The 72,089-nt window shown below is 45.7% G+C and overlaps 1 protein-coding gene and 1 long non-coding RNA gene across 2 annotated transcripts; one reads left to right on the forward strand and one right to left on the reverse strand.

Moving 5' to 3' along the window:
* Positions 1-6,096: 6,096 nt before the first annotated feature.
* DYNLL2 (dynein light chain LC8-type 2) lies at positions 6,097-13,904 on the reverse strand. Its single transcript, XM_050764812.1, has 3 exons — positions 13,630-13,904; positions 10,069-10,207; positions 6,097-8,169 (listed from the first exon to the last, which is right to left on the reverse strand). Exons 2-3 carry the CDS (start codon positions 10,198-10,200, stop codon positions 8,032-8,034), a joined length of 270 nt encoding a protein of 89 aa, XP_050620769.1. The 5' UTR covers positions 10,201-10,207; positions 13,630-13,904; the 3' UTR covers positions 6,097-8,031.
* A 155-nt stretch (positions 13,905-14,059) lies between these two features.
* On the forward strand, positions 14,060-29,009 carry LOC126939453 (uncharacterized). The gene is made up of 4 exons (XR_007720396.1): positions 14,060-14,603; positions 14,703-14,855; positions 18,084-18,208; positions 28,731-29,009. It is a non-coding gene; the product is annotated as an uncharacterized LOC126939453 (long non-coding RNA).
* The last annotated feature ends 43,080 nt before the right edge of the window (positions 29,010-72,089 follow it).

Below are 72,089 nucleotides of genomic sequence, written 5' to 3' on the forward strand. Positions count from 1 at the left end.
AAGACGAAATGGCCTTTTGAAGATCTAGTTGCAGTGCCAGCTTGGTCACAACACCTTGCAGGGTTGAGACAATGTCCTTCAGGAGACCACATATACTCCAACTCAGCATCCCACATATGGTGCTATTTGTCGCATAGCTAGGATTCATGGTTCCAGGGATCGGTAGTAGAAATGAAATGGCACCCACAACTCACTATTAACCCTAGTGGTCCACTGGCAAATCTTTGCTTCCCATTCCTGTGGCTTTATGCTTTGCTGATCTGGAGGTCTTCATTCCAAAAGGAGGAATGCTTCCACCAGGAGTCACAATTATTTCATTGAATTGGAAGTTAAGACTGCCATGGGTCATTTTGCAATGAAGAGTTACTCCACTGGCTGGGGTGACTCCTCCTGACTACCAAAGGGAAATTAGGCTGCTACTAAACAATGAAGGTAAGAAAAGTTATGACTGGAATACAAGAGATCCCTTAGGATATGCCCTATGGTGATTAAAGCCAGTGGAAAACTATAATAACCCAATGCAGGTAAGACTTCTAATTTCCCAGACCCTTCAGGAATGAAAGTTTGGGGCCCTCCCACAAGGCAAAGAACCACAACCAGCTCTGAGTTTTGTGAGGAAGGCAAAGAAAATATGGAGTAAGTAGTGAAGGAAAGTAGTTATACACACCAGCTATAACCAGTAATTTTATAATACCAGTAGTTATAAAACACATCAATGTGAACAGTTGAAGTGAGTACTATAATTATTATGAGTATTCATTATTTTGTTATGAATGTTTGCATGTTTATGTATATATTTTTTTCTTCCCTCTCTTATCCCCTTGTCATCCAACATAAAATTTATTAAAATAGCTACATTTACATATTATTAAAGTTACTGGATTATCAAGGATAAAAGTGAACACCAGTCAAGGACTGTGAATTCTTTCCCAGGAAAAGAGCATATTTTCAGTTGTACACAGGTTAGCTGTGTCATGACAGGCAGAAGTTTTACTTTGTTATTGTCTTTATTGGGAGATGAAATGGTTTAAGGACATGTGTACCGGTGCCAAGTTAACAAGACATGGACTGTGGTGATCAATTGTACGTGTTGACCTGGCTATGCTGTAATACCCAGTTATTCAAAAACTGACCTAGGTGTTGCTGTGAAGGTATCTTGTAAATGTAATTTACATCTACAATCAGTTAACTTTATGTAAGGGAGATTATTCTGGATAATATGATTGGGTCTGATCCACTCAGTTGAAAGCTGAGCTTTCCCTGAAGAAGGAGAAGTTCCACCTGTGGACTGCAATGTCAGCTCTTGTCTGAGAGTTTCCAGACCTCCCTTCCACATGGCCTGCCCTGTGGATTTTGGACTTGCCTAGCCAGCCCCTACAACTGCATAAACCAATTCCTTGCATTAAATCTAGGTAGATGACAGATACATGGATATGAAGACAGACAAGACAGAACATATCCTACTGGTTGTATTTCTCTGGTGGAACTCTGACTGACACACAAATCATCTGAGAAAATCTTGCATCTCTTTAGAATCAGAGCTTGTTTTTGACCCAAAAGGGATCACCAAGTTTTCATCAGACATGCCCCAAAATGACTGGGCAAATCTCAGGAGTTCAAAAGATTATTCTGATGGAGGAGTCAGATTAAGCAGGTCAGTGCAACACCCCTCAAATAGTGTTCTGTCTTTTAGGGTGTACCTTCAGGTATGTCAGTTTTTTTCTGTTGATTAAACTATCTGCAACACATTGGAATAGTATATAGCCACTTTAACGCTCATTATTAACTGCATCTAAAAGGAAACACAAAATCTCATAACATTAATTGCTTCTAAGGAAGGTAACCCAGTAGCTGGAAGACAGAGGTGGAAGGGAGAATTTTTGCTTTTTGTGCCTTTAGAATAACGTATCATGTGAATGTGTCATTTAGATTAAGGGCTGGTATACTATGGTCCACAGGCCCAATCTGTCCCCTGCTTTTTAAAAGTGTTATTGGAACATAGCCATGCTCATTTGTTTACGTATTTTCTATGGCTGCTCTCACGCTGGAATGGCAGAATTCAGAAATTGTAATCTATATACATATGTCATATGGACTACAAAAGCTAAAATATTTACTATCTGACCCTTTACAGCAAAAAAATTTGCCAACCTGTCTAGATTTTTGAAAAATAGAAAACTGACATTAAAAAAAGACGCCCCAAGAGAATTGAAAACATGTATCTACACAAAAATTCGTACATCAATGTTCATAGCAGCACTAATCACAATACTCAAAAAGTAGAAACAACCCAAACGTCCCTCAACAGATGAATAAACAAAATGTGATATACCCACACATTACTCAGCTAGAGAAAGGAATGAAGTACTGATAAATGCTACAGCACAAATGAACCTTGAAAACATCCTGCTAAGTGAAAGAAGCCAGAAACAAAATGCCACATGTACAATTCCATTTATATGAAATGTCCAGAATAGGCAAATTCATAGAGATAAAAGGTAGGTCAGTGGTTTTCCAGGGCTGGGGAGAAGAGGGAATGGCAAGTGACTGCAAACAGGTACACAATTTCTTTTGGGGGTGATAAAAATGCTCTGGAATTAGATAGTGATGATGGCTGCACACGGTTGTGTATATGCTAAAAACTGCTGAACTGTACACCACCACCAAGTACAGGGCAATCCACAGTTCAGTACAGGGCTCAGAACCTAGTGAAAAATTAGTCCTCTCTGCCACTGCAAATCAAAATCAAACCTGGCCTGGGAGTCAGATCAAGTTCTGCATCCCAATTGTTGCGAGCATCCATGTGACCTTAGACAAGTTTCTTCCCTGTTTCCTTCCCTATAACGTGGGTATGATTGAGCAGGGAGGGAGAAGGCTGGTGGTGGAATAGGGTGTGAGGGGGGATTTTGTTCTTTCCCCAACTTTATTAGATACCCTAATAATCAGTATTCATCATCATCATCAGCACCCATTTTTAAGCATTTTCACATACATGATGTCATTTGATCTTTCCCTTTAGAAAAGACACATATTGTTTCCATTTTACAGATGAAGAAATCCAGGATCCGAGAGATCAAGCAGCTTGTCCACGTTCATCCAGTGGGTAAGTGTTGGAGCTGGGATTCGACTCCAGGTCTTCTGATTCTAGATCTTGTTCTGCCTACACTACCACACTGTTTTTGCATGTTTGCATTCTCTCTAGAAAGCCCAAAACAGCAGTGTCCAGCAGCCTCACCACAAACACTGTACACCTTTATCTGGGCAAAGGGAGGAAGGAGAGGCAGAACCTGGCGTTCTGCTGGTTCTCTTTTATCTTTCTTATGAACCTCTATATTGGCACAGTAGCAGTCTGTGGGTATGATTCATGTACATTGGTGTGGACACCAAGCCCACATACATCACAAAGATAGACACACAGGTACACCTGACCTCAACAGGCGACAGGTCATACTTGTTACTAGGGTAGTGAAGGGGCTACGCTTTTTGTCCAGGGGAGGCCTAAGAGGTCAGAACTCTAGGCGTCTGCTCTCCCTTCTAAGACCAGAAGACCCATCTCTCCCAAAGGCCTTAAGGAGGAAGCGGTGGTTCCTCAATCCTTAGTAGAGAGGAGTAAGGAGGAGGGAGAGAGGAAAGTATCCTCGCTGTCCTTGCTAAACCAGAGCCCCAAGAGAGGGAACATCAGGGATTCACTACTAAGAGATCTGGGCCCACATCTTAAAGAGTATCCATGAGACCCCTACCGTCAAACCCAGTTAAGCCCTTGCGCATCACAGTGCTAAGCTCTAGTAATGCCACCAGCTACATGAGCTTTGCCATTCACCTTCTCTGATTCAGTTTGCTTATCCAAAAATGCGGCTAATGATTACTGAGTCTAGCTCAGGGGGGTGCTCTCAGGTTTCAGCAACATAAACTGAAATGCTTTAAAAATAAAATGCATTTTATGAACACACTATTTCATCCTCCCATACCGGCAAGCAAGGGTGGCTGAGGCTTGAATACACTTGGGAGTGACCCTCTCAGGCCTTTCAAGGTGGCAAGGCTTGGGCAGCAAGGAGAGCCATGCCAAAGGCAGCCATTCTCTTCAGAAAAGGGAAGGCTGCTCTGGGGCACCAGGCCTGCCCAGGCTTGCTCGCACCCTCCTTTTTTCATTTGACCAGTCTGTATGTATCAAGCACTTCCTACAGGACAGGCACTGTTCTGTGTTCTTGAAGATAAGCAGTTAAGAGAAAAATCCTCTTACAGAGTTTATATTCTAGTTGCTGGAGGCCAGAGAGTAAACAAAAAACAAATATGTCAAGCGTTGGCAGATGCTATGTGGAATTAAACTGGGTAAAGTTAATAGTGATGGGGGAGAGGCGCTATCTTGCACAGGATGTCAGAAAGCCCCTCTAAGAGGATGTTTGAGCAAAGACTGAAAGGAGGTGAGAGAATAATTTAGCAGGGAGACTAATAAACCTAGTCTGGAGGACACTAGAGTTCAGGGAACAGAGATCGACAGCGCCACAGCGACAAAGAAGATTCCCTACCATGCTGGTTATTATCCATTTGCCTCCCTTAGATTGTCACCACCTTGCTCTTTCCTGCTGTTCCCTGTGGGAAGGGGGACTGAACCCTATAGACTGCATCTTGGGTCTGCCTTGTCATCTGCCATCTGGTTGGGTTCAGTCAAAGGGGGTCCCCAGAAGACTGAAGAACAGGATACAAGAAGCAGGGATATTGATGCTCCTATGGGCACAGTTCTAATAATGGCTGCATTCTTCTGAGAGAATTCCACAATTTCCATCTGCTTTCCACAGTCCCTTCAGTGACACATGCTCATATACTTTCCCATCCTGGGCCCCAAAGAGTGGAGGCTCATCTCCTCCAGGAAGCCCTGCAGGATTAGCCTTCCAGATGAGCACTTCCAGACGTGCACCTACCTACCTGTGCAGAAATGTGTTGTTCACAGATCCACTTGGACTGCCTCTTTCATCAGCGAAGAAAGTAGATGAGTTCTGGCTCTGGAGACACTCATCCCTGATGAAATGTGAACCATGGCCTCACTCTCCCTCCCAAAGCTCCAGCTCTGTCAAATTACTCATGACAGCTAAGGCAGTAACAGAAGTTCGGGCTCTCTAGAGCCCCATCTTAATCTTCTCTCATCTTAATCCCTTAGGACTTCACTGCCCCAAAGGTAGAGTTTCTCCCTAAGACCAGCCAACCACCTTCCTAACTGGAGGAACCCTATCTACCTACCTCCAACACTCAATAGCTCATTGCCCAGTTCATTTCCTTGATAACACATTTATCATTATTGGAAAAAGTTGATCAGTGTGTGTATGTCTGCTCTACACATAAGAATGTGTATGTCATAGAAGCCTAGAAGAACTTGCCTGTTTCATTCTCCTATGTGAACAGCATCCTAGGCCCAAGCATACAAGAACTCTTCAATGTTTTTGAGTAAATAAATAGTAACACAAAGAGGGCAAAGCACCTCTGGCTCCCTAACACCTCCACGAGGATTGCATTCACACGACGGTGTAGAGTCAGGGGTTGGAAGACACTCTCAGAAATCTTGGCACTGCTGATTTCTTAAGTTGTGTGTCTGGGCAATAGAGGATTGAGAGAATCACTTAGGTTCCACCAAAAGAGGCTCCATCTTTCTCAATATCCCCATCTTTCCATTTCGGAGTGGCCAGACCCTTTGCTAAATAGTCTCCAGGTCCAGGGAAGCCGAGAAGGGAGGTGTATGAAAAGATAAGAGCTTTGGGCAAAAGTTGAAGCAGCAAAGCTCAGGCAGGTCCATGATGGCAGCTGGGAAGGCAGCAGCTACTATCCCAAAGACACAAAGTATGACTCACCTGGCCATCACCACCAAGGAAGGCAAAACCCAGGAGCCCTTAAGGGTGAGTGCTGCTGGTTAGTTTTCTTCTACTTAAGGGGAATAAGCCTAGGCACAAATAAGTGCGGCTACAGGCCAATCAGTATCTAGTGCCTGGTCTTCTCTTCAGTCCCCATTCTACTCCACCCTGGATACCCTCCACCCTCACCCCCTGTGTGGCACCACTGCCACCAGGCCAACCCCTCATCCCCAAAGAGACCCAAAGAGCGCAGAAGTGCATCAATCAACCTTTAATGTCCAAAAGAGGCGTGGATGCAGAGCATAGGAGATGTGGCAGGGTCTCAGGCCCTGCTCCAGAAATGAGGGAGAGATGAACACAAACCAGACACTTTCAACTGGCCACACAGTCTGGGAGGGCAGGGTGAAACACAGATTTGGACATTCATAAAAAAATAAAACCTAAAATCAAGCACTCAATTTAGTGCCCACTGAAGGGTTTGATAAAGGGAACTCAATCACCACCCAGGTCCCCCCTCCCCTGCCAACATCACAAAGCAAGCTCAGCACACACTAAGAGCTGAGGGAGGGGTATTCTCCTGCCTCCCCACCAGCCCCAAGAATGGACTTGAAAATAAAAGAATAAGCTAGATCCCCCACCCCCCACATTGTCAACCCTACATGAGAGTTTTGAAGGCGACTCATGAGAATCAGCAGCTCAAACGGCAATGACCACCCCACCCCAAACCCCACCCCATTCCTATTTCATTAACAGACAAGATTTCCCCTGCATCCTCCTCAGAATCTCCTCCTCTCACGGCCCTGCTCCATCTCCTGCTATCTGGCTTCATCACTGCAAGACTGACCTCCTCCAAGGCTCCCAGAAGCTCCTCTTAGCTCTTTATCATTTCTATCCTCACCTCCCACCAGAGACTGCAACGATCCACAGTCACTGTCCCTCTGCACTGAGACCCAGCTCCAGAGCAGATGGCAGCACGGTCATCCTGTCCTGGGTGGTCCTCCTAAAGCCTTCCCAGGGAGCAGACAGCCAGAGAGCAAGCAGAGTGTCTGGGCTAGATGACAGCAAGGAGGGGACACCTATCTTTATTTCCAAAACAGATATCCCCAGAGGCTTTTAACAAAGGCCCACTTAGAACTAACTGTACCCCCTACCTACCCATACACCCTAGAGATTCCACACTGTCCTGCCCCCTCCCTCCCCTCTACCCCAAACCCCACACACACATACACACACATATACACACATATACACAGAAGAATCAAGAGACACATCGATTTGGTTTGATTGCTAAGACCTAACTAAGGAACTACAGTCACCAGAAATTCCCTTGCCAGCCAACTAACAACAGGGGCTGCTCTAAGAGAACTCCAGAGGAATGAGAAAACTGAGGGCTAAGCAGGGAGCAGACAGGAGAAGAATGTAAAGAAAAAAAAAAATTCAAGCTAATCCTACCCCCAACATCCTCCTGTCATGATCTCTGGCAGGAAGAACAAAAGAAGGTAATCCACAAAGACACAGCCCTTACTTAGAAATTCTGACAAAGACAGCAAGACAAGTCTGCTCCCCACTCCCACACACCACAGACAAACACATCTCAGGGCCCCCTAAAGAACGCATCCCCACCCCACCCTCTGCCCCAAGCCATAGAATCACAGTTCAGTGGAATATTCTCCCTGGTACTAGATCAATCCCTCCACCTTCCTTCCTATCCCTTTCTCCTTGACAATCCCAACACTGTCCCCCTGCAGCCTCCCTGGCCCTCCCAAAGCAGCATCCACCGCCAGGAAGAGGCAGCTGCACAGTTTTAGTTCCACCTCCAGAGACCTATTTCTTTTCCTCAGCCCTCCTAGTCTTTCGGCTGCCTAGTCTTTGTGGAGGGCCTTTTATTTTGTATAGGGAAAGAAAAACAAAAGGGAGAGGGTGGGAGAGATTTCCTAGTGCAATACAACCGAAAAATATTTTTAAAGTCTTGAAAAATAAACATAAAGCAGCCTTCTTCCCCCAGGCAACTAAACAGAAAGAGGTTTGGTTTTGTTTACTGCGACATACACATGAAATCGAGTATACAGTCCATGCAGTAGCACAGCCATTGGAGAGGACATCCTGATGCTGGCCCCAGTGCAAAACAGTCCCAGCAACGCCGCCTGCTTGCCATCGCTGCCGCCGCCACTGACACCTTCACCACGGCCACCTAGCCTGACTTGAAGAGGAGGATTGCAACTTGACCCAAGTAAAAATAGATGAAGTGCTTTGTCTCGTGTGTGACGTAGCTGCCAAAATTTCGGCCCACGATACAATGCCAGGTAGGGTTATATTTCTTGTCAAATTCCTAAAAAAGAATAAAGGCAGAGAAAAAAGTAATTAGGGTAGCTGGAGAAGGAGAAATCAGAATGGGAGTCTCTCCCTGCAACTCCAGCACCGATACATGTTTGTTATCACCCCTACCCCATCCCTCAGCCTGGGGTTCCCTCCCCGAACCTCAGAAGCTCAGGTTTTAAAGCTGGCCAGGACACTCTTCCCCTCATTAATAATGGAACACCACAAAGGCTCCATTATTCATCTCCCCTGAGCCTCCAGCACTCTACACCCTGATCATCTCTCCTCCCTCTAGCTACCCCACCCCCTCACGCCACCCCTAGCCCACCCTGGCATTCTTCAGCAAGGGAATCAAGAGGCCAGTGGAATAAAGGACCATTTGTCAAACAGCATGACACAAATAGGGAGCCACCACCCACTGCCTCACACATTACTAAACCAGCATTTCCAAATGCTGAACACTAAGGCATTAAAGCAAAACAAGACCAAGCATCGGGAGTACCAGGAGGCAGTACTATATAAGACAACATTAAAGGCACTCCCGTGTGCCATGCACTGTGTGGGCTGTATGTACCAGGACAAGGACCTCCACCATGAGATCAAGGTAATTCTCTCAGGGGCACAAGTTCACCATCAAAACCACAGGAAATCTTTAGAGCTAATCAGCTCCCTACTACCTTGTGGCTCAGCCTGCAGACTCAGTTCTAGAAGCATTCTGCCGTGGCCATGAAAGGGCAGCAGCCCTCCACCATGGGCCCACCAATGCTGCCAACTCTGGGGTTCTATCCCTCAACATGCTCAACATACAACTTGTCCGGTCTCCTCACAGCCCCCTTACCATACAACTCTCCAAGTACTAGGAGAGTAAAAACCAAACCCAGCTTGAACATTGGCTCAAGACTATGTGTAATACAGGAGAGCCAGTCACTTCCCTGGTTCTCATTTCTCCATCAGCAAAATAAGAGCACTGGACCAGAAAATCTGGGGATTCTTCTGGCTCTCAGAGTACAGGACAGCAAGAAGGTGGGCTCCCAAATGGCTCTGCAACCCTTGGCTCCACACCCAAAAAAGTCTCTCAGGACACTAGGAGTTCTTTTCATTCCACCCATTTGGGTAGGAAAACACAGTTCTGTAAAACTCAGAGAGACCCTACCACTTCAATGGACTAGACTGCTACCATTCTTACACACGTTCTTGGGATGCCAGAGCTGAGAATATCAAACACTGGGATTATGCCTCCAATGGATATGGGTCCTGACTGGGAATCAGGGGGCCCCAGTACCCCTTTTCTTACTTTTGGCACAGCTGCTTCCTCACCATGTTAACCATATCCAGTCACGAATTCACTCAGGAATTTTTCAGGGACCAAACCTATGGCCCCATTATTGCTTATCCATTTCTTAAAAATTATATATTTGAGCCCACCCTTTCATTAAGAATGTAGAAAGGGGTGATGTAGTACTTGAGTCCTTTTCAAGGAAAAGAAAAGGAAACCTCCTACATGATGAGGATTATTATAGGCATACCCACTTTAAATGATGTAGTTCCCTCAAAATTTGTACATCTTATTCTTTCAAATATCCTCAATCTTAATTTTGAATAGTTCTGAACTGGGCCAGAAATATTTAATTCTGAAGTGTATCTGCATACTCTTATCCCTCCCCAATGCCTTGTAAATTATCTGTAAAAGTAAACATACACACACACACCTAGCAGAGCTATTAACAACTCCTAAAGTGAATGCTTGGGCAATTCGGAATCACTCGCTAGTTTGTCTGCTTTGCAAGTTCCTAGGGTTTTGTTTGCATAGGATATACGGGCTTTCTTATGTCCCCAGCTCCAGATCTCCCTGGAAGTTAGCTCAGCTGTCAATCCCCACCCATGGCCATCAGTCCCAGCTGTCCCAGCACACCTTCTTGATATAGGCAGCAATGTCCTTCTCTATATTGTACTTCTCCATGGCCTGCGTGGCACAGTCAACGGCATCCTGTTGCATGTCCTCAGACATGTCTGCGTTCTTGATCACTGCCTTCCGGTCAGACATGGTGACACTACAGAAGGAGCAGAGAGGTAAGGCTGACAACTCCATGCTCTGGGCAGTGAACATTAGCTGCTGGGTGTGGGGTCTCAGTGAGAGAGGGGAGTATAGAAGGTGAGGGCAACAGAAAACACAGATGTGAAGCATTAGGAGAGGGAGCTCCTAAGCTTTAGCAGAGACATTGTTCCCACCCTGGGAAATATAGGGCCAATAGGACATAATAAATCATCAGTTTTTACCACAGGCAAAATAAGGTTTTTCAACTCTAAAATTTACTTCCGATATTCTGAACAGCATCAATAGTCAAGATGATATTACAGTGTATCATCTACTAACTGTGTCGTTGGGCAAGTTACTTAATCTTTGTGTTTTTATGTCATCATCTGTAAAATGGGGACTACAGGGTTGTCCTGAGAATAAACCAGGTATCCTAACATTTGAACAGAATAAGTCCCTGATTTAATGACCATTCATTACATCATTGGCATCAATGAAGAAAGAAGCTGGACTAGGACTCAGTAGGCCTGACTCCTGGTCCTGAGTTTATGTCTTGTAGTCTTAAGACAAGTCACTTGGCCTTCCTGCATTTGATTATTTTCATTTTAGCAGATGAGGATAGCTCTCTATCGCGAGTTGTTGTAAGGATTAACTAGTTATATGAGAACATCTGCAGACAAGGACAGTCTACAAGGGACTGTCCATCAGTCAGATCCAGCCTACCACCTGTTTTTGTAAAATAAAGTGTTGCAGGAACATGCTACGATGGCAGAGTTGAGTAGTTCCAAGAGACTATTTGGCCTACAAAGCCAAAACTATTTCCTATCTGGCCCTTCACAGAAAAATGCCGCCAACCCCTGCCCTATAAAAAAAGGGGTAGGGTATATTCCAGGCTATCAATGCCCAGTAGAGCAGAGATGATAATTATGACTTCTCTCAAGTACTCCAGGGTGAGATGCCCCTTAGAGGTAGAGAGGGTGGGAAGGCAACCTCAGACTTGGCCAGTCGGTCACACAGACATGGGACATGTCTGTCCCACCCTCCCCTCTGCTTCCCCACTCTCCTCAGTACAATGTTCATTTTTTAAAGCTCAATATAATTTTTGAAAGCCCTAATTTTGGACCCAGCTTCAACACTGATTTGTCATTCCTTTGGTGTGTTGCTTCCTCATGCCAAACATATTCATTCAAAAAGTACTGACCTATTAGGTGATGTGAAAGGTATTATGTTAGGGGACAATATCTTATTTTCCTCAAAGAAATGCTGAAGCCTTCCTTCTCTTAAAAAACCAGAGGCTTGGGAAAAACCTGGAGATAAAGCATTTTAAAAAGGTGCCTAAGAAAGGTAAAGAATTACTATTTTAATAGCCTTGTTTCATATCCCTGCTGTCAGGGCCATGCCATTCATCCCATAGCAACCAGAGTTCCCAGGCAGACCCTGCATGGACCCTTCCTGGGACAAGAGGAATCTCAGGAACTGGCTGGCAAGTGGCCTGTGAGGTACTATGCAGGAACAGAGGGGATGAGCCCTTTGTCCTTGACCACAGAGCCAACACATGGAGCAGTAACAATCTCCCCCTCCCATCATCCCACCCCTAAAAGCACCACTCTGTGGCCCAGCCCAATGGACAAGAGATGCTGTCATTCCAGCTCTATCTGATACAAGGCTGCACAGGAGACTGCCTGCTCAAGGGCAGATCCTTGGTATCATTCCAGGCCACCTTGATCTCTGAGTTCACATTAGCCTGTGGGCTAGATGGCTGAAAGGGAAAACAGAACTCACCACCACCATCTGAGCCTGCACCACATGCAGAGAATGCACACATGCCAGCTGCCTGCCAGACAGCCCTTGACCACATCCAAGGCCCCTTCATCTAGATAGCACTGTCAAACTAAGCAGGGCTGGTTCCACTTCGGCAGAAACTAGCAGAGCAAAGAGGTAGTAGACCAGCACCCTCTGCCCCCACATTATGGAGAGGAAAAGTCAGCCTCAACTGGAGTCTGTGAGCACCACATGGTGCTGAGGAAAGATTCGGAGAACACTGTTCAAGGAATGACTAGTTACATGACCTTGGGCAAATCAACATCTTCATTTTAAATACCAAAGGTTGAAATGAGATAAATGGGGCAACCTCAATGGGTCTGAGCAAAGGTACAACAGCAGCACAGGGAGAAAGGTTCTTATAAGGCTCCGTACAAGTGAAGAAAAACTAGTGTCACCTGGTGGCCTATTCCGGGTTACCACTCAGAAGGGGGCACTGTTTACAAACCCAGGCGTGGGGGTGGGGCCTGGTTAGACAGCAAAGTGAAAGTATGAAATTGGCACCATTTTGCCTGCAAGCTCACCTGCTCCACTGCCTCATTCCCAAAGTCCAAAGGGGCAACTTTGTTACAGTAATTAAAAGCCACTTTACTCTCCAGGAGACAGCCTCCGGTTACATAATATTGGTCTTGTGACTACAATGGCACGATTCTTCACCCCTGCCCCCCAGGCATCTGAGAGAGTTGAAGCCCAACCCCTACCACCCCTGTCCAAGGTGCCAGTGAGCAAAGCAGAGGAAGGTGTCCAGTCTAGCCCCTCCCTCCTGGGGAAAAAGCAAGGGACCTGGGCCTCCAGATAAGAGGAGGATGGCCAGAGGGCCCCAGGCCAGCCGCCTCAGTCACGAGCCAGGGCTCCTGTGAAAAGCGCAAAGGGCACTCCAGGACAGCTCCCATCTTCTATTCTTGGTTTTGCAACCCAAAAAAAAGGCTAAATCTCCGAATGACACGGACCACCATCCCCACCCGCCAATAGACACACACTTCTACTTCCCTCTTCGGGCTCTCCAAGGGGGCCGTATCCCTCCACTATCCCATCCTCCAGAGCGCTGAGGTCCCAAAGGGCAGCACCTGGGGAACGAGGAAGCATCCTCCTCCCCCCCCACCTCCCGCCCGCGCCGCCGGCCAGGTCCGCAGGCTCTGGCCGGTCGGCCGCCCTCCCCCGCCCGGCCTGGAACAGCGCCGGAGTGACTGGGCGTCCTCGCTGCAGGAAGGACGCCCCAGAGGGTGGCGGTGGCGGCAGGAGGAGCCGCGTCACGCCCAAGCCCTCTCCACCCCCTCTTCCCCGGCCCCTGATATCAGGGGCCTCCACGCAGCGCAGGGAGACTCCCCGGGGTGGCGGGGGCAGCGGCAGCTCCGCAGCCCAGGCCTCCAGCAGCGCCACGAGGGTGGACGGGGCAGAGGGTGGCGCAGCTGGGGCTGCGCCCAGAGGGAGGGGCAGCGGGGGCGCGCGGCGCTGCCCGGACCGTCAACGCCAAGGACTGCGGGGCCAGCCCTGTTCCAGGCCTTGGGGCCAGTTGAGGAGGCCGTAGGGCGACCTCGGCGAGGGCTGGGGCGTGTGGAGCCGCACGCGACACGGGCACAGGCCCGCCACCGGGGGACGCCCCCACCCACCGCTCACCTTCACGGAGGCGAGTCCGCACGGGGCCCTGGGGAGCAGCGATGGCCCGAGGCAGAGCACAGGCAGGGGCGGTGTCCCCTGGGCTCCTCCTGCAGCCGCCGCCGCCGCGGTCTCCGGCTCCCGCAGCCCGGGGCCGATCGCTCCCTGCCGCGGTCCGCCCTTGGGAGTTTCGCCGGCCGCCCGCGCTCCGCCTCGCGCCGCCGGCCCGCCCGCCCGCTCAGCGTTGGCGCCTCACAGCTCCGCTCCGCTCTGCCGCTGAGCGCGGCCGACGCGCGGCCCCCGCTGAAATAGCGCCCCGCCCCCGCCCCCCCGCCGCGCGCGCCGCCGTCCGCGCTCCCCATTGGCTGCGCCCGCCCGGCCCCGCACTGCGGGCTTCTCCCCGCGCCGCTCTCGCCCCACATCTTGTTTCCTCCCACAATGCCTCGGGGCGGAGGGAGGGGGTGGGGAGGAGGAGCTGGAGCGGGTCGGGGAGGGAGCCGTGGCCTTAAGAAAGGAGAGGAATGCGGACCCCTACGCCCGGGGCTGGAGAGGCCAGGCCTGAAAAGGAATAGAGAGACATGGTCCTGAGAGAGGAGGAGAGGGAGGGGTGTGGAGACCCCAGTCCCAAGGAGTAAAAGGGGAGAAGGGGATGGAGATTTCAGACCCAGGGAACAGATGGGGCTGAGGTAGAAACCCCAACCTTAGAGAGAGGAAGGGGAGGAGATGAAGTCATCAGCCTCAGAGGAAAAGACAGGACACTCTCTCCTCCCGTATCTGTGGGAAAGAGAGGGACAGCCAGCCCTATGGAGAGGGAGAGGCATAGGAGCCCCAGGACCCCCTCACCTCACCTTCCGGGACGGTCCCTTCTTCCTCCAGCTCAGCCTTTGTTCTTTGAGGCTGAAGGACCTAAACTCCCAGCTGGGCCCCCAGCCAGTATTTATCTACAAGAGCGATGGAGACAGAGCCGAAGCAAAATTGATGGGGGGGTGTCTTTGGTACGCAGGCCTCTGCTGTCCTTGCACATTTATGGCCTTGGGGTCCTGGGATGGGGGTGAGAGTGAGCCATTTCTTGTCGTCTGTCCCTGCCTGTCCAGGTAGACAGGACTGGAGGAGAGTGAATAGAAGCCCCTAGAGGTGGTGCCTGTCAGAACTGTGAGGAGCCTTCAAAAACCACCCATCCACATCCCTCCCTTTATAAAGGAGAGAATCCAAGTACAGAGAGGGGAGAGCCCTGCCGGATCCCGCAGGTCAGGCTTGACTCGCTTCTAGCTGAAAAGCGGTGCACCCAGGCAGCAGCCCCTCTGGAGGCTCAAGAGACTCCCGGGAGGATGGGTGTGAACGTGCGCGTTGGGAGCCTGCCTGCTGTCACTCCACCCCACTTCCAGGAAAGATCCTCAGGCCTACGGTTTTCTTTCTGGTCTGTTTTATACAAAAGTGTCTACCTCAAGGGCTGATGAGCCTTTATTGGGAACCAAGCATTTTGGCCATACCGTCGGGTTTAAGAAGCTGCCAGGGATAGCTCCCACTCCTATCTTTTTCCCTTCGCCTCTCCAAACCATGTCAGGAAGTGAGACTTGCCCTGGCCCTGGCCTGCTCTGGTTTGAAGCATCAAAAGTTAGTGTTCGTTTTGTGTCAGGGGAAACCTGGAAAAATCATTCCCTCTGGTTTCTGCTTTCCACAGTTCTGTCCTTAACAACCTCAGTTGGGGGATTTCAGAGAGCAGTTAAGGCCTGGGGTATCCCCTTATACTAAGGGTATTCTGATGTCAGTCTTTGTGTTCATGAATGGGAGGCGTGGCCTCTATGGGAGGAAGGGCGGGGGATGACGAAGGATAATTTATACACTTAGGGCTTTGCCGGGCTAATCTCCTGGACTGCTTGGAGAAAGAGAAGCTAGTACCCCCTTTCTCCAATAGTCATTAGTTTCCAGGGCCTGAAGGTCAGATTTGCACGTATGGTTGCACAGGTCATTCACTGCACAAGAGTATCCAACCAAGGGAGCAAGTGGGTGCTAAAATACAGGGGGCACACTGCTTGCTAAGCTGTGTGTCATGGTGCAAGCCAGTGTCCAACCAGAAGATGACTTCTTTCAAGTGTTCCCAAGGGTTACTATGAGCTAGCAGTGGCCCTTCAAAGGCCATGCTGCCAGGGCATAAATCCTCCCTCTGCTCCCCTTCCCTGAAGTACAGTAGGGATAAAAGCTTGCTCATTTCCAGGCTGTGGTGTGGTGGACACAAGGGCACAAAGAACTTCAACTAACAGAAGTCAGAGGCAAGGGTTTTCACTTTTAGGAAATGCGAATATCAGTGCGCGCGCGCGCGTGTGTGTGTGTGTGTGTGTGTGTGTGTGTGTGTGTGTGTGTGTGTGTCAAGGACTAAACTGTAGAATATCAGGGAGATGTGTTAATAGTATGGTGTATAGATAATAATAACTAATCCTCATGAATCCCTTGCTGTATGTCAGGCTCTATTCTAAGCGTTTTAAATGCAATGCATTCCATTTAATCCCAGGAGCTGCCTTTTGAAGTGAATATATTACTATCACCCTGTACAGATGAGCAAACTAGAGTTTAGAGAAGTTCAGTAACTTACTCAACATTGTCCAATTTGTCAGTAGCAGGATTCAACTCCAGATTGTTTCCACTGCCTACAATCTTAGCCATTATACTGTACTGCCTCCTAACAGAGAAAAGAGGAGAGGAAGTGTAAAACAGGGTTTGGCCCTCTATCTAAATTATACCAGCATTTCATAAACTTACCTGACTCCAAAGCCCTTTTTTTATCCAAACATTTATTAACATCTCTGGGAACTACTACTCCACAGGACACAGTTTGGGAAACTTGTGATATAATAATTACTGCTATTTATGTAAAATGCTTACTGTTCAGGATAATTACTATGCAACATAGTCACTGTTATAATTAATATGTCAGCTTAACTTGGTGAATGTTTTTATTTGATACAGCTACAGTATTTGTGATTGCCCAGTTTCCTGTTGCCCAGATAACACGGTCATGTCTTCTGACTTAAAAATCAAAATCAGACTGTTGTTTTTGGCTCTTTGGCGGACCCCTTTCCATCTGGCTACTTCTTTAACTTCAGGGTTCCCCAGGGCACTTTGCTTCCCTCACTGCTCAACTTGGAAATTTCACCCACATTCATGGTTTTTACCATGATCTGGGCCCCAATGATCCCCCTAATGCCTGGACCTCTCTACTGTGGATGCCCCACAGGCTCTTCAGACTCTTCGCACACACACATATAAAGCAGTGGGCCAGAGTGCATGGATTCTGAACTTTTTCCACCACTCTAGCAGCTGTGCAGATTTGGCTAAGCTATTCAACATTTCCAAATTTCATTTTCCTTATCTATAAATTGAGAATCATATCCACTTCATGGAGTTAAGAGAAAATGCATGGAGAAGTGCTGGCACAGTGCCTGGTTAATATACGTGATTAATAAATGTTAGCCATCGCCAACATCTCCGTCCCAGACTTGTTCCCTTTCCCCGTATTTCCTATCTCCGTTTGGCCCCATAATCCACCCAGGCACAAGCCAGAAACCCTAGATTTGTGTCTCTCCCTCACCCAGCATGTCTCCATCACTGCTCATCTCTTGGATATTTTTCCAATCCATGCCTTATGAATCCCCTGCGTCAGATACTCATCATCTCTTCCAGTTGGTTCTCTGTCTCCGTTCTTGGCTCCTCCACCTTAGATCTACACTGCAGTGATCTATCTAAAATGCAGATCTCCTCAGGCATGCCCCCCTTTCCTGCTCAGAATAAAGACTAACTCCTTTCCCGTAACTTACCCTCCACACGGGCACGCCTGCTTCTCTGCCTTATGTCACCACACTTTCCATCTCATTCTTCCTGCTCTGGTAACACCATCCACTGCCTGTTGTTTCCCTACATGCAGATTCCACACCTGAGTACATGCAGATTCCATACCTGAGCTCTTGCCTGTGAGACTTGGAGCTTTTTTCCTGGCTAACTCCTTTGTTTGGATGTCATCTACCAAGCCCCTGAACCCTAGAGGGAATGCACACCCCTCTTCTGTGCTCTCTAACATCCAGGGGTTTTCACTGACCACTTACCATTAAATATGTCAGTCTTATGTTTGTCTGTACTTCCTTTCAGGTGAGAATCACGTCTTACTTATGTGTGGTTGCAGGACCTAGCATAGTTCCTGAAACATGGGAAGTTCTCTGTAAGCATTGTATAAACTGATTGTGCCTATTAATGACTGAAAAGTACAGCTTGGAAGGACACTGTTTCTCCACCCCGAAGAACAGTGTCCAAGCTCTCTCTGCCAAGAACCAGCAATGCATACTATTTACACTGGGCCCTTCCTGCCCAAAACAAGTTGCCAGCTAAAATAATTCATTGTTAGCCCTAGGGAAAGTCCAAACCTGGTTTCTCAATTGACTTCCTCCTCACACTCTCTGCTGGGTATTTGACTAATGTCCTTACAGGTAAAGACAATCCAACTCCAGCTGACTGGATCATCTAGAGGAAAGAGACGGTGGAGGTGACAGAAGTCGTTTTGCCTAGCCGTTTAGTATTGACCTGCTTCAAGATCTCCAGGAAATTATAGAAGGTTGGGAAAGACACACATTGACATGCCTATTGCAAGGCAGACCCTGGTGCCAGTCCCCCCCGTCAAGTCCCACGTGACTAGAACTGCTGAAATTCACCTCAATTCTTTGCTGATTTCTTGGGTGACCTTGCAAAACATATTTCCCTGGGCAACTATTTACCAAGCCCCAAATATTGTCCATCCTTGGCCGGGAGCAGTGGTTCACTCCTGTAATCCCAGCTCTTTGGGAGGCCGAGGCAGGTGGATCACAAGGTTAAGAGATCGAGACCAGCCTGGCCAACATGGTGAAACCCTGTCTCTACTAAAAATACAAAAATTAGCTGGGCATGGTGCTGGGCACCTATAATGCCAGCTGCTTGGGAGGCTGAGGCAGGAGAATCACTTGAACCCAGGAGGCAGAGGTTGCAGTGAGCCAAGATTGCACCACTGCACTCCAGCCTGGGCAACAGAGTGAGACTCTGTCTCAAAAAAAAAAAAAAATTGTCCCTCCCCTCTCCAAACTCCCTGAGGAACCAGCCAAGTTCAACCACTTGAACTAGTGAGATAAGCACTGGACTAAGAGTCAAGGAGGAAGTCCCAAGCCATATTCAGCTGCTAGTCAAGTCATTTCACCCCTCAGACTCTGGATTTCTTCATCTGAAAGATGTAGGACTGGTTGATCTGTAAGGTCCCCAGCAGCCCCAAAGTCTGCAATTCTCTATTTCAATAGCCCCATCACAAAGGATACCTTCTCTGATCCACTCAGTCAGAATTCACACCAAATGAGTTCCTTGAGAGTTGGGATATCATTTTGCTCATCTCTGTATTCCTCTAAGAAACAACATGCTTTGATCTAGTTTAGATTCAATGAATTGTTTAGAGCTTCAATTAAAATATTAAAGCAAATGATCACCAAGTAGAAACTAAAGAGAAGATGCCCAGTGGAAGCGTGGTGTTCGGGTCATGACTCCTCATAATTTAAAAGTTTTCCTCCCTCATTGTCTGGACAACCCTGAGAAACCCTGTCTTTGCCATTAAGAGAGAATCAAGACAATGATATGGAAATGACTAGCCCTTGAATATCTGAAAAGACCAAGTTAGTGTTCTTAGGTGCAAGAAATACCTGAAGGAAAACAAACAGGCCTAGAATAGCCACCCTGACTCCAGGGAGCAGCAAGTGGGGAACAGTTGCCTCAGAGCATCCCAGTAAGGCAAATCTGCTGTTCTCCTGGAGTCTCCCCACTCTCCACTCAAATTCCCAGTGAAGTCACATGTCCACCTTTTGGTCACAAAAGAGGAGGGCAGAAAGCCTGATTGACAGACCTTCTGAGATCGAGGAAGGAGGAGCTGACAGAGGGAAGGTCCACCAGTGGTTATAAGAAGTAAGAAGCCACCGATGTCCACTCTCTTGAGAACCTCAAGAGAGGGAAGCAGAGTCACATATGAGGGAAATCCTTGTCCCCACCGTCATAAAAATGTACACTATGGTCTTTCACCATTGGTCCCTGACAGTGAGGTGGGGAATGGGGGTGGGGAGCCCTACCAAATGAGACTGGTGCCCAGTCCCAAATCCTTGGCAGTCTCTCCCTTATTTCCTCCAATTCCTACTAGTCTACTTTCTGTCTCCATAGATTTGCCTATTCTGGACATTTCATATAAACAGAATCATACAATATATGGTCTTTTGTGATTGTGACTGACTCATTTTACCTTAGTATATTTTCAAGGTTCATCCACGCTATAATATGAATTGGTACTTTATTCTTTTTATGGCCAATTAATATTCCATTGTATGGGTATACCACATTTTGCTTATCCACCAGTTGATGGACATTTGGGTTGTTTCCACTTTTTAGCTATTATGCATAATATTGCTAGGAACATTCATGTGCAAGATTTTGTGTGAATATATTCTTTCATTTTGTGGGGCGGGGGGGGAATATACCTAGGTGTGGAATTTCTGGGTTTTATGTTAACTCTATGCTATCCTTTTGAGGAATGGCCAGACTGTTTTCAAAAGTGCCTGCATTTTATATTGCTACAAGCAGTGTTGGAGAGTTTCAATGTCTCCTCATCCTCACCAACACATTATTATTTGCCTTTTTTATTATAGCCATCCTAGTGACTGTGAAGTGGTGTCTCACTGTGGTTTTTATTTGCATTTCCTTAATAACTAATGATGTTACTCTAATAACTAATGATGTTGGTCATCTTTTCTCATATGCTTATGGACCATTTGTATATCTTTTGGGGAGAGATATCTGTTCAGATTCTTTGCCCATTTTTCATTGGATTTATTATTATTATTATTATTGAGTTGATAGTGTTCTTTTTGTATTCTGGATACTAGACTTTCATCAAAGATTTCATTTTGCAAATGTTTTCTCCTGTTCCATGGGTCTATATTTTCACTTTCTTGCTAGTGTCCTTTGAAGCACGAAAGTTTTACTTTTGGTGAAGTCTAATTTGTCTGTTTTTTTCTCTTGTCACTTGTGCTTTTGACGTCATGTCCAAGAAACTGTTGCCTAACCCAAGATCACAAAGATTTACTCCCACATTCTAAGAATTTTAGCTCTTGCATTTAGGTCAGTGATCTATTTTGAGTTAACTTTTGTGTATGGTGTGAGGTAGAGTCCAACATCATTTGTTTTACATGTGGATACCCAGGTGTCCTTCATCAATGGTTGGAAATGCTATCCTTTCACCACTAAATTGTCTTGACACCATTATAAAAAATCAGTTGCCTATAAATGTAAGAGTTTCTGAACTGCCAATTCTATTTCAATGATCTACATATTTATCTTTATGCCAGTACCGTACTGTCCTCATGACTGTTGCTAAGTAGTAAATTGTGAAATCTGGAAGTGTGAGTCCTCCAACTTTGCTCTTATTTTTCAAGATTTGTTGTCTATTCTGACTCCCTTGCATTTCTATGTGACTGGTAGGACCAGCTTACCAATTTCTGTTAAAAATCCAGCTGGGATTTTTGATAGGGATTGTGTTGAATTGTAGATCAATTTGGGGAGTATTACCATCTTAACAATATGAAGTTTTCCAGTCCATGAACATGGATGTCTTTCCATTTAGTTAAGTCTTCTTTAATTTCTTTTAATAATGTGTTCTAATTTTCCGTACATGTTTTGCACATCTTTCACTATATATATTCCCTAAGTAATTATTTTTGATGCCATTTTTAATTGAATTGTTTTCATAATTTCATGTCCAGATTGTAATCATTGCTAGTACATAAAATACAATTGATTTTTTTTTTTTTTTTTTTTTTTTTGAGACAGAGTCTCGCTCTGTCACCCAGGCTGGAGTGCAGTGGCCGGATCTCAGCTCACTGCAAGCTCCGCCTCCCGGGTTTACGCCATTCTCCTGCCTCAGCCTCCCAAGTAGCTGGGACTACAGGCGCCCGCCACCTCGCCCGGCTAGTTTTTTGTATTTTTAGTAGAGATGGGGTTTCACCATGTTAGCCAGGATGGTCTCGATCTCCTGACCTTGTGATCCGCCCGTCTCGGCCTCCCAAAGTGCTGGGATTACAGGCTTGAGCCACCGCGCCCGGCTTACAATTGATTTTTGTATATGCATTATGATTTGTAACCTACAACCTTTCTGAACTCATTCATTAATTCATAACAATGTGTATGTGTGTATTTCTTAGAATTTTCTATATACAAAATCATGTCATCTACGATAGTTTTACTTCTTCCTTTAAAATCTGGGTGCCTTTTATTCCTTTTTCTTTCCTAATTGTCCTAGATAGAACCTTCAGTATATTATTCAGTTGGGTTAGTGAGAGCAGTCACCCTTGTCTTCTTCCCAATCTTAGGGGAAAAGCTTTCAGTCTTTCACCATTAGTGTTGGATGTGGGAGGTTTGTAGGTGCTTTTATCAAGTTAAGGAAGTTCACTCCCATCCCTAGTTTGTTGAGTGTTTTTATCATGAAATCAAATTGTCAAATGCTTTTTCTGCATCTACTGACATGATCATGTGGCTTTTGTCCTTTATTGTTAGTATGGTGTATTACATTGATAGATTTTCTTTTTTCTTTCTACTTATTTTTTACTTTTTTTGAAAGGGTCTTATTGTGTCACCCAGTGGTGTGATCATGGCTCACTGAAGACTTGACCTCCCAAGATTAAGTGATCCTCTCACCTCAGCTTCCCAAGCACCTGAGACCATAGGCACATACGACGACACCTGGCTAATTTAATTTTTTTTTTTTTTTTTTTTTTTTGGTAAAGTCAGGGTCTCACTATGTTGACCTTGAACTCCTGGACTCAAGCTGTTCTCCCACCTTGGTCTCCCAAAGTGCTGGAATTACAGGTGTGAGCCACTGCACCTGGCCTATTGATTGATTTTCAAGTGTTAAGCCAATTTTGCACTCCTGGGATAAATCCCACTTGGTCATGATGTATAATCTTTTTTATATGTTGCCATGTTCATTTTGTTAGTATTTTGTTGAAGATTTTTGCATCTATATTCATAAGTGATACTGAGTTTTCTTTTTTCTTTTTCTTTTCTTTTTTTTTCTTGAGATGGAGTTTCACTGTTGTCACCCAGGCTGGAGTGCAATGGCACAATCTCGGCTCATTGCAACCTCCACCTCCCAGGTTCAAGCAACTCTCCTGCCTCTGCCTCAGAGTAGGTGAGATTACAGTCGCCCACCACAAGGCCCAGCTAAGTTTTGTATTTTTAGTAGAGACAGGGTTTCACCATGTTGGCCGGGCTGGTCTCGAACTCCTGACCACCCACCTTGGCTTCCCAAAGTGCTGGGATTATAGGCATGAGCCACCATGCCCAGCTGATAGTTTTCTTATGATGTCTTCATCTGGTTTTGGTATCTGGGTAATACTGAACTCATGAAGTAAGTTGGAAAGTGTTCCTATTCCATTTTTGAAAGAGTATAAAGGACTGATTTTCATTCTTTAAACATTTAGTAGAATTCACCAGTGAAGCCATCAGGGCCTGGAATTTTCTTTGTGGGAAGTTTTTGAGGTAGTATAATGCAATCTCTTTTCTTGTCCTATTCAGATTACCTGTTTCTTGAGATAGTTTTAGTAGTCTGTGTCTTTCTAAAACTGTGTGTGTTTTATCTAGGCTATCCACTTTGTTCATAGTATCTCCTTAAAATCTCTTTTACTTCTTTTTTAAAATTTTTATTTTAGGTTCAGGGATACATGTGAAGGTTTGTTACGTAGAGAAACACGTGTCACAGGAGTTTGTTGTACATATTATTATATCACCCAGGTATTAAGCTCGGTAATAATATGTACAACAAACTCCTGTGACACGTGTTTCTCTACATAACAAACCTTCACATGTATCCCTGAACCTAAAATAAAAATTTTAAAAAAGAAGTAAAAGAGATTTTAAGGAGATACTATGAACAAAGTGGATAGCCTAGATAAAACACACACAGTTTTAGAAAGACACAGACTACTAAAACTATCTCAAGAAACAGGTAATCTGAATAGGACAAGAAAAGAGATTGCATTATACTACCTCAAAAACTTCCCACAAAGAAAATTCCAGGCCCTGATGGCTTCACTGGTGAATTCTACTAAATGTTTAAAGAATGAAAATCAGTCCTTTATACTCTTTCAAAAATGGAATAGGAACACTTTCCAACTACTCTGTCAAGTAGACCCCAGTGTTTGTCGTTTCCTTTTTTGTGTTCATAAGTTCACATCATTTAGCTCCCACTTATAAGTGAGAACACATGGTATTTGGTTTTCTGTTCCTGCGTTAGTTTGCTAAGGATGGTAGCCTCCGTCCATGTTCCTGCAAAATACGTGATCTTGTTCTTTTTTACGGCTGTATCTTGTTTATTTCTTTAAGGTTGATAATAATGTTCCTCCTTTCATTCCTAATTTTAGTGTTTTAGTAACTTGAGTCTCTCTCACCTTCTTCTCTCTCTTTCTGTCTCTCTCTTTCTCGCTTTGGTCAGTCTAGCTAAAGGTTTGTCAATTTTGTTCATCTCTTCAAAGAACCAATTTTTCGTTTCATTATTTTTTTCTATTGCTTTTCTATTATTAAGGTGGTTCTTGATACAAGCTACTTGAGTCAGGGAAACATAGACTAGGACAATTTCTTTGAGCAGCAGGATTTAAACTCAACATGTCTATTTTCCTCCATACCAGGGTTCTCTATATTAGTGTCTCCCCTATCACCTCTACCCCTAGAATACTATGACAAAGAAAACAGAGATCACACTATTACTTGGGGTCTGTGGGAGGACAATAGTTCCATTAAATCCATAGACATTTCTGAAACATCTCTAACAAGCTCTGCGGGAGGCACCGAGGGAGATGGAGATGAGTAGCTAGAAGAAGTTATGACTGCTCAGACCCACAGTATCACTGGGGAGACACATATATGTACGACCAACTTTATTAGCACAGGTCAGAGTATAGTGATGGCTGTGACCAAGAGTGAGCAAAATGCTCTGGGAACGTGGGTTAGGGGTAATTAATCTGTATGGAAGAATTAGGGAACAGAGGGGTTAGCATTTGAGGTAAGTCTTGAAGAGTGAGTAGAATTTTGGAAAAAATCATGAGCCAAGGCAGGGAATGGTGGGAAGTCAAGTCTGGCAGGGACGCAGTGTGCTGGGGAAAGGAACAGGCTGGACAGAAGAGTTAGGGCTAGACTTTGGAGGGACCCAAAGGATCTGCAAAGGAGCTAGAACTTCATCCTGAAAAAACTAAGAATCCACTGAAGGGCTATGAGCAGAAGGATGACATGACTAGTCTGTTGGGATTTGGGACAGCAACAGAACCCTAAGTTGTGTTATTCAGACCCTGTCACACTCATAGAAGCAAGCAGAGATGGCTGCTTTCTGTTGACAAGTCCCTCCTTGGGACTCTCTCCTCCCTAGCCTTCCATAGCGTAGCACTTCCCTGGTTTTCTTCCTACCACTCTGGCTACTCCTTCTGTCTCCTTAGCAGGCTCCTCTTCCTCTGCTCATTCTTTAAATGTTGGTGTTCCTCAGAGTTTTGTTCTAGATCCTTTTCTCTTCTCACTAGACCATTCTTCCTTGGAGATCTTATATGTTGCTATGGCTTCAATGACCAACTATAGACTGATAATTCCCAAATCTATATATAGCCTGTTCAGGCCCCTCTCCTTAGCTTTAGACCCATAAGATCTAACTGCCCTGTGAACATCTCCATTTAAGTGCTATATTCATTAGAATCCCTTTCCTGTGAATAAAAGGAAATTCCAAATAAAATGGCTCAAACAAGATAGGAGTGCAGAGGTATTAAGTCCAGGCCTGGTGTGACGGATCCACAGTGTCAGGGTCTCAGGATTCTTCTACCTATAATTCTGTCACCCTCAACCCTCAACTAATCCAGGATGGCCGCTCAGGCTCTAGCAGGAAGGAGAAAGCAGTGACAGAGCATGCTCTTTCTCTTCCAAGACACGTCCCAGAATTCATAATACTTGTGCCTATATCCCACTGGCCAGAACTTAGAGGTTCACACATGGTTTTTATTCTGAGTGACCATGTGCCCAGTCAAAAAACTGGAGTGAAGAAAAACTATCGAACAGAAGTTCTGCAGATGCCCCACAAGCACCTCGAATGCAACATGTCCAAAACAGAACTCCTCACTTTCAACCACTTTCAACCCTTCCACATCCACTCACCCCCAGAACTCTTCCTGACTTCTCCATCTTATCATGGCCCTAGCATCCAACTAGCTGCCCAAGGCAGAAACCCGGGAGTTGTAACTCTGAAACCTGTCTCTATCCTCAAGTCATCATGATCTTCCATGTCAACAGCAACAGTTTCATCCCTTGTCTCCTAATACCCATTCTTGCTTTGTCAAATGCATTCTCTACATCTGCATTGTCCAATATGATAGCCTCTAACTGCATGTGGCCTGGAGCACTCAAAAGGTAGCTAGGCCAATTCAAAATGTGCTGTAAGTGGCTGGGGGCGGTGGCTCATGCCTGTAATCCCAGCACTTTGGGAGGCTGAGACGGGCAGATCATGAGGTCAGGAGATAGAGACCATCCAGGCTAACACGGTGAAACCCCGTCTCTACTAAAAATACAAAAAATTTAGCCGGGCGTGGTGGCGGGCGCCTATAGTCCCAGCTACTCGGGAGGCTGAGGCAGGAGAATGGTGTGAACCCAGGAGGCAGAGCTTGCAGTGAGCCAACATTGCACCACTGCACTCCAGCCAGGGTGACAGAGTGAGACTCTGTCTCAAAAAAAAAAAAAAAAAAAAGTGCTGTAAGTGTAAAATACACACCAGATTTCATAGACTTAATATGAAGAAAGTAAAATATCTTAGTATTTCTATGTTGATTATGTGTTAAAATAATAATATATTTATATGTTGGATGAATTTATTTAAAATTAGTTTCACTTGTTTCTTTGTACATTGTTTATGTGGCTACTAGAAACATTTTAATTATATATGTGGCTCCCATTCGTGGTTCTCATTATATTTCTATTGAAAAGTGTCAATCCACACAAAAGCAAAACAATCTCTTTCTAAAACATGCATCTGAACATGTCACACATCTTAAAAGCTTTCAGTGGCTTATTGTCTGTAGGATAAAGTTCATTCTACTCAACATGGTTTTCAAGCCCTCCTTGACCCAGTTCCTGCCCCACCCTCCAGCCTCATCTCTTACCCCCTCTTCCCTCCATCTGCCCCTTGCATGCTACACTCAGGTCCTGTGTGCTTCTTTCAGTTCCTTCAGTGTACTATGGGTCTGTAGCCTCTGGGCCTGCACACATGCTGTTCACTGTGCCTGGAACACTCTTCCCCCTCTTGGCCTGCTTAATGGTCTGCTCGTCTTTCTAGTCGCAGCGTAGACATATGTCTTCCCTGAGAGGCCTTCTTAGCTATCCTGCTTCTCTGAGCTCTCATTACTTCTCTATCCTGCCCACCCATCTCACCCCCGAAAACAGTGTGCCAAAGAACTGTGTTCTTTTCTCAGACTGTTTGGAATCTTGCCTGTCATGTTTACTGTGGTGTCGCCAGCACCTCCAGCAAACATTGGTGCATAGTCAGCCATCAATAAGTATTTGCTGAACAAATGAATGAATCAATGCATAACATCCCAAAGTCACGTAGACAAAGTTTCAGATGGAGGGTAGAGCCAGGCTAGATGACGTCTTAGTCTTAAAGAGGTGGCCATCCAGTGACCATTAGGTTACCCAGTCTGGGAGGTGAGGCAAAGGGAAACTTGAAAGATATCACCCTGTAACTACTTAAATCATATCCCTGAGTTTCCTTACATGTCACCCTGTCTTCAGCCCCTCTCCAGGCCTGGACAGGCCATTTATTGGGACCCAGGCCACCACTGCCTTTTCCTCCTTCCTAGGAAGGACAAACAGCACTGGCTCTCCTCCCAGGAAAGCCCCCTGGCATTTACCACACATTTTCAGCAAGAGCCATATTGAGGATTGTTGCTGGAGATGAGCATCTTCTTAAGTGGGGGTGGGGGTGGGTAGAAATGGAGGAAGGAGGTAAGGAGGAGAGAGTAAGGAGGGTGCCAGTTTTGAGTTGCTTTTAACCCAGGACCAGGAGAATTGATGTGCATGTTAGTAATGAAGCGTGAGCTTCTCTGTGAAGATTTCCTTTCAGGAGACAGATGGGTAGGGACCTAGAACTGAAGAAGGAAAAGAACTTGGTGTCAGGAAGCCAGAGCAGGGAACCCTGGGGCTCCATTGCTACTTTGCTGCGTGACCTGAAACTGGGCTTCAGTTCCTCACCTATAATAAAAAGAATCTTTGCTTTCTGTACCCCTGGAGGGGCTGTTATAAGAATGGAAGCAGGCAAATGGGTGTAAATGGGCTCTGAAAATACAAGTATCAGAGTAAAAGTCAAGTGAAGTCATGTGAAGGCAAGTGTTTTGAGACTGTGGTTTGGTTTGGGCAGGAGGTGAACAGGCAGTTGTGGAAAGGAGGCTGGGAATGGTGGGTGGGAGTGCACCTCCTCTCAACAAAGGTGGATTCATATCAAGGCAGAGTCCTGTTCTCCTAGCCATGGCTCAGGAGCCAGATTTGCCTGTTCTAAACCTGCACCAGAAAAGCTAAATATTGAACAGAACCTTGGAGAAAATAGACCCACCAGGGAACCTCAGGGCCCTGAAAGGACAGAGCACAGTCCCATTTTGGGCACCCTCCCTTAACTCAAGCAAGCGTGAACACAGACACACACACACACACACACGTACACACACACCTCCTTTGCAGATGAGGCTGACACTTCAGGTCCTCTCCCCAGAACTTTACACCTCACCACCTCCTGCAACCTCTTCCCAACTTGGAAGGTTTCCCAGTGAATTGACACTGCCTTAACCCAGCCAGAGACCACCCTGCCCTGGGCTGCTCCATGTGGAGACCCTGCTCCCAAAAGGGTCGAGCACAGACGAGGTGGCTAGATTCCCCTCTGCCCTACCAAAAGCGGGTCTCAGTGGTGGGGTGCACACGGGAGGCCCTTGCTCCTGGAGCAGGCCCTACAGCTGGCAAGGCCACTGCTCGGAGGTTTTATTATCCCCTTCTCTCTTTTCCTTTCACAGCCACGTCAGATCACACAAAGCAATCAGTAGTACCAGCAGTTCCCAACCTGGAGGATTGAAAACACGTTCCCCAGCATGCTGCCAACAGCAGCCAGCATCAAGAGGCTCTGTAATTACAGACATGCAGGGGTTTGTGCTCCTGCTCTCACTCATCTATGAAACTCTTCCATTCTCCTCCTTTCCCATGGTGCCTTTAAAAAGGCAATGTGAGGCTGAGGCCTTCAGAAAAGCAAGTTCCAACTCCCTATTCCACCGTGGACAGACTTCAACCCTCACTACAATTCAGATTCACTCAGTCGTGTGTTCATTCATGTGTTCATTCCTTCATTTGAAATGCAGTTAATTAAACCTGTCTGCGCTAGCGCTGGGCCTGGTGGTAGGGACACCAAATGTCACCTAGCCCTTACTTTTGAAGAGCTCGTGGTCTAATAAGGAAACTAAGGGATATGATTTAAGTAGTTACAGTAAAAATCAAAAAGTGGTGTGTGGTAAGGGACGTGCCAATCAAATCCTAAGTCAGAGAAAGGTAATGTTGGGAAGGACACCTGTTTCCTAAGAGGCAATATGGTGTAGCGGCTGCGAATATGGACTCTGGAGAACACAGGCCAGGGTTCAAATCTTGACTTTGCTACTCACTGTATAACCCTAGGAGAAATTAGGAGAATTTTGAGGTCACTGTGAGGAAAAGGTGCAGTGCCCAGCATATAGTAGATGCTCAATAAACATCAGCTGCTATAATCAGGGAAGGTAGCTTATAACATGAGTTTTCGACTTGTGTGGAGCAAGAAGGTAGGGCATTATAGAACAATAGGGATAAAGGAAGAAAATGCAGTGCTTGTACGAAATTCCTTTTGGCAATAGCATAGCCTGTAGGAAGGGAAGAAATATCAAATAAAGGCAGTAAGTTGGGCTGGGGTTAAACCCTGGAACAATGAATGGCAAAATGAACTTAAGGAGAGGTAGAGGGACATAGACAATCTTTTGTTTTTGTGTTAGTCTATTTTTTAAAGAGATGTGGTCTTGTTATGTTTCCTGGGCTGGCCTTAAACTCTTAGGCTCAAGTGATCTTTGCACCTCAGCCTCCTGAGTAGCTGGGACTACAGCTGCATTGCCCCTGCATCTGACATAGACAATCTTGATAGGGCCAAGTGCCCACCCAGCCCTAAGTAATGACCCTCATCTTTAGAGCCACATCCAATTAGGCCAAGATTCAGGGTCTCCAAAGTTGGGGAGACAGCCCTTGGGGCATGGTGCAGTGTTGGCCAGTATCCTAGATTCTGTCCATCTGGGCAGGCCTCTTCCTGCCTCTGTCAGGAGCCTGAGCTCTGCAATCAGGGCCAAGAGAGAAGAGCCATTTCTGTTCACAGGAACTAGTGGACATGGCATCTCCACCCACCAGAAGGCTAGTGTTGGGGCACAAAGGCTGGAAGCGGCCTCAGGAAAGGTGGCCCATGGAGAAGGCAGAGGGAGAGGCCAGGCGAGGCTGATCAGGCCTGTGGTCATTATCACCACCCTCTGTTTTGCCCTAGGGTTAGCAGAACCTCCTCTATTCTCCTTGGGAGTGGTGCAGACTGAGAGCACAGATGTCACCAAGTGCAAAACAAACCAAGGAGAGGCCTGCTGGGAGAATGCCAATGAGAGCAAGGGCCCCCGAGAGTGATTCCCAGCTCAGGGGCACCCCAACCCTGGACTGAGGGGAAAGAGTGGGCATTAAGGTTCTGTCTGGGGGTTCACTTCAAGTCAAAGGGGCCCTATTGGGAGGTAGCATGGTAGAGTGAAAAAGATCGTCACCTGGGGGAATCAGGAGGCCTCATGCTTGTCCAGGTTGTGCCTCTCACCTTGTGTGACTTGGGAGAAATCACTTCTCCTTGGCCTCTGTTCCTCCTCAGTAAAAAAGAGTTTTGCTTGGAAGATCTCAGAGGCCTTTCATAACTGAGAAATCTTTCATCTATTCATGTGGAGCACACAGCCTGTGCTCTCAGGATTTGGAGTAGTGGAATATGCCCTAAATATTGGAAAGAACCCAGAACAGCCAGACCTGAGAGACCAGAGGAACGCTCTGGAGCCTCCATCCTTCAGGGTGTGCAGAGGTGAGGGCTGCAGAGGGGTGGGGAGAGGAGAGAAAACCACCAGGGAGGGAGGGAGGCAGCCTATCTGAACACCTGACATCTCCAGGACAGAGAAAATGAGCTGGTAGGAGGTTTCTTCTCCCAACTCGAGCTGCCTCAGGATCCTGTGGAAAAGCTGCATTATAATCGATAGCCTCGTAAATAAATAAATAGTCAATGCATCCTGTCTCCAGCTCAGGGCTTCTTCAGGAAAATTGAACCTTGACCCACTTCTGCAGGCCCATTTTGGCTTCCTCCCAAGGCCTCCAGAGGGAAAGAACTCTCTCACAGGTCATCCAGGGCATCCTCCTGCCTCTGCACTGGCCTGCCATGTGCCCCATCCCAGGAGGTCAAGCACTGGGGAGCGTGCCCTCTTCCCGCCACCCAGTCCCATGGGGTTCTCTCACAGGCAGGCAGGTGTCCACACCCTATAGCTCTTGCCTTGACCTTAATATTCTCATTCCTGGTCAACTCCGCCCTCTGCTTTCAGCTCCGGCTCTCTGCTCCTCACCTCACCTGGTTTCATGCCTTTCTTCTGACTGCTGCTTGGCACCACATTGAACCAGCAGCGGGAAGCAGACAGTCGTTCTTCACTCCTCGAGAGAGTCTCCCGCTACACCCACCCCTCAGACGATTTGTCATGTATTGTGAATGAGCCCCTCAAGGTCCAATAGAATAAATGCATTTCTGGGCACAATAAATTAAGACCCTTGTAATTTACTTTACAGAACAAGCATGTGCCAGTGAGTTGACTATAAGGCATTCTTTTCTCTTTCTGGCTTCTGTCACAACACTAGAAAAAGCAAATCTCCAACAAACCGAGTTGAATTTTTTTTTTTTTTTTGAGACAGGATCTCATTCTGTTGCCCAAATTGGGGTCCACAGCATGATCATAGCTTACTGTAGCCTCAAACTCCTGGGCTCAAGGGATCTTCCTGCTTCCGCTTTCTGAATGGCTGGGATTACAGGTATGTGCCGCCATGCCTAGCTAACTTTATTTTTTATTTTTAGTAGAGATGAGGTCTTGCCATGCTGCCCAGGCCAGTCTTGAACTCCTGGGCTCAAGCGATTCTCCCACCTTGGCCTCCCAGAGTGCTGGGTTTACAGGCATGAACTACTTCCCAAGCTGAATATTTTAGATCCCAGAGACTAAGATGGTGGTCAGCCTGTGTGGTGATAGGCAACTGCCTTCTATGTGTGCCTTGAAACATCTCAGGACCTCTCTTCTACTTTGGCGCCTCAGTTTCCTTTCCACCTCCCTGGCCCAGGCAGAGTACTCCTATGCCTAAGGAGTCTTAAGTGCTGCTTGTGTAGTGAGCATGGTAAAGAAATTGTTGGGTTGTGACTGTCCATTTTGTTCATAATTAAAAAAAAAAAAATTAGAGATGGGGTCTTGCTATGTTGCCCAGGGTGGCATGCAGTGGCTATTCACAAGCACAATCGTGGCATACTGCAGCCTCAAACTCCTGGCCTCAAGTGATCCTCCTGCCTCAGCCTCCCTGGTAGTTGAGATTACAGTTACACACCACCATGCTCAGCTGTTTATAATTATTGACCATCATGTTCTAGCTGATCCCTATGGAGTGAACATTCTTTTAATTAAAAGTTTCTAACTAGAAGATACTATATCCTTGCTGTGTCTGTTCTATAATATTTAGAATATTCCATTTCCTTCTGAGTTCATAGCAGAGTTTTTTGTTTTTTTTTTTTTTTTGAGACGGAGTCTCGCTCTGTAGCCCAGGCTGGAGTGCAGTGGCCGGATCTCAGCTCACTGCAAGCTCCGCCTCCCAGGTTTACGCCATTCTCCTGCCTCAGCCTCCCGAGTAGCTGGGACTACAGGCGCCCGCCACCTCGCCCGGCTAGTTTTTTGTATTTTTTAGTAGAGACGGGGTTTCACGGTGTTCGCCAGGATGGTCTCGATCTCCTGACCTCGTGATCCACCCGTCTCGGCCTCCCAAAGTGCTGGGATTACAGGCTTGAGCCACCGCGCCCAGCCTCATAGCAGAGTTTTAGGCCCAGCTTCCCAACCCTACCTGATCTCCTGTCATCAGTTCTTATGTGATGGAAATGGGGGCGTGACTCTGTAGCCAACATACCCACAGAGCTTCACAGCTTACATAAACAAAACAGTGTTGTTCTGAGGTGTCCACACTGCAGTTCCTTTCCCCCACACAAACGCCTGATGTTTCATTGTCCCAGAGAAGAATTCAGGCCGAGGAAGCAGTCAGTAATCCGGGTTCCTGGCTGTGGTTTTGCTGTCTCCCAACTAGCAGGAAGTAGCTCTGGCCACCCAGAAAGTGGCACAGGATTCTTTGTCTGGCACCTGACAAGAGGTAAGGGTGGCCAGTAGCACAGTTTAGTGAGCTTGTAAAGCTGGTTACCAATTTGCATGGCTGTATTAATGAACCTCCCAAAATTGAGAACATGTTGATACAATGGATTTCCTACCCTAGAAAGAGTCTATGAGGCCGGGTGCAGTGGCTCACGCCTGTAATCCCAGCACTTTGGGAGGCCAAGGCAGGTGGATCACGAGGTCAGGAGATCAAGACCCTCCTGACCAACATGGTGAAAATACAAAAATTAGCTGTGCATGGTGATGCACGCCTGTAGTCTCAGCTACTCGGGAGGCTGAGGCAGGAGAATTGCTTGAACCTAGGAGGCTGAGGTTGCAGTAAGTCGAGATCACGCCACTGCACTCCAGCCTGGTGACAGAGTGAGACTCCGTCTCAAAAAAAAAAAAAAGGCCAAAAATAGAGTTTATGCATACAGCACACCAACCTTCAGTCATCACTCTTACAGCCAGAGTCTTCCAGAAATTATGTGGGCCATGCCTATCCCTTCAAGTGGCCCCCAAGGCCCAGCCTTGCAGTAACTGACCCAGGCTCTCACATAGGGCACTGGGGTCCTGCCCCAGGCTCCAGGCTCTACCCACAGCACAGGCTGGGGCTGGTGCTGAGCAAATGGGTTGTGGCTGTCGCCAGAGAGGAACTGGCAGCAGACACAGCAGACTATGTTTTCTTTGCAGGCTGAGGGTAACTGGAAGAAGCCGAGAATTCCTCTGCTCTGCCTTCGGGAGGAGGGGATGAGAGAAGCAGGGAAGGCCAGCAGCAATCTCTCTAAAAGAGAAGTTCGTCCAGCTCCTAGGATGAGCAAGATAGTATAAACAAAAGATGGAAAGACGACAACCTAGGACCCCAGGGAGTCCCTGGTATAGATATCAGGAGCCTAGGTCCCCTGTCTGGAACTGGCTCTCAGGGAGTCATGATGGTAGCTGACATTCATTAAATGTTTGCTCTGTGCCAGGCACCCTGCTCAGAGCTCAGTTGCACTGTGAAGACAATTTGTACAGGGGCTAAGAACATAGGCCTCAGCAACACACTACTAGGTTCAAATCCCCAACGTGGCTACTCATTAGCTCTGTGACACTGAGTAAGCTACTTACCCCCCTGGGCCTCAGTTACTTCATTCATAAGATAGGAATACGAATAGTACCCATCTGATAAAGTTTGAAGATTAAATGCATGCACATACAGAAAACTCTTAGCACAGTGTCTGCCCTGGAGTAAACAGGAGACAAATTTTTGCCGTCACTACTTTATTGAATCCCCACACAAAGCTTTAAAGTAAATATTATTAATCTCTAAGGTTCAAGGGATTCAAATACTTGCCCAAGGTCCCAGGTTCGTTTGATTGACAGAGCATGAGTACCCTCCTAAGTGCCCCTTGAGGTCTCTGTGTTTAGGAGGAAGCAGGTTCAGAACTCTAGTTCCCCACTCCAGGTGCATTCCAATTTAGAAACTCCACAGCCACCTCAACAGCAGGAGCAAAGGTGGGTCTCTGTCCTGCCTCTGGGGCCAGGCTGGCTGATGACTTCAGGCCCAACCAGAAGATCCTTTCCACCCACTCAACTCTAGCAATACCCACATCACCAACCCTGGGTCTCCCCACAGAGCCTCCACCTTCTAGGAAGTCTCCCTCCCTCCTGCAAGATGCTGGTGGCTGAGACTGGAGGGACCCTTTCAATTTGAGGATAAACAAACTGTCGTTCTGGCCCAGCCCTCTGCCGGCTTGCTGCTTCCCACCCCCCTCCATCCGCAGTGCATAGTCGCTCTGTTCTCCTGCCAACTTGGCAGCTCATCGCTGCTGTTACTATCAACACCTCCAAGGAAAAAGGGAGAGGAGTCAGCTCTGATCGCCTGGCGCACTGAACAGCAAATTCATGTCAGAGCCAGCCTTGGAATGTCTCCCAAGCTCCCAAGGCTCCTGGTGAGGAGGAAAAGGTGGGACTCATGTTGCTCAGGACAGATGGGGCTGGGGAGTGGCCCTGGGCCTAATTAGAGCAGACTCCCAGCAGAGCCACTCGCTAGTCCTGGCCAAAGCTGCAAGCCCCCAGGAGCAGATGGCTCTGATAGAAAGCGCTGCAGCAGAAGGATACTTTGGGGACCTTGTAAATGTGTAGGAGAGGACTTGGGGGGTCTGAGTCTCACCCCAACTCTTGCCACAGTCCAGGGCAGTTCCCAAGGTGGTTAGTCAGAGGTCTGTGGCCAGGATTGGGAAAAACAGGTCTTTCCCTGTTCAGTCTGTGAGCTCCTAGAATCTCTGGCCTGTGCCTTCTTTCCTCCATCTTTCTTGGACTCCATGTGTGCAGAGCTCTTGTCTCTCCTATCGTATTGGATTGAGAGCCCCTAAGGGACCACACTTTCTCTGCCAAATGGAAACGTCCCATAGACAACCTTTTCCTATTCCCAACTCCCTCCCCCAGCCTCTTAGGCCCCACCTATTGGCTCCATAAAGCAACTGATGCCCTTGTCTGGCTCCTGCCGTGGCTCCTGGAGCGTGGCTGGGAAGAACAGAGAACCTGTATCTTCAAGGACCCAGTGTCCCTCCTGGAGCATAGCCTGCCTGCAGCACAGGGTCGTGGTCAGTCATCCACCCTGACAGGACTCAGGGGAGTCAGCGTGCAGCGTCTCCCAGGAGGAATGGCCTCTTTAGGTTTCTCCCTGCTTGTCAAGAGAGGGCCTTTGTTCCCTGCTCTAGGGCTTTTGGTGTCAGCCAAAGTGGTGGGTTCAGGGGAAGCTTCCCAATCCTTGCACCACTGGCCATCTAGTCTACCCAAGGATGTGGTTGTTAGCTCCCCTCTGGGTGCTGCCAGCCTGTTTCCTTCTCTGTAACACAGGGATAACCTTGGGTACCTCACTGGGTTACAGCCTATGGTGATGAAGACATGAAGGTGATGCCTGTGTGCTCCTTGGGTCACTCCTGGCACTTAGAATCAGTATGTTTTCCTTCCTTCCCTCCTTTTCTTCATTCTTTACCTCATTCATCTCTCCACTCTCTCCAGGAGCCTTTCTCCCAGATGTGAAACTGATCCTAAGACCCCCTGTAATTTCCTGCTGAAAACCCCCTCTGAGAAACACAGCCACAGCCACAGTTCTTCCTGATAAGAAGCCCCAGGGGCCAGGCGACAAGAAAAGCGAGCTCATTCAGCAGGCTGGGATGTAAATAAGCCACAAGAGGCTGTGCCATTCTGGGTTGCACCTGTGAGCATCACTCAGCTGAAGCCCCGTCAGCGTTTCCATGACAAACTCGTATTTCCGGATGCCTTTCTTCCAGCTTGAAGAGCCTGCCTCGTGGTGAGACTTGACACTGAAAATGCTTCCATATTTTTTTCCCTAAAAAAGCTTGCATGCTCTAAAACTCCACATGTTTATTAGATGTGTTTGCTCTTCATTCTGAGAGTTTTGTTGACATTATATGTGTATAGTATACATCAAGCAGGTAATACACATGTGGGAAGTTCTGTGGTGGAGAGCCATCGTGGCAAATACACAGCTACCACACATCGTAACAAGATATCTTCCTTCCCCAAAATACATTCTGCATCCATTTGTCTGCCTCAAAGCCTGAAATTCCACCATTAGAGACTTGCTACTTTTGAACTTGAACGATTGCCTTTTTTTTTTTTTGAGACAGGGTCTTGCTCTGTCACCCAGGCTAGAGTGCAGTGGCACAGTCTCTGCTTACTGCAACCTCAATCTCCCAGGCCCAAGCGATCCTCCCACCTCAGCCTCCCGGGTAGCTAGGCCACAGGTGTGTGCCACCCTGGCTAATTTTTTTTTTTTTTTAATTTTCTGTAGAGACGAGGTCTTGTTATGTTGCCCAGGCCGGTCTTGAACTCCTGGGCTCAAGCTATCCTCCCACCTTGGCCTCCCAAAATGCTGAAGTTACAGGTATGAGACACCACACCCAGCTGCCCATCTTTTAAGAGTCCGCTGTATCAGTGCACCAACCCCTGCAAGGGCCAAATTCTAAAAATCTAGATAGTCTTCAGGCTCACTTGGGATGCTTCCAGAAATGCAAATACCCAGGCCCTGTCCTAGACATCCTGAATCAGAATTTCTAGAACTGGTATGGAGCCCAAGACTCAGGATTTTAAAGAAGCAGCCAGGTGATACTGATGATCAGCCAGGTTTAGACTAACATAGGGCTTAGTGCGCCAGGTGAGGAGACAGAATACCTGAATTTCATTTACAGCATCACCATTCATGGAGAGACCCTGGGCACTTCACTCCCTGAACCTGGGGGAAAAGTGTGATACCCAGCTCCTGTGGCCTGTATGAAGACCAAATGAGGCAATGTTATGAAATACTTCTTGGAAACCATCAGACAATGCAAATGTTAATTGTTACTCCATAAACATACATGACATACAGCATACATGTTCGTGTGTATCCAAGTACCTGGATTTCCTGCAGAAAGGACATGTCTGACTTTTGTCATCCTTCTTCATCTATGCTCCTGGCTGTCTTCAGTTTCAGATGGACTCTCTCACTTCAGGACACGCGTGAAGTCCTCTCCCCATAACTTGGCACTGTCTGATAATTTAAAAAGGATGTTTTCCATCTAATAGGTTTATCCACCCTCTATGATCTTCCAGATGTTCATCCCTTCTGGAGAGTAAGAAGAAAAAGGACTAGTCACTCCTGTCTGATGAGAAGGAGAAACGGAGGCAGATGGGTTTAGAGGGCCATATACCATTTAAACATAGGGCAGGAATTCTCTCATTTTGAAAACCTGGTGAATATGCACACATACAAAATTCTTCATACAGTTTCAGGGTTTCTTGGACTTCCTGACACTCTTCCATAGAAACCCTAGGAGTCCAGGAACCTCAGGTAAAGAACACCTGCCCACATGGATCTAGCAGCCCAAGCCCTCTAAGCCCCCAGAGCATCATGTTCAAGCACATGAGGCATCCTTTTAGCCATGCCTTTGCCAGATGACCTAACTCACCACTCCTTCTCCCCAGGCTGTGAGATGAACTTGCCTGACCTCCCTGCCACCCACTGAAGAAAGAGCAACACATTACCTGCATCAGGACAGAATCTTCTCAGACCAAACTGTGCCTTCCTGTTACTGAGCCGGCAGCATGGAGAATCTGAGCTGCCATAAGGTATCAGGATAATGGATAGTTTTTATGGCAGTAGCATAAAGCACAACTCAAACTGGCTTAAACAATCAACCTATTGGTCCTTGACAATTAAAAAGAAGTTTGAGGTGGGGTGGGCTTTATGCAAGGTCTGATCCATCTGCTCTATGCTGTTTCTTTTTGTCTTTCCACTCTGTCTTCCATGATGTCAACTTCATCTTAAAACTCTCAATCCTCTAGGTTGCAACGTGGTTGCCAGCAGCAACCAAAGCTGTCTGCACCTTTGTTCACTCTCAGGAGAGACAGCAAGCTGCTTTTAAAATAGTCATCATGGAAGAAAGTAGAAACTTCTTTCCAGAACCCCTCAGTCAATGTCTCTCCACATCTTATTAGCCCAGATTGAGCAATATCTCATCTGGATCAGAGCCCACATCTGACACAGTATGCTGCATGGCTGGGAAGTTCAGATCATGGTATAGTCATGCCCCCATGCTCACAACCCCCAAGTCCTAGTACTAGGGCTTAGTCTCCTGCCCCTGCACACTTTAAACTGCTTTCAAGAAAGGAATTAAGAACTAAAGGAATGATTTTGTAAAGGCTCAGAATCTGGTCTTATCCCACAGTCCCTTGGTGAAAACCTAAACCAAGCAGGCCTGAGCCTTCTCAGGAAAGAGAGGGGAGAATTTTCATTTCCTAGAAAGGGAAAGAAACAGAATTTGCAGCCAGCTAGCTGAGCAGAACACAGGCCACACGGAGTCCAGAGACCTGGGTTATGTCTCCTTGCTTCTATAGCTGACTTACTGAGTGACTAACAACTTGTTTACCTGCTCTGGCTTCTGTGCCAAAGGTAAAATAATCATCCCTTCCATTTTGCAGCAATCATTGGGTAAGGTTACAACCCCTTGGAAGGAAACTAAGTCCTCAGAAGTTTCCAGGCTTGTGTGCTAAAGTGCAGAGGATAGAGGATGAGGTGTGTGGAGTGCTTTCTGGCCAGTCCTTGGTTGCCAGAACCATCCAGAAGGTCTTGTATTGTGACTCCAATAAGACTGGAGGCCCCATATGGCCCAGACTCTGCTTGGAGGCTCATAGAAAGGAACATAGTTCAGCAACTGAAAGAAATCTTAAAAGAAATTCCAAGTATTTATTGTGTCTTTTGAAGAGATAGAAACACTTGGCAATGTTTTTCTAAAGCCACTTTTTCCTTAATTCTCTCACAGCCAGCTACTTAAGGGCTTTTGACATGCTCGAAGCTCCTATACTCTGTCCAGCACCCAAATATCCCCTTCCTTCTGAGCTCTTTATTATATAGGGTGATATTACCTCTTGTGTCAGGTCCTTCCCTCTTCTCCCAGTCTCTCTTCCCATCATTCTCCCAATTCTGTACCCCAGGCCAGGTGCAGTGGCCTGTAATCCCAGCACTTTGGGAGGCCCCAAGGCGGGAGGATCGCTTGAGGTCAGGAGCTCGAGACCAGCCTGGGCAACATGGTGAAACCCCATCTCTACTAAAAATACAAAAATTAGGCTGGGCACGGTGGCTCACATGAGTAATTCCAGCACTTTGGGAGACCAAGGCAGGCAAATCACGAGGCCAGGAGATCAAGACCATCTTGGGCAACATGGTAAAACCCCGTCTCTACTAAAAATACAAAAAATTAGCTGGGTATGGTGGTGCGTGCCTGTAATCCCAGCTACTCAGGAGGCTGAGGCAGGATAATCGCTTGGACCCAGGAGTCAGAGGTTGCAATGAGCCGAGATTCAGCCTGGCAATGGAGCAAGAATCCGTCTCAAAAAAAAAAAAATTAGCCAGACATGGTGGTGCATGCCTGTAATCCCAGCTATTCGGGAAGCTGAGGCAGGAGAATCGCTTGAACCCAGGAGGTGGAGGTTGCAGTGAGCCAAGATTGTGCCACTACACTCCAGCCGGGGTGCCAGAGCAAGACTCCATCTCAAAAAATAATAATAATAAAAATAAATCCGTACCCAGAAGATCCAGATATTAGATTATTAAGCTAAAATGTTCCTTAGAATACTCACACTTCAATAAATCTTATCCTTGTCACATCAGCATCATCAGGGAACAGACTTCCAGTCTCATACACATGAAGGTTATTCTAGTACCCCATATGGAAGCATAGAACATCAGCTTTAGTTGTTTTTGCTGGTGGAGACAGGGGTCCATGAACCAGCTACCTTAAGAACATTGCCTTCTAATAGCTTTGGACCCTGGAGTTGTAATTCTGAACAAGTCTGTGGGATATTCTCTGTTGGCTCCTTCAGCTGTACTCTCCAGGCTTCTCTATTCTTCTCTGAGATCCAAGAGGTTGCCTTATGTTGTCTATACCAATAGGCTCCCTTGCCATCCACTTCCTGGTTGGGTTTGGCCAATGGGAAGCATTTACAAGAGATGGAAAGGACAAAGAGAAGGTCAGGATGTTCATTCTCTCATCTTCCACTCTGCCGGGCTGATGGGTGGCCAAGGCTCCCGTCACAGGTAGCTCTCCAACAGCTGTGGCTGTCCCTGGAATCTGGTCAGTGCTCCCTACCTACACTTTCAGCCTAGAGGCAGTAGTGACTCCCTGTTGTTGCTGGCCCTGGGTGCTTCCCTGCCCAGTGTTGCTTCCCTCGGCCCTGTAAATTGCCCTTGTCCAACTCGCCTCACTTCCTTGAGTGACAGGACCTTGACTGATCCAGTGCCCCAGGACTTCCACAGCTTTGTCACCTCATTGACTGCCACTTTATCACGGTAAACTAGAGAGGGCATGGGGGAAAGATTGTACTCTTATTTATGGAAGTTCTGACTTTTGAAACTTTTTTAAATGATTCAGTCAAATGTCAAGGTCTAACTTTGAATCTTTAGGCTAGACGATGCGCCAATTTTTGACCAAGTTAAGGGATCAATCAGTGACTGAAGAATAGGGTCTCTCTGTGAAAAGCTAAGTGGAAAATGAATCCGCAGCCTGTCACTACCCTGGTCTAACCACTGGACTAACACCACCAGGCAGCCAGCACTAAAACTCAGGGTGGGGCTTTGCCGAGCCACCCAGGCATTCTATTTCATCTTGGCCATAACAACACCAAAAAAGACAGAGAAAACACCAAGAACACCCTACAGAAAGGCTGAGTCTGTGATCAGCTTGATTTAAGCAATTCTAGAAAAGTCTCTCGCCCTCAAAAATCCACACCCCATCCCCCCATTTCCATCCCAGGCCTGATTAGGATTAAACCATCTATGCACAGATCTGAAATTTCACAAGTAGAGAGGCATAACTTTGCCTTTAGGCCAGATATGAATATTGTTCCCTGAAAGGAGTAATTTAGTTACATTTGATTAATATTTCCGTTATGTGCAAGGCAGTGTGCTAAGCAGGAGGTAATGTTTTAATCCTATCTATTACCCTTGAGTATGAATAAACTGGGTATCAGAAGAAAGGAAAACCACTGAGAGGTGAGGAAAGATGTGCCAAAAAGGGAGGAAAATGAACACAAATTTTGCCTTTATTCATCCTGGGCTCAAGTGAGATGCTGTAGATTAGGGACATAAATAGGAGGTCTATGGCATGTGGATGGTGTTTAAGGGATCACATAAGGCCACCCAGAAGGAAGGGTACAGAGGAGAGGAAAAGGGAGCATAAGGAAAGGAAAGAGAAGAGAGCAGAGGCTATTCAAGAGCTAAGGTCTAGGCCATTCCAATTTTACAGGTTGTGAAAAGTGAAAAAGCAAATCTAAAAAAGACAAATGGAGAAGGAACAGCTAGTGAAGTCAGAGGAGGATTGAAAGACCCTGGTGTCCTGGAAGCAACTGAAGAAAGTGTTTCAAGAAGAAAGGAGTGATCACATGACTTCAAATGCCACCAATGGGTCAAATAAGAACAGAGAATTGACCATGGAATCTGTCAACACAGAAGTCATCAGTGGCCTTGATAAATGTAGTTTCACTGCCATGATAAGGATGAAAGGCTGATTGGAGCCTGTGACGGAGACTAGGAGGTGAGGAAATAGAAACAGTAGTTTTGCTCTGAATGGTTAGCAAATGGTGAAGTAACTGGAGGGAATGTGGGGTCAAGGATATTTTTTAAAGCTGAGAGTTGTTACATCCCATCAGTATGCTGATGGGAATGATCCAGTTGAGATGGAAAATTTGATGCCGCAGATGAGAGAGTGGATAATTGCTGGAGTGATGCTTTTTAATAAGCAAGAGAAGAAGGGATCCAGTGTGCAAGGGGAGGGGCTGGCCTCAGACAGACACATGGGCAATTCATTCATCATGAGAGGAGGAAAGGTGGGGCACGTGGGCACAACTTCTGGAGGTTGGTATTTTTGGTGGTGGGAGGATGTGATTTTTTTCTTTTCTGATTTCTTTTTTTTTTTCTCAGTGGGGGAAAAATGATGTCATCAGCTGAAAGTGAGAAGCAAGGAGAGCTGCGTGCAGGCCTGAAAAGAAAGGAGGCGTGATGCAGTCATCTGCCAGAGGGAGTAGGAGAGGCGATTTGCCTGGGGAAAACAGTGTAGGATTGCTGGGCAGCAATATGGCAGCAATGTGTCCTCCGAGGTCAGTGGTGATGAATTTAAAGGGAAACCTTTCAGTACAGCTCTGTGTTTTTATCCAGCCACCTTTAACACCTGGAGTGCAGGCGTGAAATAGCTAAAAGTCAGATTTGACAAGTGTTGATTTTGCTAAGCCTATAGGTTGGGAGAGAGAAGATCAGAATGGTTGTAATTGTTATCTATTACTGTGAAACACAAGACTCCAACACAATTACCCCCAAACAACAAACATTTATTACCTCCTGGTTTCTGTGGGTCACAATTTGGAATTTGGAAGTAGCTCAGGCTGGGCAGTTCTGGCTTGAGGTCTTTCACAAGGCTGCAGTCAAGATGTTACCTCAGGTTACAGTCATCTAAAAGCTGGTCTAGGGCTGGAGGATCTGCTTCCAGGGTGGCGCACTCACATGGCTTGCAAGTCAGTAGTAGTGGTTGGTGGACAACTCAGTTCCTCTACAGGAACCCTCTATAGACTGCCAGAGTGTACTCATAGCATGACAACCAGCTTCTCCCAGAGCTACCAGTCCAAGAGGGAGACCTAAGCAGAAGCTATCCTTCCTTGACCTATGCTCAGAAGTGACATTGCATTACTTTTGCTGCATTCTATTTGTTAAACGCAAGTCACTGAGTCAAGTCCCCATCCAAGGGGAGGAGAATTAGACCCCACCTTTTAGAGGGAGTAGTGTTGTTACAGACTGAATGTTTATGTCTGCTCCCACCACAGATTCCTGTGTTGGAGCCCTAACCCATAGTATGGCTGTATTTGGAGATGGGGCTTCCAAGAAACAAATTAATGTTAAATAAGATCATAAAGGTAGGTCTCTGATCCAATAGAATTCATTTCCTTTTAAGAAGAGACACCAAATAGCTTACTATCTCTCTGTCTGTGCCCACACATCAAGGAAAAGCCACGTGAGGACACAGCAAGAAAGTAGCCATCTACAATTCAGGAAGCATCCTCACCAGAAACCAAATTGGCCAGAATCTTAGTCTTAGACTACTAGCCTCCAGAGCCGTGAGAAAAAAAAAAAAAAAATCCCTGCTCAAGCCACCCACTCTAGAGCATTTCATTATGGCAGCCAAGCTGATGAGTACAAGCATCAAAGAACTTGCAGACATATTTTAATGTCACTACAAGGCCCCAGGGTTTATGTAAGTATATTTATTGTGCTGGACCATGGATTATAAGCTGAGCAGTGAGGGAGGTGATAGAATGGAGGAATGAATGAGTGAAAGGACTGGGGGACCAGTGTGTGGAAGGAAGGTTTCTGGGGGGACGAGTATAGGAGTGGGTGTACAAGGGAAGCAAGTTGAACAGATATGAGGTAGTGGTCCAAGAAAGCTACTTGAAATGGAAATTTTGGACATGGCACAGTTACTGCTGGTGATAAGATCTAGCATTAGATCATGGGAGTGGGCAGCTGAGGCAGGCAGGGAGGGACAGGTCACTGGTGGTGAGAAGGTTAATTAACTGGAAGCAGAATATTGGAGGGGTCATCTAATAGACACAGACCAGGAATGATGCTGAGTATAGTGATGAACAGAGCGATAGTGAGCCAGGTGCTCAGGTCTTTCATGAATGGGGGAGTGATGGGGACAGAGTAGATGATTGTCACAGGGAGCAGTAGCAGGACAGAGCCTGACAGCCAGTGGGACACAAAGGGACAGTCCAGGTTCTAATTTGGGGGGTGGGAGTTACTACTGGGTTGGCTATTAAGGAGCCACATGCACAACCAAGTTAAGAGGAGAAGCAGAGGATCTGAGTGCATGTGTATGCACACACACACACACAAATGCACATGCATGGCAGACGGTAATAGCATGTATCTAATAGGGCTGTTAAAAGAACCAACTGAGCTAATACTTAGTGCTGAGACAGTGCCTGTGTGGGGTGTTTTCTGACACCAACCAACTCTCCAACACCAACTGGGTGTCTAGCAATTCAACTCAATTCAGTTCTGACACTACCGGGAGTTAGCCTCAGTTCCCACAAGTTAAAGGGATCAATCCCTCAAGACTGCCTCCCCCCACTTCCGGTGGCAGCTGCAAATAACAAGCTAACCACACTTCTGCCCAGATGACTACAAATGTAGGCATCCCCACACCACCCCCGAAGAGGTTCAGTAATTTGTTAGGACAACTTACATTTATTGGTTTATTATAAAGGATACAAATGAACAGCCAGATAAAGAGCTTCACAGGGCAAGATCTGAATGGGTGCCGAGTGTAGAAGCCTCTGTCTTCTGCATTCACCAACCTTGGATCTCTTTGAATTTCTTTGTTCAAAAGATTTTCTGACCCAATCTCTAGCCCTCCTCCACCTCCAGGAGTTGGGGGTGGTGGGGAGAGTGAGGCTGAAAGTTCCTACCCTCTTCCCTCTAATCACGGTCTTTCTGGTGGTCAGCCCCCATCTTGAAGCTCTCCAGGGACCCCATCCTGGCCATCTCATGAGCATAAACTCAGGTGTGGTTAAAAGAGGCTCCTTATCAATAACAAAAAATCACTCTGGAAATTCCAAGAGTTCTAGGAGCTCTGTATCAGAAACTGGACATGAAAAACAAATTTTGTTTTGTTTTGTTTTATTTTGTTTTGTTGAGACAGAGTCTCACCCTGTCACCCAGGCTGGAGTGCAGCAGTGTGATCTCAGCTCACTACAACCTCCACCTCCAGGGTTCAAGGGATTCTCCTGCCTCAGCCTCCCAAGTAGCTGAGACTACAGGTGTGCACCACCACGCCTGGCTAATTTTTGTATTTTTAGTAGAGATGGGGTTTCGTCACATTGGCCAGGCTGGTCTGGAACTCCTGACCTCAGGTGATCCACCCGCCTCGGCCTCCCAAAGTGCTGGGATTACAGGCATGAGCCATCGAATCCAGCCGGTTATATTTTTTATTATACTGCCTGCCACCTAGTAAGTTCTATGTGATAAAAGCTAGTAATATCCCCTTGTTACAGATGAAGCCACACTTAGGTCACTTGCCTGTGGGCACACTGTAAGGACCAGAGTTAGAGACTAAAACTCAGTATTGGGTCAAATGAGAAAGAAGCCAGTCTACTGAGGAGCAGCTAGTCCAGAGGTATTTTAGGCGGGCCTCCTTTGAGGCTTAATTCCCCACATCCAACAATATCTGCTACCATTTAAAAAAAATTATTCTTCCTGAGATAGCCTGAGTTGATTTTGTTATTTACAACCAAAAATGCTCTGACCAGAGTAACTACACCAAGGGTCAGAACAACCTACGCACCATGTGAGTGATGCAAGCTGAGAATGACTAGAAAAGATAGCTTAAGAGCCAATGGCAAAATTCCTCTGTGGGAGAGAATTGTTGGAATCTAAAATATAGGCTTAGGGCATAAACCTGAAGTGGAAGAGGGGACAAAAGGAGAGTTGAATTGCTTGGCTTAAAAACTGGGTGGGGGCTGACCACCAGAAAGACCAGCAAGAAATTTGTTTTGTTCATTCAGCCTCCTAAGAGAAAATTTTGGGTTGACACCAATTTGACTTTATTTATTTTATTTTGAGACAGGGTTACCTTCTGTTGCCCAGGTTGGAGTATGGTGATGCAATCTTGGCTCACTGCAACCTCGACCTTCTGGGCTCGAGGCCTCCTCTCACCTCAGTCTCCTGAGTAGCTGAGACTACAGGCACGTACCACCATGCTCAGCTAATTTTTAAATTTTTTGTAGAGATGAGGTCTCACTATATTGCCCAGGCCGGTCTTGAACTCCTGGGCTCAACGATCCTCCCACCTTGGCCTCTCAATGTGCTGAAATTACAGGCATGAGCCACTGCACTCATTCTCCAATTTGATTTTATTATGAAGCTGTAATAAGCAAGCAAGCATCCTTGTACCCCAAACTTTTTTTTTTTTTTTTTTTTTTTTGAGACAGGGTCTCACTCTGTCTTCACCCAGGATGCAGTGGCTTGATCATGTCTCACTGCAGCCTCTGTCTGCTGGGCTCAAGTGATCCTCCCACCTCAGGCTTCCAAGTAGCTGAGACTACAGGAGCACACTACTATGCCCAGCCAATTTTTTTATTTTTGTAGAAAGGGGGTCTCGCCAGGCACAGTGGCTCCTGCCTGTAATCCTAGCACTATGGGAGGCCAAGGCGGGCAGATCACGTGAGGTCAGGAGTTCAAGATCAGCCTGGCCAACGTGGTGAAATCTCTACTAAAAATATAAAAATCAGTGGGGTGTGGGGCATGCACCTGTAAGCCCAGCTGCTTGTGGGGCTGAGACAGGAGAATCACTTGAACCGGGAGGCAGAGGTTGCAGTGAGCTGAGATCGTGCCACTGCACTCCAGCCTGGGTGACAGAGCAAGACTCGGTCTCAAAAAAAAAAAAAAAAGAAAAGGGGTCTCACCATGTGGCCCAGGCTGGCCTCGAACTCCTGAGCTCAAGCAATCCTCCTGCCTCAGCCTCCCTAACTGCCAAAACTTTGATGATATTTCCAATTATTTCCTTAAGGCCAAATTCTAAGAAAACAGGGCATGAGGTATCTATGCCCTGTGACCAAACAATTTAAAACCTGGAACCAAACTTCCCCACCAGAAAGACTGAAACAGTTTAGATTTCTGTCAGCAGTGAATGAAAGTGCTTGGTTTCTCAGGGTGTTCTATGGTGTTAAATCCTTGGAAATAGGTGAAAATTCCTTTAGTTTGTATTTTGTTATTACTGGTGAGTCTGAACTTTTTTTTTCATAAATCTATTGGCTGTATCTATTTTTCTTCTTTTAAAAATTGCCTTCTCCAGGCCTTTGCTCTCTCCCCTGTCTGGTGCTTCCCATCTTTCTTGTGCACAAAAATCCTACCGCTTCCCTGCTTTCTCATACAGCTCATACTAGTTTACTCATCACAATCCATCACAAAATGACCAGTTTGCTTGGTCTTAAACCTGAAAGTCCCACATGCTGGAAACGCTCTCAGTCCCTGGCACACTGGAACAGTTGGTCACCCTACTGCTGGGCCTTAGATTGCTTTTCCCCCACAGCAAAATGAGGACCAGATGTTCTCCGGTGTTACTCCCAGCTCTTCATTCATTCTCTCCACAAATACACACCATGCTATCATGCTGTACTGCTCTGGGCAGTCATTCTGCTAGGGAGACATCAAGGACTCCTCAGTAAACAGGACCCAACTATCCCTAACCATCCATAATGGCTCCCTGGAGGAATAATATCTTGATGAATTTGCAACAAAAACCTTAATGTAATTGGCTGATGGCAGATAAGGAAGCCCTAATAGGGGGCAGGAAGAATGTCCCTTGGGTACACCAGAAGGAATTTAGATGCCAGGAAGCGTGAGAGAGAGATGAAGGGACCAAAAGATAAATCTGACTTACTTTGAAGTTTGGCTGAAGATCAACCCAGAAATAGCTGTGTGTATTTCCCCAGAACCAGAGGCAGATGTCCCACCATCTGAGGCTGTCTTTCCCCTCACACCCTTCCCAGATTCCTGAGCCCTCAATATAGGCATTTCAGAATCTCCTTCTCTGGGTTCCAAGGCCTGTAATGTCTTATGCATTTCTTATATTGGCCCAGGTAGACATTCTCCACGATTTGGAAAGAGTTTCTCTCCCTGGGACAAATGAGCACCATCAGAGATCATTTATGCAGAGCAAGCACTTTTGTGCCTCCACATTATCGAACGGCAGAAAAAAAAATTTCACAAAGCCCAAGAAAGGGCCTCAAAGAAACTGTCAAGTACACAAAGCTGAGCAAAACCTCTCTTCTCACCGCCACAATCGTGCCTGGCTTTTAAAATTCTAATTAAGAGAAAACGAAGACGGCGAACTCACTGAAGGCAAGAACAGAGGCCCGGCTGTAATTCCACCCGCCCCCACCACCCTCAAGCACTGAACCCAGAGCTTGTACACAGTAGGAACTAAGTAAATACTGATGAAATTGAGTGGAGCCGGCCCAGAGCAGAGGGAGCAGGAAAGGGAGGAGGGAGCTGGAGCCCAGGGCTCCTGCCGTCACCGCCTTCAGGCTGCGGGGAAAGTCGAATGAAAAGCCTGCCAGACCTCTAACGAGTGCTCCACCGCCAGCAGGCTGCAATTGCTCATTGTGTTTGGTTATAATTAGCAGCATATTCTGCGATGGCAAAGCAGGCAGCGAGCAGGAGCAGGGCTGGGAACAGGCTGCCACCCTCGCAGCCATCGGTCCGGGGGCCTGGGCTGCAGAATTTGGGCTCCTTCACTTCCTGGCCCTGCCTGCCCTGGATCCAGTCTGGGCGTGGGCTGGCAGACCTCGATCGGTGATGCTGGGCCAACACCAGACCCCAAAGAGGAACTGTTTACTGTGAGAGCATGAGAGCATGAGAGCATGGGCTGAAAAATTGGGCTCACCTGGGGTTAAGACCAAGTTTTGTTTGCAATGTACAAACAATGTGTCCACAGGCACGTGAGCCTCAGTTTCCCCATCTATAAAATGGGTCAGTAATAAAAATACTAGTACTCCTCTTTCTTATGGTGTGTGGTGAGACTTGAAACGGACAACTCATCTAAGGCACTTGGCAGAAGGCCCTGTGTGCTGTTGGCACTCAGTGTCTTGCAGCTGCTGTTGCAAAAGTGACAGAAGTGGCTTCTACTCTGGCCCTTTCCTCTCCCCTCTCTGCAATGTTTATTTCACCCCTGCACAGGTGCTCAGCAGCCTGCAACTTCTTTCTCCACCCCTATGGAACCAGCTCTCAGGGGAGGGTCTGCCTTAGCAGTGTCAGTTCAGTGTAAACAGAGGGAACTGCGTGACCTCTCCTAGGGGAGTGGCCTCAAATTTTTTAAACTATGATCCACAGGACAAAATACATTTTACATAGTGACCAAGGGCACACATACCTATCAGTAAATAAAACAGAAACGTAAGTTTCATGAAACCACATTTACACAAACCAAGTGCAATGCATTCTGATGCATTCTGTTCTCTTCCCTTCTCTCTTCTATCACATTCTATTTATACATAGTCTCCAATTTATATTATATATTTTAATTTATATTATATATGTTTATATTATATAATTTATATTTTATATATTCTTCTAGTATATATACATATATGTATGTATATATGTGTATATACATATGTACATAGCAGTGTCAGTTCAGTGTATATATATACACTGTGCATTATATGTATATAAATATGTGTATATAAATATATATGTGTATATATATTTATATAAAACAGTTTTAAAATTTTGCCAAAGGTCAGGATCCAGAAACCTTCAGTGTGAAACACAATGCCCCAGGAAGAGGTGAGTTAGCTTTCATCTCTTACTATGAATTCAAAGCCTGTGTTCTCCATTCTTTTTTTTTTTTTTGAGATGGAGTCTCACTCTGTCACCCAGTTTGAAGTGCAGTGGCACAATCTCAGCTCACTGCAACCTCCCCCTCCCAGACTCAAGTGATCTTCCCACCTCAGCCTCCCAACTGGTTGGGACCACAGGCACACACCACAACACCCAGCTAATTTTTTGTATTTTTGGTAGAGATGGGGTTTCACCATATTGCCCAGGCTGGCCTCGAACTCCTCAGCTCAGGCGATCCACCTGCCTTGACCTCTCAAAATGCTGGGATTACAGGCATGAGCCACTGTGCCAGGCCTCTGTTCCTGTTAAAGGGATTTTTTTTTTCAATCAGGGAGCTATTGAGAGAGAGAGAGAGAGAATTCTGAAAAGCTGGAAGCTTTTCTCTAAAGCCACAGAGCCATGAGAATGGGTTTTTGCATAAGTTCTTTTTAGGGGGGCTTCAGAATTAAGCTATTTCCCAAGAAACATGGAGGTCACCCATCCTTTGCTCCTATACTAATTTACAAGTTAACTTTTCCTTAGCTGGGATTCCAGAAAATCTTCCAAATGCCACTATGCCTAGGTGCCAGGGAAGGGCAAGATTTATGTAGACTCAGCCGGACAGGAAATACTCTGAGCTAGGATTGTACTTAAGGGTTTTTTCCATAACAAAATCAGGGCATGTGGCCTCACAAGTACCTATGAGGACAATAGGATAAAATATTTAAAACCGGAACTGTCCTGGAAAGTCTCCAACTTGGGACTGCATGGTTACCATGAGAAGTGGAGAATCTGATGCCAAGAGAGTCAGAAGGAGGGAGAAATCCTCTCTCCTATGCACCCAGGTCTTGCCTTCTGGTTTGGGGGAAGGAGCCTTGGGTTTCCAGAACCTTCTGGAATACCAGAACTCTCTCCTAATACCCTTGAGCATTGTATTAGTGTATTCTCATGCTGCTAATAGAGACATCCCAGAGACTGGGTAATTTATAAAGAAAAAGAGGTTTAATGGACTCACAATCATGGCAGAAGGCAAAGGAGGAGCAAAGTCATGTCTTACATGGCAGCACACAAGAGAGACAGCATGTGCAGGGCAACTCCCCTTTATAAAACCATCAGATCTTGCAAGACTTATTCACAATCATAAGAACAGTATGGTAAAGACCCACCCCCATGATTCAATTACCTCCCACTGGGTCCCTCCCACGACACGTGGGAATTATGGGAGCTACAATTCAAGATTTGGGTGAGGACACAGCCAAACCATATCAAGCATGTTCAGTTATTAAATACTTTAGTGGATTTATAGGAGGACTGGATTGTGACTGGTAAGAGGAGAAGTAGAGAGAGTAAAGGGAAATGGGAGGCCTCCAAAGTTTTTCCTAATTTCACTTACAGCTGCTTGAGCTCCCAACTTCTTGCTCCCCCTGCCCTGTTCCAACCTCCCCTCAACTCTCCACCACATCCCCAGAGTGCCCTTAGTTGTCTCTGCCATTAACAACTTGACTGCGGTCAAAGAGGGGCTGGGCTGGGCTGAACTTTCACAATTGACTGTTTTCTTCATGGATCAGTTCCACAGTAGGAGAGTGATGTAATCAGAGACGCTTAAATGCTTGGGTTCCTCCCTTCTACACTAGGACCCAGGTTTTGAAGCTTGAGTGGGAAAACAGACCTGTGGGAGGGTCTAAGGACACCCTCATCCAATCTTCCCTACCTCACAATTTCTTCTACTTTCAGCCCTAGCTACATATACTACCCTCATCTATATTTCCCAGTAATATACATGTACATAGCCACAGAGAATGGCCATCTCCAAGCCTGAGTCTTCTGTGAGCCCCTCAGAATGGTCAGAGCAGGACCACGGAAGGGATGCTGATTGCAGCATACACTCAAGAGCCTGATTTGCATATAACAATTTTCAGACTCTCTCTCTCTCTCTATATATATATACACACACACACACACACACATATATATATACACGCACACACGTATGTAAAAAGAGCCTGATTTGGACCCCAGGGTGCAAAGCCAGATGAGACAATGGAGAACCTCCTCTAAGAACCCTCTCTGAGAATTTCCTCCCCACAGGTTCCAAGGAGAAGAAGCGAAGGGGAAATGGAGTCACCTTCCAAGACCTCTTTCAATCTCTATTGGTATCAAACAAGCCCAACCCCACACATGAGATCAACATTTGCCAGTCCCCAGCCTCAATGCCAGAAAATAAAACCCAAAGTCTCATTAATCATTTACCCATTTGCCTTGTTCCAAGCTCCAACTCCACTCTTCCTCAGCCCTGCACTTTCTGAAAACAGTGCCTTGAATGAGAACCCCCCCAGTTGCTGTTGCTTTCTGCCATCTGCCTCCTTTGCCCACCTGTTTCCTATGTCTATGTTTCTAGGAGACTAATTGTGATTAAATTACAGGGTAATACTAATAGAGGGGTGAGAACCCAGCTAATGGCTTACTGTTCCACTAGGCAACAATTGTAGTAATCACCAAGCTGAAGGCTCCTGTGCATTAGCTGGGGGTTGCTGGGGTTTCCTGGCCCACGCTTCCTCCACACCCCTGTCTGAGCAGAGGAATGCAGTTCACAGGGCAAACTGAAAACCCAGAGGCAAGTGAAGATGCAAATGACATGATTGAAATAATAAGAGGGAAAGCAAGAAAGCCCTTTCAGGAGTAAGAATTTGAATCACGGCAAAAGTAGAAGCGAATTGTATTGGGTTCAATGTTTCAAAAATATCTTGGAAAATGAAACTAAGTAATCCCATAAATTATTAAAGGAGCTTTGACTTGGGTTTTCCAGGATGCAATGAGGCTGGTCCTTAACTCACTTTTTTCAGATTTGACCTGATGGAGGTATGTGTAACATAAATATGTAGCTCTGCATGGCAAATCCATACCCCAAACCATTTTAGACACGTGGCAACAGCATCACAAGCCCGTCCAAAAAATTGTGCTCAGCCGGGCATGGTGGCTCACTCTTGTAATCCCAGCACTTTGGGAGGCCAAGGCGGGCAGATCTCTTGAGGTCAGGAGTTCAAGACCAGCCTGACCAACATGGAGAAACCCCATCTCTACTGAAAATACCAAAATTAGCCGGGCATGGTGGTGGGCACCTGTAGTCCCACCTACTCGGGAGGCTGAGGCAGAAGAATCACTTGACCTGGGAAGCGGAGGTTGCTGTGAGCCGAGATTGCACCATTGCACTCCAGCCTGGGCAACAGAGCAAGACTCTGTGTAAAAAAAAAAAAAAAAAAAAAAAGTTGTGCTGACATTGGGATGGAAGGAAAACAAGTCATGGTCCCTGACTTCAGGATCCTCACAGTCCAAGATGGGAGATGAAATCAAATTTAACTGTTAGTACCTATTGCTGACACTTGTGACCCCCTTCTCAATTTAGGAAGCACTTCACAGGACCTCACAGGATCTCATCTGTGAGGAAAATAGGGACTATTCACATTCTACGTGGAAACTGAGGCTCACAGGGATTAAGTGACTTGCTTGAGGTCCTATACAGCCCAAATTTCTGAATTATTTTGACTCTTGCCTCTTCCCAGCAATGTCTCATTCTGCTCTTGAAGAAGTCTGTCCTTGCACACTCACACTCCTGGAGATGCTATAAAACAGGAAGAAACAGCTGTCTCCCCTCCAGGGTCAGAATATCATACAGAGATGCCCCAAGGCCTTATAGAGTTTGGCCGAAACAGTGGTGCTCTCTCTTTTTAATTAGAGTTCCCTCTCTCTCGCTAAAACCCAGACTTGGATGCACTGAGCCCTAGCCTAGGAAATACATCCAAATGGTAGACAGTATCTTGTGCTTGAAAAAAAAAAAGAAGTAAATGTCATGTTAATGCTCAGCATTCAGAAAATAGAAGCATTTGAGTTCAAAATGTGTCATAAATCAAATGTAATCAGATGTTAAAATAGGAATTTCAGCTGAATCACAAATAGATACCAAATTCCAGAGTGAAGTGCTAGACCAGGATTTACAAAGTAAGTGGCCAAGAATAAATATGGTACAAAAGAGTTGAGGGGAGGATTTAGATGAGAATTTCTTTGGAGAGAGCTGTGCTGCGAGTCCTACCCCATCCCTACCTCAAATATAGGTGTCAAGCCTGAGAAACCAAAATGGCAAGAGGTACAGCAGAGTACACATGGGAGGTACACATGAGGGTTACACATGGGAAGTGACTGTATTCACAGCGTTGTTGGGGCAAAGGTGTGAGCCATGACCAAGAGAGGGGATTGGCCTGGTGTGTTCAGAGAACGCTACTCTAGAGAGTAACCTGGAGGGACAAAGAGATCTTAGCCAAGAGAAGCTGGGAGGTGTGGCCAGATTCCTAGGGATGTGGATGGAATAAGCAAAGAGCCTGAGGAAAGCATATCACTTGAATTGAGAGGTCCCCAGCAATGGGGGAGCCGAAAGCACCCACAAAAGTGTCAGCATTAAATACTTGCCAAGTATAGGAAACCTCCCTGCCAGATCCTCACACCAGGGCCAATCACATGGAAGCTTTCCTGCTTCTTCCCACTGCAGGGATCAGAAATCACGGTTTAAAAGAAGAGAGAGAGGGGACAAAAGTGCCCCCTCCTCTAAGTGCCCACCCTGAACTGAAGGAGAGGGGATAAGCCTCAATTTTATGTCATATTTGGAGTCTTAACGATTATATAAACATTTTAATCACTGAGTTGAGAACAGACATAAGGTGACTAAGAACAGACCTAGAAAGTCATGAGATCTGGCTCAATTTTTATCCAGGTACAGGCGACGTGCCAGCTCCACCAAATTTAAAGGGTTAATGAAAGAGGAAACTTGAGTTTCTTTAGAAATACATCCCATGAGTTATGCTTGTTTAAAGTAACAGTTGTTCAAAGAATGTACTGATTTGTTAAATTGCTTTGCTACGAAAGCTAGAAACAGTTATGCCATTTATAAATAGACCCCGCTCCTGGGATGATGTTCAGCTTTTGGGAGGAGACAGGCCAATGAGAGACAGACCTCCACTCTCGACGTCACTGCCTTGAGGGAAGCGTCCAGGCAGGAGCAGACCTGCTTCTACGGGCCTGGGGAAATTGTTACCCAAGGTCAGGCCTTCATCATGGTCTGCAGCTGGTGGAACACCACCGGCCTGTTCTGAGGATGCCCTGAGACTCGAGACTCTGCCAGCTTGCCTTGGACAGGAGAGACAGAGAGAATTATGCGGCCGAGCCTCAGTGCAAGAGGATCCACGAGCACAGAATCTGCTCCATTTGTCCAGATGGGAGAAATTCTACCCTGAGCTGGGTTGAAGGGGGTGTGGAGCTGTTGGTGCCACTTGCTTCTTGGTTCGCAGTGTGCCATCAATAGCCTCTTTGTACATCTGACTGCCTGGTGTAAGCACACTCACTTCAGCTGAAGCATGCTAGTGGGCAAGGGAGGATGGAAATAGAGAATGTGGAAATTACTCAAGATGGCTCAGAGGTCATGCATCTGGAAGGCACCCCAATGTGCTCATCAGACATGTCCTAGCAAGTTTGAATTCAAGCTGAGACCTAACCCCCAGGGCCCTTCTCCCTGCCCCATCACATACACACACACTCATACATGCAACATTAGGAAGTAAAATATGAAAACACCAAGAGTGAAACCCAGGACTTCTGGCACACTCCTGCCCACTGCAATAGTGTCCCCAGCGGCCTCCTTGCCTCAAAATTTTCCTCCTCAAATGCGGCCTGCACACCACCACCAGATTAATATCCCCGAATCCCTGTTTTAACCTTTCCCGTTTCTCAAGTATGGATCTTCCTGCCCCGGGAGGGCTCAACTCATCTACCTTCTTGACCTTCTCTGGGGCTTTTCTCCCATACAGCCCTCCTTCTTCTGTGGCTGCACCTCTCTCTTTACTGGCCCTGGACAGGCTTCAAGTTTCCCTCTGACCTGTTCACACACTTCCCCCAGTGCACAGAATCCCACAAGCCTCAGGCACATGGGCCAGAGAAGCTGGCAGTGGACTGACACTGTGAGACGTAGTCACCTCTTCTGACTCTGACACTCCACTCTTCAGACCTGTGACCTACAGGAAGCAGCTTCCATCTCTAGGTCTCCTTTCTTCTATCACAAAATTATTAGACTGGATAATTTTGAAGTTTTCTTTTGTAGCTCAAAAATTTTATTACTGCCTCAGTCAGCTTATGTCTGAATACAGTCTCAACTCAGTAACTAAAATGTTCATATAATAATTATTGTCTCTCCTTCATCTCTGCTGAAAACCCAAGGAGTAAATCATATTTAGAGGGTAGCACAAAAGATAAAATGATCTGTCATGGGATTTAGGTTCACTTGGGTCTGGAATTACCAATTCCATGACCTAAATCTCATGACCTAAAAGGCTATTTCAGACCCAAGTGAACCTAAATTTTAGATAATTCCAGACCCAAGTGAATCTAAATCCCATGACAGATCATTTTATCTTTTGTGTCACCCTCTAAATATGATTTCTCTCCTTGGGTTTTCAGCAAAGACGAAGGAGAGACATATAATGATTATATAAACATTTTAATTACCAAGTTGAGACTGTATTCATACATAAGGTGACTAAGAAAGATCTAGAAAGTTATGGAATCTGCTTGAATTTTTATCCAGGTGCAGGTGACGTGCCAGCCCCACCAAGTTTAAATTTGCTTTGCTTTTGAGCATCTCAAATTTGCTTGCTTTTGAGCATCTCCACCAGCAAAGGAAACTTTGTCTTTTTTTTCTTAGCATATTCTGGGTCTCCAAATTTGTGTTTTTTAATGGCAACAGCTTGACTTGAGGCCCTGCTTCAAATGGTTGAAGGATTTTAAAGATTCTGCTGTCCAAGCTTTAATTAGACACAAAAGTTTCTGGGTTCATTTGGGGCCACAAGAATAGTTTTTTGTTTTGTTTTGTTTTGTTTTTTTAAGAGAGACAAGGTCTTACTCTGTAGCCCAGGCTGGAATGCAATGGCACAGTCTCGACTCACTGCAGCCTCAGCCTCCGGGGCTCAGGTGATTCTCCTGCCTCAGCCTCCCAAGTACCTGGGACTACAGGTGTGTGCCACCATGCCTCACTAACACAAGAATAGGATTCTAAAAGAGAGAAAGGGCAGAGGTTTAGCTGCAGTATTTTCTGACTAAATTTTCATCACTCAGGAAAGGCTAGAGACTACCACATAATAAGAACCTTGCCAAAGATGTTGAGATTTTGCCTGCTTATCTGCTCTTGGCAACTGCTCTGCTTCCACTCTGGGGATCAAGGATCACAGTGCCTACCCTCCTTTTCAATCCTAAGTCCATTTGAGAAACCCATTTAGATGGACATAGGAGCATCAAAAATGCAAAACATTTGCATTAAGGACTGGGATCCCTGGATACCAATCCTAGACAACTGTTCTATTAGTTGGATAACCATGGGCTAGAGTCTGAACCTCTCTGTGCCTCAGTTTATTACGTATAAAATGAAAAATAACAATAGGATTATCATGAGGATTAAATAAAATAATGCATGTGAAGCCCTTAGCACAATGCTTGGCAAAGGTGATTCATAGTATAATAAGGTATATATAACCACACTAAGTGCTCACAGTCACTCAGCTTTGTGCTCCTGAGAGTGAGGTTTGATAATGAGAGAACACAGAGAATGCAAGGGTCCAGGGTCTAATCCTTGTTCTCCTCATCTCCTTGCCTTTGACATGAGTTCCAAAGTATCCCTCCACCTACCTACCCTTCAGCACCATGCTACAAAAATAGGAAATAACATGCAGGCGGCAAGCAGTATGATGAGTGACCCTTAGCAGGACATAGGCATGGGCAAGGACTTCATGTCTAAAACACCAAAAGCAATGGCAATAAAAGCCAAAATTGACAAATGGGATCTAATTAAACTAAAGAGCTTCTGCACAGCAAAAGAAACTACCATCATAGTGAACAGGCAACCTACAGAATGGGAGAAAATTTTTGCAATCTACTCATCTGACAAAGGGCTAATATCCAGAAGCTACAAAGAACACAAACAAATTTACAAGAAAAAAAAAACAAAAAACCCCATCAAAAAGTGGGCAAAGGATATGAACAGACACTTCTCAAAAGAAGACATTCATACAGCCGACAGACACACAAAAAATGCTCATCATCACTCACCATCAGAGAAATGCAAATCAAAACCACAATGAGATACCATCTCACACCAGTTAGAATGGCAATCATCAAAAAATCAGGAAACAACAGGTGCTGGAGAGGATGTGGAGAAATAGGAACACTTTTACAATGTTGGTGGGACTGTAAACTAGTTCAACCATTGTGGAAAACAGTGTGGCAATTCCTCAAGGACCTAGAACTAGAAATACCATTTGACCCAGCCATCCCATTACTGGGTATATACCCAAAGGATTATAAATCATGCTGCTATAAAGACACATGCACACGTATGTTTATTGTAGCACTATTCACAATAGCAAAGACTTGGAATCAACCCAGATGTCTATCAGTGACAGACTGGATTAAGAAAATGTGGCACATATACACCATGGAATACTATGCAGCCATAAAAAAGGATGAGTTTGTGTCCTTTGTAGGGACATGCAGGGATGCAGCTGGAAACCATCATTCTCAGCAAACTATCACAAGAACAGAAAACCAAACACTGCATGTTCTCACTCATAGGTGGGAATTGAACAATGAGATCATTTGGACACAGGAAGGGGAACATCACACACTGGGGCCTGTTGTGGGGAGGGGGAGGCGGGGAGGGATAGCATTAGGAGATGTACCTAATGTAAATGACAAGTTAATGGGTGCAGCACACCAACATGGCACATGTATATATATGTAACAAACCTGCACGTTGTGCCCATGTACCCTAGAACTTAAAGTATAATAATAATAAAAATAAATAAAAATAAAAATAAATGAAAAAAAAAAAAAGGCTTAAGAGGGCCAGCCATGGTGGCTCACGCCTGTAATCCCAGCACTTTGGGAGGCCAAGGCGGGCAGATCACTTGAGCCCGGGAGTTCGAGACCAGCCTGGCCAACATGGTGAAACTCTATCTCTACTAAAAATAGAAAAAATTAGCCAGGTGTGGTGGCGGGTGCCTGTAATCCCAGCTATTTGGGAGGCTGAGACAGGAGAATCGCTTGAACCCGGGAGGCAGAGGTTGCAGTGAGTTGAGATTGTCCCACTGCACTCCAACCGGATGACAGAGTGAGACTCCATCTCAGAAATGAGAATTTAAAAAAAGCTTAAGAGAAGGTGAAGGTAAAATGTAAGAACTGGGGCAGGGCAGGGGGGTGAGAGGACTCCATTCACCCTTGAATTCTCTCTTTATAATAAGCAAAGGAAAATCCATAGAGTAATAGTGAATCAATGGTAAGACTAATTCAGGGAGATCTTGGTAAATGGCAGACCCAGGGAAGTAGCGCTAAGTCAAGTTTTAGGAAGCTGTGAAGAAACTGGTATTAGTTTTTGCCATTAATTGCCATTATAATTGCCATTTAGATTTATTGCCTAATAAATCTAAGCCATTTTCATTAACACCCTAAAAACTCTATACCCACTGGCAGTCACCCCCGATTTTCTCCCAATTCACACCCTAGGCAACCACTAATCTACTTTGTCTCTATGGATTTGTCTAATTAGCTTATTTCCCTTAGCATAATGTCTTCAAAGTTCATTCATGTTGTAGCATGTGTCAGTACTTTGTTTCTTTTCATTGTGAGAGAATATTCGGTTGCGTGGGTATACACATTGTGCTTATCTACTCATCAGTTGATAGAAACAGGCTGTTTCCACCTTTTGACTGCTGTAAATAATGCCTTTATAAACATTCACATACAAGCTTTTGTGTGGCCATGCATTTTCATTTATTTGAGTGGAAATGTCAGATTATGTGGTAACTCTGTTTGTTCATGTGACGAGCAGCCAGATTGTTTTCCAAAGTGGCTGCACCTTTTATACTCCTACCAGCAGAGTACGAGGGTTCCCATTTCTTCACATCCTCACCAACTTGCTACTATCTTACTTCTATTATACCCATTCTAGTGGCTGTGAAGTGGTATCTCATTGTGGTTTTCGTTACGTTTCCCTGATGGCTAATAATGTCTAGCATCTTTTCAAGTGCTTATTGGCCATTTGTATATCTCCTTTGGAGAAATATCTATTCAGATATTTTGCCTTTTTTTTTTTTTTTTGAGACGGAGTCTCGCTCTGTCGCCCAGGCTGGAGTGCAGCGGGGCTATCTCGGCTCACTGCAAGCTCCGCCTCCCGGGTTCACGCCATTCTCCTACCTCAGCCTCCCGAGTAGCTGGGACTACAGGCGCCCACCACCTCGCCCGGCTAGTTTTTTGTATTTTTTAGTAGAGACGGGGTTTCACCGTGTTAGCCAGGATGGTCTCGATCTCCTGACCTCGTGACCGCCCGTCTCGGCCTCCCAAAGTGCAGGGATTATAGGCTTGAGCCACTGCGCCCGGCCTCTTTGCCCATTTTATTTTATTTTATTTTATTTTATTTATTTATTTATTTTATTTTTTTTTTTTTTTTTTTTGAGACGGAGTCTCGCTCTGTCACCCAGGCTGGAGTGCAGTGGCCGGATCTCAGCTCACTGCAAGCTCCGCCTCCCGGGTTCACGCCATTCTCCTGCCTCAGCCTCCCGAGTAGCTGGGACTACAGGCGCCTGCCACCTCGCCCGGCTAAGTTTTTGTATTTTTAGTAGAGACGGGGTTTCACTGTGTTACCCAGGATGGTCTCGATCTCCTGACCTCATGATCCGCCCGTCTCGGCCTCCCAAAGTGCTGGGATTACAGGCTTGAGCCACCGCGCCCGGCCGCCCATTTTAAAATTGAGTTGTTTGTCCTTTTATTTTATACATATACATACACACACACACACACACACATATATATATACACACACATATTTAGAGAAGGGTCTTGTTCTGTTGCCCAGGCTGGCGTGCAATTGTGCAGTCTCAGCTGACTGCTGCCTCCAGTTCCTGGGCTCAAGCGATCCTCTCACCTCAGCTTCCTGAGTAGCTGGGATGACAAGTGTTCACCATCATGCCCCGCTAATTTTTAAATTTTTTACAGAGATGGGTCCTCACCATCTCACCCAGGATGGCCTCAAACTCCCAGGCTCAAGCAGTCCTCCCGGCTTGGCCTCCCAAAGTGCTGGGATTACAGGCATGAGCCACCACACCCGGCCCTGTCCTTTTATCATTGAGTTGTAAGTGTTCTTTATATAATCTGGATACTAGACTGCCATCAGAGAGATGGTTTGCAAATCTTTTCTCCTATTCTGGGTTGTATATTCACTCTCTTGATGGTGTCCTTTGAAGCCTGTGATGGTTTTACTTTTGATGAAGTGCACTTTGTCTATTTTTTCTTTCGTCACTTCTGCTTTCAGTGTCATATCTGAAACACCAGTGCCTGATCCAAAGTAATGCATATCATTATTTGCCTCTCCAGGCATTTTGTTAGTGTGCAGCAATTTTGGGTGAATTATAAAATAATGGTGTTTAATTAAGAAATTATATTCCATAAGATTTATTTTATTGTCTTTATTTCAGCAATATCACCCACTATGTTGCTATAATCTAGATTCTTCACATAATTTACATTCTATTGATCTAAGGGGTCAGCAAACTATGACCCACTGGATAAATTCAGCCCACCACATGTTTTTGTAAAGATTTATTGGCACATAGTTACACTCATTCATTTATTTATTGCAGTAATCACCTATAACCACAGAACTGAATAGCTGTGATAGAGACCTCACATGCCTAAAATACTTAATAGGCATGATAAGCCTAAAATACTTATTATCTGGCTCTTATTACTTATTATTACTATCAAGCTCTTTACAGAAAAGGTTCACCAAGCCCTGATCTAAAGGATTAAAAAATAAAATGTAATTTTGTTCAAAAGGTATACAATTTAAATATATTTCATCAAAAATGTACATTAAAGGGCTGGGCGCACTGGCTCATGCCTGTAATCCCAGCACTTTGGAAGGCTGAGGTGGGTGGATCACTTTAGGTCAGGGGTTTGAGACCAGACTGGCTGACATGGTGAAACCCTGTTTCTACTAAAAATACAGACTGGGTGCAGTGGCTCACGCCTGTAATCCCAGCACTTTGGGAGGCCAAGGCGGGCAGATCACAAGGTCAGGAGATCAAGACCATCCTGGCTAACACGGTGAAACCCCGTCTCTACTAAAAATACAAAAAATTAGCCCGGCGTGGTGGTGGGCACCTGTAGTCCCAGCTACTCGGGAGGCTGAGGCAGGAGAATGGCGTGAACCCGGGAGGCGGAGCTTGCAGTGAGCCAAGATCGCGCCACTGCACTCCAGCCTGGGCGACAGAGCGAGACTCCATCTCAATAAAAAAATAATCATAGTAATACAAAAGTTAGCTAAATGTGGTGGCACGCACCTGTAATCCCAGCTACTTAGGAGGCTGAGACAGGAGAATCACTTGAACCTGGGAGGCAGAGGCTGCAGTGAGCCAAGATTGCCTCACTGCACTCCGGTCTGGGTAACAGAGTGATACTGTCTCAAAAAGAAAAAAAGTACATTAAGGTCAGTGTCAAATATTGAAAAATTGAAATTATATTTCTGTTATTAAATCTTAAATTGCCTATTAAAATTAAGACAAAATTCAGACCAGGCATGGTGGCTTACGCCTGTAATCCCAGCACTTTGGGAGGCCAAGGTTGGTGGATCACCTGAGGTTAGGAGTTTGAGACCTGCCTGGCCAACGTGGTAAAACTCCATCTCTAATAAAAATACAAAAATTAGCTGGGCGTGGTGGTGTGCACCCGTAATCCAAGCTACTTAGGAAGCTGAGGCAGAAGAATCACTTGAACCCGGGAGGTGGAGGTTGGCGTGAACTGAGATCACACCATTGCACTCCAGCCTTGGTGACAGAGTGAGACTTCATCTCAAAATAAATAAATAAATAAATAAATAAGACAAAATTCAAGCTATCAACAAATAAATATCAGCATTTTAAATCAAAATAATTTAAGGCTGTGTACGGTGGCTCACACCTGTAATCCCAACACTTTGGGATGCCAAGGCCAGCAAATCATTTGAGGTCAGAAATTCTAGACTACCCTGGCCAACACGGTGAAACCCTGTCTCTACTAAAAATACAAAAATGAACTGGGCATGGTGGTGTGTGCCTGTAGTCCCAGATACTTGGGAGGCTGAGGCAGGAGAATCGCTTGAACCCAGGAGACAGAGGTTGCAGTGAGCCAAGATGGTGCCACTGCACTCCAGCCTGGGTGACAGAGCAAGACTGTTTCAAATAAATAATTAATTAATTAAATAAAATTGACTCTTTAATTTATTTTTGGACATTTTAATTAAATCTTAATATTTTTATTAAAATACAACTAATCTCCATTTGTCTCATTCCCTTAAGACTGCTATAACAAAACATCTCAGACTGAGTACCTTAGAAACAACAGAAATTTCTTGCCTACTGTTCTGGAGGCTGAGAGGTCCAATATCAAGATGTCGGCAGATTTTATGTCTGATGAAGACCCACTTCCTTGTAGATGGCACCTTCTAGCTGTGTTCTCACATGGTGGGTGGAAGGAGTGAGTGAGTTCCCTTGGGCCTCTTTTAGAAGGGAACTAATCCCATTCATGAGAGCTCTACCCTCATGACCCAGTTACTTCCTAAAAGCCCTACCTCTTAATACTATTACTTAGTACTATTATACTTAATACTATTATGCTCTTGGGGGTTTGGTTTCAACATATGAATTTTAGGTGGTGCTGTAGTTTGGATGTTTGTCCCCTCCAAACCTCATGTTGAAATTTGATCCCCAGTGTTGAAAGTAAGTCCTAATGGAAGGTGTTTGGATGATGGGGGCAGATGCCTCATGAATAGATTAACGCCCTTCCTTGAGGGTGAGTTCTCATTCTATTAGGTCCCTGGAGAAGGGGTTGGTAAAAAGAGACTGGCACCTCCCATCTCTCTTGCTTCCTCTCTTGCCACGCAATCTCTACGCATGCTGAATTCCCTTCCCCTTCCACCAAGAGTGTAAGCAACCAAGGTCCTTACCAGAAGCCAAGCAGATGCCAGTGCAATGCTTCTTGTAGAGTCTGCATAATCATAAGCTAAGTAAGCCGCTTTTCTTTACACATTACCCAGCCACAGGTATTCCTTTATAGCAAAACAAAAGAGACCAAGGCTGGAGACACAAACATTCAGACCATTGCACAATTCTAGTATACAATGTTCATCTAGTGACCAAAATAAAGAACCTGTCTCATGCATCACAAATCATGTTACCTACACTTTAGGCACATTTAAGACTAATATGAATTGTTCAATATTGCAAAATATTCCTCAGTCACAATGTGAAACTTTTGCAAATACCACATTAATTAGCATGAGCCACAAATGGAACAAAAAGAGAAGCAAGAAAATAGATGTGTGGTACTCCTGGGAAACAGTGCTTCATTATGCAAGAATCTATTGCATTCATGTTATCTAAGAGAAAGGATTTGACAAGTTAATTTGTCTTTTCTCTTACCTAATCCCCCTGATGCTCAAATCCAAAGCGTTCTGTCACCAGCACAGGCAGCAGCCACAAACCATTTTGTTTCATGGATACTGGGCACAGGCAGTGAAAAAGCATTGCCCTGGGGCCTGAAGAGCATTCATCATGAGAATGGATGTTTAGGATGATAGGTCATGTTGGTTCCATGCCGAGCATAGAATTCAGAATGACAAAGGCATATGTTGTTTTTAAAAATAAATGCGTGCTTGTGATACAAAGACCTATAAAGCATTGAACCCAGTGCAGGGGTCGCTCTTGCCTGCATCTAAAGGTGGTATTTCCAAGACTGTTAGAAGGAATTGGCATGAAAACCTGGGGTTTAGGTAGAATCATCTTGGAAACAGAGCTAACAACCAATATTTTAGTACAGAATATCTTACTGTAACTCAAATCTATAACTATATTGTGGTACCGAGCCTTCGACTAAATAAGCCTAGTTGGTTGGCTTCTCTTGGATAAGGGACTTTATCTCATGAAGGTAGAGAGGTAGATGTTTGAAATGTCTTAGAAAATTTAAATTCTCTAAAATGTTAGATAATTTATTATATAAAATTTGTTATTTCAATTTGAAATATTTAATGTCTTTAGGCATGATATTTTTAATTTTTTTTTTTTTTTTTTTTTTTTTGAGACAGGGTCTCACTCTATCACTCAGGCTGGAGTGCAGTGGCACAATCACGGCTCACTGTAGCCTTGACACCTCCTGGGCTCAAGTGATCCTCCCACCTCAGGCTCCCGAGTAGCTGGGACAACAGGGACATGCCAGCACACCCATCTAACTTTTTTACACTTTTTATGGAGACAGGGTTTTGCCATGTTGCCCAGGCTGGTCTTGAACTCCTGGCCTCAAGTGATCTGCTTGCCTTGGCCTCCCAAAATTCTAGGATTACAGGTGTGAGCTACCACAGGTGGCTGACATTTTAAAAACCTTAATCAAAGTTCTCTATGCTTAGGGATGTAAATATTTTTGTTTGTTTGTTTGTTTGAGATGGAGTCTCACTCTGTCACCCAGGCTGGAGTGCAGTGCCACGCTCTCAGCTCACTGCAACTTCTGCCTCCCAGGTTCAAGCGATTCTCCTGCCTCAGCCTCCTGAGTAGCTGGGACTATAGGCACGTGCCACCACTGTTGGCTAATTTTTAGTATTTTTAGTAGAGACAGAGTTTCACCGTGTTAGCCAGGATGGTCTCGATCTCCTGACCCCGTGATCCGCCCGCGTTGGCCTCCCAAAGTGCTGGGATTACAGGCATGAGCCACTGTGCCTGGCTGTAAATATGTTTTTAAAGATAACTTAAAAAGTGAAATGAGGGGGCCGGGCGCGGTGGCTCAAGCCTGTAATCCCAGCACTTTGGGAGGCCAACGCAGGCGGATCACGAGGTCAGGAGATCGAGACCATCCTGGCTAACACGGTGAAACCCCGTCTCTACTAAAAATACAAAAAACTAGCCCGGCGAGGTGGCAGGCGCCTGTAGTCCCAGCTACTCGGGAGGCTGAGGCAGGAGAATAGCGTGAACCCGGGAGGCGGAGGTTGCAGTGAGCTGAGATCTGGCCACTGCACTCCAGCCTGGGCGGCAGAGCCAGACTGTCTCAAAAAAAAAAAAAAAAAAAAAAGTGAAATGAGGCCGGGCGCAGTGGCTCACGCCTGTAATCCCAGCACTTTGGGAGGCCGAGACAGGCGGATCACGAGGTCAGGAGATCGAGATCATCCTGGCTAACACGTGAAACCCCGTCTCTACTAAAAATACAAAAAAACTAGCCAAGCATGGTGGCGAGCGCCTGTAGTCTGAGCTACTCGGGAGGCTGAGGCAGGAGAATGGCGGAGCTTTCAGTGAGCCGAGATCGTACCACCGCACTCTAGCCTGGGGGACTGAGCAAGAGCTGAGCAAGACTCCCTCTCAAGAAAAAAAAAAAGTGAAATGAGCTGGGTGTAGTGGCTCATGCCTGTAATCCCAACACTTTGAGAGGCTGAGGCGTGCAGACTCAGAGTTCAAGACCAGCCTGCGCAACATGGTGAAACCCCATCTGTACAAAACAAAACAAACAACATCAACAACAAAATAAGCCGGGTATGGTGGCACGTGTCTGTAGTCCCAGCTACTTGGGAGGCTTAGGTGGGAGAATGGCTTGAGGCAGGGAGGTTGCAGTGAGTTGAGATGACACCACTGCACTCTAGCCTGTGCAACAGAGTGAGACTGTCTCAAAAATAAAAAATTTAAAATGAAATAATAATTTAAGCCTTAACAACAACAACAAAAACCATAGTTCCCCATCAGTTCCCAGTAGCATGCATTTCCAATCTTTTAGTTCCTCTAGTAATTACTTCCATATTTCTATAGCATATTGCTCTCTTTCATTTCATCAATTGCAAACAACATATATGACTTCCTATTATGGTAGATGAGAATGTTTAACTCTCTTATAGCCCCCATCCAATTTCCAAATATACTTATATCACAATTTTGCTTGGATTCATGTTTTACTTTTTTTTTTTTTTAATGGAGTCTCGTTCTGTCGCCAGGCTGGAGTGCAGTGGCACGATCTTGGCTCACTGCAACCTCTGCCTCCCAAGTTCAAGCAATTCTCCTGCCTCAGCCTCCTGAGTAGCTGAGGAGCTCAGCCTCCCGAGTAGCTGTAGGTACTACAGGCACGCGCCACCACACCTGGCTAATTGTTGTATTTTCAGTAGAGACGGGGTTTCACCATGTTGGCCAGATGGTCTTGATCTCTTGACCTCATGATCCACCTGCCTCAGCTTTCCAAAGTGCTGGGATACAGGTATGAGCTACTGTGCCCAGTCCATGTTTTACATTTTAATTATGATGATTATATAAATATTGCTCAAGGTTGAGCCAATATTTTACTACGATTTTTCTTCATTTTTTGTAAACCTATTTGGTTCTCTTAGAATCAACATTGCCTCATTGTTAAAAATAAACTTTCAAAATTTGGGAATAGTTTTAGTTCACAGAGTTGTTGAGAAGATAAAACAGAGAGATCCCATATACCCCACACCCAGTTTCTCATATTACCTTAATGGGTATCTCTGTCACAATTAATGAAACACTAATGATACATTGTTATTAACTAAAGTTAATACTTCATTCAGATTTCCTCAGTGTTTCCCTAATGTCCTTTTTCTATTCCAAGATCCCAAGCATGATACTTTGTTACATTTAGTTGTCATGTCTCTGTAGACTCCTCTTGGTTATAATAGTTTCCCAGACTCTCTTTGTTTTTATAACGTTGAAGGATTTGAGGATTACTGGTCAGGTATTTTATAGAAAGACTCTCAATCAGGATTTGTCCGATGTTCTTGTAACTAGAAAGGGGTAACATTTTTGAAGAGGAAGATCACAGAAGTAAAGTGCCATTTTAATCATGCCATACCAAGGTTACATGTTATCAATATGACTTATCATTGTTAATGTTAACCTTGATTGCCCGGCTTAATGGAGTTTATCAGTTTTCTTTACTCTAAAGTTACTTTCCCCTCTTCATTTCTGGTTTTGTTTGTTTGTTTTTGTTTTTGTTTTTGTTTTTTTTGAGACAGTGTGTCGCTCTGTTGGCCCAGGCTGGAGTGCAGTGGTGTGATCTCGGCACATTGCAACCTCCGCATCCCAGTTCAAGCAATTCTCCCTGCCTCAGCCTCCCGAGTAGCTGGGACTACAGGTACCCACCACCACACCACACCCGGCTAATTTTTTAGTAGAGACAGTGTTTCGCCATGTTGGCCAGGCTGGTCTTGAACTTCTGACCTCTGGTGATCCACCTGCCTCAGCCTCCCAAAGTGCTGGGATTACAGGCATGAGCCACCACACCCTGCCTACCCCCTTCATTTCTATACTGTACTATAAAAGAAAACCACAGGCTGGGCTCCTAATACATTTAATCATGTATTTATATCATTTATACTGTGGTGATACTCCAATTCTACTTCGTGTACTTTTTTTTCTTTGTTACTTCTCAGATTGTTTTAGCTTGGGCCATTGGGTGCTCTGTCAATTGGCTCCTATATCCCTTAGACATATCCCCATTATTGTGGTGCTTTTTTGTTTTGTTTTGTTTTGTTTTTTGAGATAGAGTCTTGTTTTGTTGCCCAGGCTGGAGTGCAGTGGTGCAATCTTGTCTCACCGCAGCCTCCACCTCCTGGGCTCAAGGAATTCTGCCTCAGCCTCCCAAGTAGCTGGGATTACAGGCATGTGCCACTACCATGAGCTACCGCAGCTGGCCTCATGGTGGGTTTTTAGTTTGGTTTTAGTTTTGTATGTACTTTCTTACTTTATGGCACTAAAAGATGCTCCAGACTCATTATGTATATTTCCTCTCCCAGTCCTACAATCAATCATTTCTCCAAGGAACGCTGGCTCTTTTATTGGAGAATGGTATTAGAAACCAAGATCTGGGTGCTAAGTGTGCTCATTGCTACTGTGGTGTCTTGCTTCTAGGCCCTCCCAGCTGATAGAGCAAGAAGATATATGTGTGTATACTAACATGTGTGTATATATATCTATATATATATTTATATGCATATTTATGAATATCTATATGTAGGCATCTGTGTTAGTCAGTTTTTGCATTACTATAAAGAAATACCTGGCTGGGCGCAGTGGCTCAAGCCTGTAATCCCAGCACTTTGGGAGGCCGAGACGGGTGGATCACGAGGTCAGGAGATCGAGACCATCCTGGCTAACACGGTGAAACCCCGTCTCTACTAAAAATACAAAAAAAAAAAAAACTAGCCGGGCGAGGTGGCAGGCGCCTGTAGTCCCAGCAAAGTAGTCCCAGCTACTCGGGAGGCTGAGGCAGGAGAATGGCGGGAACCTGGGAGGCGGAGCTTGCAGTGAGCTGAGATCCAGCCACTGCACTCCAGCCTGGGTGACAGAGCGAGACTCTGTCTCAAAAAAAAAACAAAAAAAAAAAAAAAAAAAAAAAACAAAAGAAATACCTAAGGCTGGGTAATTTATCAAGAAAAACATTCAATTGGCTCAAGATTCTGCAGGCTGTATAGAAAGCTTGACAGTAGGCCGGGCGCGGTGGCTCAAGCCTGTAATCCCAGCACTTTGGGAGGCCGAGACGGGCGGATCACGAGGTCAGGAGATCGAGACCATCCTGGCTAACACTGTGAAACCCCGTCTCTACTAAAAATACAAAAAACTAGCCGGGCGAGGTGGCGGGCGCCTGTAGTCCCAGCTACTCCGGAGGCTGAGGCAGGAGAATGGCCTAAACCCAGGAGGCGGAGCTTGCAGTGAGCTGAGATCCGGCCACTGCACTCCAGCCTGGGCTACAGAGCAACACTCCGTCTCAAAAAAAAAAAAAAAAAAAAAAAAAAAGAAAGCTTGACAGTAGCATCTGCTTGGCTTCTGGTGAGGCCCCAAGGAGCCTTTACTCATGGTGGATGGTGAAGTGGGAGCAAGCATGTCATATGGCAAGAGAGGGAGCAAGAGAGAGAGAGAAAGTGGGAGGTCCTAGACTCTTTTTTTTTTTTTTTTTTTTTTTGAGATGGAGTCTTGCTCTGTTGCCCAGGCTGGAGTGCAGTGGTGCAATCTTGGCTCACTGCAGCCTCCTCCTCCTGTATTCAAGCAATTCTTCCTGCCTCAGCCTTCTCTGGGTGGCAGTGGGGCTTCTTCCTGGCAAAGAGCTTTAGGAGTTCTTTTATCAGATCCTCATGGTTTTGTTTTTGTTGTTGTTTTTGAGACAGAGTCTTGCACTGTCACCCAGGCTGGAGTGCAGTGGCACGATCTTGGCTCACTGCAATCTCCACCTCCTGGGTTCAAGCGATTCTTCTTCCTCAGCTTCCTGAGTATCTGGGACTACATGCACACGCCACCACACCTGGCTAATATTTGTATTTTTAGTAGAGACGGGGTTTCACCATATTGGCCAGGCTGGTCTGGAACTCCTGACCTCATGATCCGCCTGCCTCGGCTTTCCAAAGTGCTGGGATTATAGGCACGAGCCACCACGCCCGGCCCCAGGCTCTTTTAAACAACCAGATCTCGCATGAAGTAACTAAGCAAGAACTCACTCATTATCACAAGGACAGCACCAATCCATTCATGAAGGATCCACACCCAGGACCCAAACATCTCTCACCAGGCTCCACCTCTAACATTGGGGGTCTCATTTCAACATGAGCTTTGGTGGAGACATACATCCAAACCATATTAAGGTAAACATGAGTTCATGCTGATTTCTCTAATTGTAATCCATTACCACACAGATTATTCTAGCCCTTGCCCCTTGCTTGTCTGTCAGCTTTCCTTCTAACAAGGAGAGCCCCACTTTCACCATTGGCCATCCATTTTCTTAATTGTTCAATTCCAGTATACATGTATAATGATTTTGGAATTCTTAACCTGCATCCCTGTGAGAAACAACTAGGATTTTTTTTTTAAATTAACTAGTGTATTTACAGTGTTTATATAGAATAATGTTTTCCTTATAATTACAGACTCCACTCATTTCCAAAGTTACAGAGGTCAGACCCTTATTCCCCCATCCTCTCTAGACAGATTGCTTTGTATGTTTGCAACACATTTAGATTCCTTTGTCACATTCCGCATTTCATGCTGAGTTCCCCCAACCTCCTAAATGATTTAAATTTTCATACATTAAACTTTACTCTTTGTATGGTAGTTTTAGCAATTTAAAAAATGCCTAATGTCTCGTGTTCACTATAACAGTATCATGCAGAATCATTTCATCTCCCTAAAAAATCCTGAGTACTTCACCTATTCAACCCTCCTCCTTGAGACTTTGTTGACCACTGATCTGTTTACCATTTCAGTAATTTTGCCTTTTCCAAAATGTCATGTAATTGAAATACATCATGTAGTTTTTTTCAGATTGGTGCTTTCACTTAGCAATATGCACTTAAGATTTATCCATGTCTTTTCATGGTTTGATAGCTCATTTATTTTTATTGCTAAGCAATATTCCACTGTATGAATGTGCCAATCCCATTTTTCATGCACTTAGATTACCTTAAACTTTTAGTTAAATCTTGCAACACTACCCAACATTGAAGTGTTTTCATGCAAGTTTTACATGGTCAGTTGGTCAATGCTGTCAGATGATCTACCAGTTCCTTCTCTTCCCACCTCCTGCCCAGAGATACCACACCTGAAGTTTTCCATTGTCCCTGCTCCAATCTAAACTAGCAGTCCTTGGCCGAGCATGGTGGCTCACGCCTGTAATCCCAGCACTTTGGGAGGCGGAGGTGGGCTGATCACCTGAGATCAGGAGTTTGAGACTAGCCTGGTGAAAACCGTCTCTACTAAAAATACAAAAATTAGCTGGGCTTGGTGGCACACGCCTGTAATCCCAGCTACTCAGGAGGCTGAGGCAGGAGAACCACTTGAACCTGGGAAGCAGAGGTTGCAGTGAGCTGAGATGGCACCACTTCACTCCAGCCTGGGCACCAGAGTCAGCGCTGT

This window comes from Macaca thibetana, chromosome 16, assembly GCF_024542745.1.
Source record: "Macaca thibetana thibetana isolate TM-01 chromosome 16, ASM2454274v1, whole genome shotgun sequence".
Classification (NCBI taxonomy): Eukaryota; Metazoa; Chordata; class Mammalia; order Primates; family Cercopithecidae; genus Macaca; species Macaca thibetana.

What these genes read in the sequence shown, in the direction of transcription:
- DYNLL2 (XM_050764812.1), bottom strand. Translation starts at nt 10,200, where the DNA reads ATGTCTGACCGGAAGGCAGTGATCAAGAACGCAGACATGTCTGAGGAC. An exon ending in TTGCTGCCTATATCAAGAAG is followed by an intron (nt 8,170 to 10,068) that starts GTGTGCTGGGAC and finishes ATTCTTTTTTAG; the next exon opens with GAATTTGACAAGAAATATAA.